Consider the following 65,356-nt stretch of genomic DNA (forward strand, 5'->3'; position numbering starts at 1 on the left):
CCAGAAGGAGGTCTATTGCAGTTCTTCCTTGCTTGGTGTGTGTGTGTTTGTGTGTGTGTGATATTAAGTGATTTTTTTCCCTCCCTTCTCCTTTTCCCTTATTATTTTATTTAAAGATTGTAGGCAATTACCAACTTTACAGTTTACTCTTCAGTTGCAGGTGCAATTGTGACTGAATTAGAGTAATTAACATCATCCAAATATGAATTCAATGACCAACTCTTGGAGCTGGATAAATCTATTGGATGGTGGGACTCCTTGTTCTTCTCATTTTCAGGGAAAGGGTTAGAGTATCTTCATTGTATGCAGGATGGTTTCATCCTATTAGGTGGAAGCTACTGTTGCCGGATGGAGGTTCAAACGTGTGGATTGATGTGTGTGGATACTGAGTGTCCAAAGGGGTGGATGGTGTCAGTTATGAAGCTATTGTCTTTTAGTTCCAGATGCAGCCTTCTGTCCTCTGCTCTGTGTAACTGGACCTGGGATTCTACAAACCACATCATCTTTGTCAGCTGGCTTGGACAAGAAGGGGCATTGGAAGGCAGGACAGGTGGAGATTTTCCTTCCTCCTTTGCTTATTAACCTTATCAATGACAGTCTGGTAGCCACAGTTGATCCCAGCCCTCAGCTATTTTTCTGCAGTCAGACAAGCTTCATCGGGTCTCTTAGGAGGTACTAGCACCAGCCAAACAGCAGCCCCTCTTTAGACCTCTGTAGGCTTCCCCAAATCAAGCCCATGGGTTCTGCTAGCCCCAACCTCTTCCATGTATTCCTGCAGCTTTAGGAGTGGGGGCTGCTTCCTGCAGTGGTATTCTCTAGGTTATCCTGTTCTGTTTCTTTCAACCCACCTCCATCTGTGTAACCCATTCCCTGTAGTAAATTCTCTGTGTTGAAAAACCTAGTGTAGTTTCTGTTTTCTTGATTAGACCCTGACTGATAACAAACTATCAGGAAAGCGGTACTTACTTTTCACTGGGGTGCTAAACCACAAGAAAGTAAATTTGGAAGTGCCAGGGGTCATCAAGAGAGGTCAGCACGCCTAAGAGGAGGGCTAAGACAGAAGACATATTTAAGCATCTAGATCTAGCTATGCCTGAAGCCAACAGTATCCCTTGGACTGTTTAGTTTTCTGGGCCAATAAATGTCTCCTTTTCTTTCTTTCTTTCTTTCTTTCTTTCTTTCTTTCTTTCTTTCTTTCTTTCTTTCTTTCTTTCTTTCTTTCTTTCTTTCTTTCTTTCTTTCTTTCTTTTCTTTCTTTCTTTTCTTTCTTTCTTTCTTTTCTTTCTTTATCTCTTTCTCTCTTTCTTTCTTTCTCTCTTTCTTTCTTTCTCTCTCTTTCTTTTCTCTCTCCTTCTTTTCTTTATTTTTCTTTTTTTTTTTTTTGCTTAAGGTATATCAGGTTGAGTTTGTTGTTTGCAACCAAGCGTCATGATTAATTCAAATCTCCTCGTCCCCACCCCCAGACCAGATGCCCCACTCCTCAGACAGTGAACAGCCAAGACCAACCACCTCCTACTGAAAACTTTAATGAAATCAATAAGTTAATAAGTTAACAAAGTGAGGTACTTGCATATCTGAGAACCGGGTTGGTGGGGGAACCTCGATCGTGGAAGGAGGGAGGGCTTCTTCCCAAGTCTCCTTTGGTCATAGGATGATCCCATTCTCCTGCCCCTCTCCACAGCTCTGTCTCTCAGGGGGCGGGGGTGTGGCTCTCTGGGGACAGTGCAGGGCAGGTGGGTGAGGTGAGCCAGGATAGGCTCCATCCACGGCATGATGGTCACATGCAGAGGGCATGTGGGGGCAGAGGCTGGGCACCATGGGGCTGAGCAAGAGCCAACCCCAGCCCTGGCGCTGGTGCATGCAGGTCCCCAGTCATGAGATGCGGGCAGCTGGGCCTGAGCCCCATATTCCCTGGCACCCCACAAAAGCTCACCATTGATCCACTACCCATCACCCTCCTGCTACCTGTATTGGCTTTGCAGAAGAGGGACAAAGGGGTAGGGGTACCAAAGAGGCGCTGGGGGCCTGGAGTGGATGGGGGCTGCCAATTGAAGTGGAAAGTGGAGTATGGAAGGAGGGGAAACAGTGCATGTGAGCGCCATATGCACAGTTAGTGCCTGACAAATGGTACTGGCTAGATGCATTATTATTCTCTCTGGGAGTCAGAGTGACTAGGAAAGGGGCAAGCCTAGATAGAAGCAGGCCTGATAACCACCCTGGGGAAGAGCCTGGGGTCTTTCCAGTGATGCCAGGCCCCAGAGGCCTAGGCCTGAGTTGTGCTGTGGGGACACTGAGGAGGGCCCTCGGGGCAGGCAGAGGCAGTGGTTAGGGCTCCTGGGCCTGTGAGAAGCAGCTCTTGAGAAAGGGGAGCTGGTAAAGCTCTGGGGTAGGGCCTAGAAGGACCTGGGGTCATGTCAGAGATGGGTGGACAGAAGTAGATATAGCCCTGCAAGGCCAGTCCGCTGGTATCAGCCTGCAGAGGCCCAGGAAAGTCTGAGTGGCTGGCTCTCTGCTCAAGTCTCCAAGTGTGTGTGATCGTGTGTTAGGGTGAGTGTGAGAGACTTCCTGTGTGTCTGGGGAAACTTTACGGACATGTTTGTGTGACCGTGGGAGCATTGTCTGTGGGAGGTTTGGGGGAGAACACAGAAACTTGTGCTTCCAAAGGTGTGGATGGCCAGAGGGGAGTGAACATCTGGCAGAAAAGAGGGAGCCCCTGGGAGGGGACACCTGCAGATGGGAAGAAAAGCCCAGGCACTGCTCTTGGGGAGGAAAGGAAGAAACAGGCCCCATGCTGGGAGGGGAGGGACTGATAAGCCAAAGATCAGGGATGGGGGTCATGGCCAAGCAGCCTGAGACCAGCTACTGCTGGGGGCCCATCTCCCAGGGGGAGAGGGGCAGAGACCCCATGGGGGTCCCCAAAGTTGCATATTTAACACAGTTTGCATATATGGTGCCCACCTGTCTTATGGCAGGGTCCTGTGCTTGTGGGTACCTGTGTGGGCACCTTGGGCCTCAAGTGGGGCAGGGAGTTGGCGGGAGGACTTCCCTGCTCTGTCCGAAGGGCGGGCCAAAGACCTCACCTTGCATAGCTGGAAGCTGGGTCAGGGCCCAGGGCCCCAGCGCCTTGCTCCCACTGCTGGGGCAGTGCCCCTGCCAGGCGGGCCGTATCGGGCCTTGATGGAACGGGCAGGGCACTGGGGTCCCAGAGGCGGAGGGGCAGCCGCCGCTGCTGCCCTCTGTGCGGCCTGGCATCTCATGCTCCTGAGGTGAGGCGGATCGCTGGCACCCATATCGGGTATCTCACCCACCCAGGCAGCCCAATACTGCGTGTGGCCTCTCTCCCCGCGAGGGAGCGAGTTCAAGTAAGAGAGGAGTCCGGAGGCCTCAGAGGGCGGGTCCGAGCGCCGGGGCCGGGGGCTGGCCAGGTGCTGCCCCGCGGCTGAGAATTCCCTCAGTCCATGTTGGTGCTGACCGAGCGGGAGATGCTGAGCGTCTGTGCGGAGACGGAGATGTCTTCGTGGTCCACAGGGCTGTGGTAGTCGGAGGTCATGTCTGGGTCGAAGAGCGGCACTTGCACGGTGCCCAGGCTGGCCGAGGTGCCAGAGCGCAGGCAGCGCGAGTAGAAGCCCAACAGCAGGTCCAGCTTGTGCTCGATGGACTGCACCTGGGGGTGGGGAGCGGCTGGAGGCGGGACGCGGCCGGGAGGCGGGGCTTGGGAAGAGAAGGTGGGAGGCGGGGCTTGCCCAGGGAGGGTAGCATCTGGGAGACGCGGCTCCTCAGGGGGGAGGTGTGACAGGAAAGGCGGAGAGTTGGCCGGAGAGCGGAATGAAGCTGGGAACCTGGGGTTTCGTCCCCGAACGAAATTTAATTGTGATTGGTTGAGATAGTCCGGGTGATTGAGAAAGACAACTGAGGCGGGGTTAAATGAAGTAGATGGGCCTTAGAAGGACTTAGCTGAGACTAGAAACCTGGGGCCGGCCTTAGCCGGAGAGAGTGGGTTTATCAGGGTCGTTTAGCAGAGGTCGGAGGGCTTCCTAGGAGGCGGGGCTTATCTGTGGGGCAGGGTTGGCCGCGGGCCTACCCCGCGGATGCTCTGGGCTGTGGCTCTGAGAAGCGCACCCTTCCTTTGGGCTTGACGCCAAGGCCCTCCAGAGCTTCTCGGTCGAGGACTAGCTCAGCCATACCAGCGAAACTCCCTCCCACACTCACCTGCTTCTCCACCTTGACTACGCGTCCCATCATACTGATTTCATCCACCGCCTCCGCGTCAGAGGGCCCTTTGTCACCCTTCTCCCGGGCCTTCCTGTCCCCTGGGCCCCGGCCCACAATCTGGTCCACCCTGTAGGGAAAGGGAACTGTCAGAGGGCCCAGACACTGGCCACACGTCTCTCCGACAAGAATTCGAGGTTTCTTACTGAAAGAGGAGACATCCTGCACCGGTGGGAGCAGGCAGTGTGAGGCAGGGGGCCAGTTTGCTCTACCAGACGGAGACCAGGTTAAATGGAGGTACCGGCCGCTGCTCTGTGGGTTTTCCAACCACATGCTTGCGTGTGGTGGGAGCGAAGGCACCACACACAAGAAGGACAAGTTAAACAGCCGCCTGATGGGAGGACAGGTAGGAAAGGGTGGACTGGGAGGAGGGAGAGTCACAAGTAGGAATATGAGTTATTAGAGGGACAAGGCTGCAGCTGGGCCCACCTTATTCTTCTATTCTTTGTTGCAGCAAAATTCTTGAAAGTGTTATCCCTACCCTCTATTTTCAATTTCTCTCTAAAACCTCTCCAGTCAGGCTTTCATTCCCACCATTTCACCAAAACTACTGTTGTCAAGATCCCAAATGACCCCCATATTGCTAAATTCGATGATGTCTCATTCCTCATTATATTTGACCTATTAGTAGTGGTCAACATATCTGATCACCCCTTTTTCCTGCCCTCTCTTCATGTGGATTCCCAAACATCACCCTCTCCCAAACTCTCCTTCTCAGCCTCCTTTGCTGCTTTCCTCCTTTATCTCCACAACCTCTAAACATTGCAGGACCCAGGGCTCACTCCTGGGACCTCTTTTTCTATTTACTCTCACTTGCTAAGTAATGTCTTCAGTTCCAGATTTTCAGTTCCTCTGTATACTGTTGACACCAAATCTATATCTCCAGCCAGTACCTCTCCTCCCAGCTTCACACTCCTCTGCCAGATCAACACTCCATTTAGATGTCGGATGGGCATCACAAGCACCACACATCCCAACTTTCCTGATCAAAATTTGCTCCACTCATTGACTTCCCCCATGTCAATAAACAGCAAGTTTTTCCTCTTGCTCAAGCCAAAACCTTGGCTTTATCGTTTTTTGTTTTTTGTTTTTTTTCTGCACACCCCATCAGAAAACCTTGTCAGCCCTACCTTCAAAATATGTCTAGAATTTGACCATTTCTCCCCACCTCAACTGCTTCCACCCTGGTCCAAGTCCCCAACATCTCTTGCCTGAATGTCTGGAGTAGCCCCTTTCCTGGTCTCCCTGCTTCCACTCTAACTCCTTATAGGTCATTCTCAACACAGCACCTAGGGTGACTCCTTTTCAAATATAACTCACATCTCATCAGTCCTTTGTGCAAAGCCCTCCAATTCTCGCATCTTACTCTGGATGAATGCCAACATCTCTGCAGTGGTCTACAAGGCCTTACATAGTCTAAGTGCCATTAACCTTCTAACCTCATTTCCTGCTTCCCTCACACCAGAACAGGCTCCTTGCTATTCCTGAAACACCACCTCAGGCACCTGCCCATCTCAAAACCTTTGCACCTGCTGTCCCCTCTAGAAAATCTTTGTTTAAACATCAACCATGGGGCTGGTTTGCCTCATCTTCCATTTTTTCTCAAATATCACCTTTTCACCTATTTAAAATTACCCCAACACCTTAACCCTTATTTCTCTCTTTAGCCTTTATCATCATCTGACATATTCTAGTTTCACTTACTGTCATCTGTTCTCCTTCCTCTGGAATAAGAGCTCCATGAGGGCAGGGAATCTTTTGCTTTCTACCAGATACCCACTGTCTGGCAAGTAACAAATGCCCCATGACTGTTTCTTGAGAGAACAAATGAATGGGGATTGAGAATGCAGGCCATAAGAGGAGAGGGCAAGGTGTAGGTGATTGGGGTCTTGGTGTGAGAATCTTCCTATATGCCCGGTGGAGAGAAGAGTGCTGGAGGATGTCGGAGGCAGGAGGTGAACAGCATTGAGGACAATGTGCCTATTCTCTCAGGAGATGGGAGCTCACTGATTATTTTAAGCCTATTATTTTAGGACGAGGAAACAGTCATCTAAAGACGTCCCCGAGGTGTGCAGGTCAATGCAGCTTGCAGAGGACCTGTGGCTGGGTGTTTCTTTAGGTTCAATGACAGGTGCGGAGTCTGGCCCCAGGGCGTTGAAGACCAGAAACTCCAGGTCCCGCGGCGGCCCCTAGGGTGCGCTCGGGGCTCTGAGCGGGCGCCCACGGGAGGGCCGGAGCAGACCCCCGGCGCTGGTGCGGCGTTCGCCCTGTCCCCCTCCCCCGTCCGGGACCGGTGCACCCACCGGGCCTGTAGGCTCTTGATACGGCCCAGCATGTCCAGGTGCCCTGCTGAGTACTGCTCGATGACGTCCTTCACGTCGTATGGTCGCAGAGTCTCCTTGAACTTCCTTTTAGCCACCAGGAACTTCAGGATCCTGTAGGGGAGAGGGTCTCAGAGGGAAGGGATTCTTTTCCAGCCCCTTCTGTGTCCCTTTGCTACTTTGTCCAGCACCAGAGCACCTCCTGTTTGGGCCACCACAAACAGCCTCTGCTGGGTCTCCAGCTTCCCTACCTACCCACCACACTCCTGCCCGGCCCCCTAAGTTTGTTTGGTATTCCTTAATGTGCCTGTATCTGCAGTCACCTGGGAGGGCAGGGACTGGGCCGGGTTTCTCTCTGCTAGGTGGGACACAGGGCAGGCACCAGTCAACACTGCCTGATGACAGCTTAGGGGAAGACATTTTTTGCATATGCCTGTTAGCACTGCTCTGCTGGACCCTCGACACCCAAAAGGGCATCAGATTTGATCCTTGGCTTCAAGAGCACTGGTCTGAGGTGGGAGACGGAGAAGGCACAGACAATTATGGGATGACAAGGGCCATGTCAAGGAATGGAGAAAGAGGACTGGGGACCATGAGAAGGGAGAGCTTGGCTGGGGAGGTCAGGGTACAAGTCTTGAGAGTAATACTTTCCAGCACCAGGGCAGGAAGAGGAAAGGGATGAAGGGAGGTTTTCCAGACACAGAGAGGCATGGAGGTGTGTGAGGGAGGGTCGTTCAAAGTAGCCAGGACAGGACGTGAAGGAAAGGGGTTAACCCCCAGGAGGCGGGGGGTGGAAGGGGGGTACTCCAAAGAGCCCCGAACCCCTGGCAGGGACTGGGTAATGGGAAGTTGGGGAGGTGCGGAAGGGGCCGTGTGGTTTACTCTGCTTTAGAAGGTCCGTTCTGCCTGCCTGTGTGGAGGATGCCCTGGAGGGACAGCCTGGCAGGAAGACCAGCTCCGCTCTGGGGGATGTACCTGAGCTGGGAGGGGGCAGAGGGGTTCAGCTGTGGGCCAGCTTTGAACAGTTCAGGAGAGGGGACTGAAAGGCTTCCAAATCTAGGATGACTCCCATGGCTTGGGGCACAGGGCGGGGGGTGGTAGTGCCACTGCCTGGCATGGAGACATGGGAGGAGGAGGGTGTTGGGTATGAGGGGTCTGTGGGATGGCCAGGGAGAGCTGACCTGAGCCAGGTGGCAGCTCCGGCATTGTGTTCCAGAAGCTTGGAGGGGAGAAACAGAATATGTAAAAAGGGAGTGGGGAGAGGTCTCAGACTCCCTGGGGAGCAGTAGGGGATGTCCAGCTGACACTGATTTAAAAGGAACACAGAGGAAAGAGGCATGTGGGCAGGTGCATCTCCAGGGAGGAGAGGAGGTGAGTCTGGAAGGCCCAAGGGGTGAAGCTGAGTTACAGGGTGGAGCCAGAGACTAGGCCGGACCTCCATTCTGAGGAGTTTAGGGGCCAGATCCATGGCTGCTGAGGCTAAATGACTCAGGAGACCCTGGTCCCCCCTAAATTGTCAAGGCAGGGGGACATCCAGTAGAGCCAATAGGGCAAGGGCTTTCAAACTTTTGGACCAAGACCCACCATTAAAAATACATTTTATATCAGAAACAGTACACACACCCAACTGAAATAGAAGTTTCATAAACATCATTTCTCCTTACTATGAGAGATGCCCTCTGATATTTTCTATTCTTCTTTTTTTTTTTAATGCTGACCATGGCCCACTAAATTGATTTCACTAAGTTGATTTCAAACTATTGTGACCTGTGGTTTGAAAAGTACTATTCTAGAGGAAGTCCTAGGGGAAATAGACAGGCTGAGGTCAGGACACCCAAGGAAAGAAAGTGTGAGTCACAGAGGCCAGCGGAGGGTGAGAGTGAGACACAGAGATGGAAGGAAACTGCGCATGAGACAGAGACCCAGGCAGAAACAGGCAGATGCTGATACACAGCTAGGGAGAGAGAAATAAAGAGCTCCTGACACGAAGTGAAAGAGAGGAAGGGGAGAGAAGCAGAGAGAACACTGCGGGTGTGAGCAGAGGGACCGTGATGGGCAGCCACATTCACTGCACTCCAGATGCAATAAGTCTGCACAAACCCTGCTGGGGGCCATATGACACCTCCCCACCCCACTCACTCCCCAGGGCTCCCCCAGCCAGCACCGCCGAGGGTGCCAGGCAGACAGCAGCTGGCATGCGGGGAGCCAGGCCAGGCTTGGCCAGGAGGGCAGGCCCCAGATGGGGAGCAGAAGTGGGTGGCCCACCTCCAGCCTCAGTCTCACCTGACGGAGCGGATGACCGTCTTCACCGCGGGCATGACGTCGTCCACTGTGAGTTCACACTGGTAGCTCTTCTCCTCTGCCACTTCCTCCGAGGGGCCCTCTGAAAAGTCGGAGGTAGGGAGCCCGGTGGTGGCAGCAGAAGTGGCCACTCTCAACCCCTACCACCACCCTTAGAGGGACGGAGAGGGTTACAGAGTTCCAGGAAGAGCCCAGAACCTTCCTGGGGGCACAAGGCAGATTAGGTTCCTAGCCCTCTGGCTGCCCTACCCAGGGTGAGAAACCTCGGTTCGTTGCATGCCATCTGCCCTGTATAAACATCTGCCTGGTGGCCAGTAAGTAGGAACTACTTTAGGGCACATCTGGTCTGGCCCCTGGCAAACAGCACATAGCCCTGGAGGACGTCCCACCAGTCCCACTACGCAGGACAGTGAGCCCCAGAGACAAGGGGCTCAAGGCCTCTGCACATAATCACACACAGAGCCTTGTCCTTCACCGGAGAGGGAAGCAAAGGGCAGGTTCCCACGCCCAGCTCTGCTACTGGGGAAGCCCCCAGAGCAAGTAATTCTCCCCCGGGGTGAGAGAAATGGCTTCTCTGAGGCTGCACGGAGAAGTGATGCTATCCTGGCATCACAGGGGCAGGAGGGGACAGGGGGCCAGGCAGCTTCTTGGCAGGGCAGATGAGGCCCTGGGCACTAGCCATGCCCAGGCGCCCCTGGGTCAGCACCTCCCAAAGACCGGTTTGTGGGGATTCTGTAACTTTCCAGGAAAGGCTGTCTGAGTTGTCTGCCAGCAGCATCTTGGGGGCTGATACAGCACAGACAGAGGCAGCATGGCTGGGTCCCCTCCCTCCAAGGCTTCCTGTCCCCAACCTCCATCCTTGTCCAGCCACCCCCTCCTTTTCCCACCCAGGGGCCTGAAGCATGTCAAAGCTGGGAGAAGCCTTTCTGGGGACTTGCTCCAACTCTCTTGTTTTCCAGAAGAGGACACTGAGGCCTAGAAAGGGGAAGTGTCTTATCTAGGTCACTGTGCAAGTCAGGAGCAGAGCTAGAGCTCAAAAAAGTGACCTCTCCAACTAGTTAAAAGCAACCCTCACCAGATCCACAGCCTCCTATTCACAGGCTGGGCAGGCAAAGAGGCACAAGGTGGGAAGCATGGGCTAGACCTGGGTGAGGATAGCAGCTCTGCCACTTACTAGCTGAGAGATCTCAGTGTCCACATCCGTAAAATGGGGCAAGAAACAGACCCCACTTCCCAGGTTCATTGAGAGAAGTGAAGGAGATAATCCCATGTGGGGCTGCTCACAGTCAGGGCTCAGTTCAGCAAAGATGGCCTCCTGCTCCTTCCAGAGCATGTGTGTAAGGCTGCTAGCTTTTGTGGAGCATTTACTATATCCCAAAACTCTTCTATTCACCTTCTGTGGATAACCTCATTTAATCTTCACAACAATCCTCTGAAGTCAATATGATTATTGGCTCCATTTTACAGAGGAGGAGAATGAGGCCCAGGGACATTAGGTTACCTGCCTCAGATAAGTGACAAAGCTAGGATTCAAACCCAGGCAGCCTGGCTCCAAGGCCTGTGCTCTTATCCACTACCAAATGCTGCCTCTCCATTTTCCTTTGATTCTCAGGCTGGAGACCAGCCAAGCAGGTATTATGACCCCCATTTTACAAATCAGAAGACTGGTGCCCAAAGATGGTCAGTCTGTTGCAGAGCTGGGACTAGAACCAAGTGTTTCTACCCCAAGCTCAGACTCCTCACCCTGCCACCCTCAGCGGGTCCTGGCCGCAGACATGCTCACCCTCCGCAGAGGTGCGGGGTTTGAGTCGCAGAGAGGCCCGGAAGCGGGTGCGGTCGTTGAAGCTCCAGCTCTTCTGCACCTTGGTGGGGCTACTGGCCTCACCCACCTGCTCGCTGCTCGGGGAAGTGGGCATCTGTGGAGGTGCCAGGTGCTGCTTGGAGGGGCCTGTCCGCCGCTGGGAGCTGCCCATGCGGATGCGGTCTTTGATGCCCATCCGGCTGCTGGCAGGGCAGGGTGGGCAGGGGGAGAGCCAAGTTAGCCAGGGCTGGGGGCGGGTATGAGTGGGGACACAGCTGACTTAATACTTGGGGGTGGCTACTGGGGCTGATTCTCCACCAAGGGGAGACTTCCTGGGATAGGACAATGGTGTGATAAGGGGGGCCCTGACTCCTATGAGTTGATCCAGAGCCAGTCTGAATAGCTCTCCGATCCACCCCCACCTCCCACCCCTCATTGCCCAGACAGATAAGGGGTGCACAGGAGACAGATGTCAGAGTGGAAGGAGTGACAGAAACCCAAGAAGGGAATCAGAGACAGACAGGAGGACAGGGGAGTTAAGCCAGGCCCAGGTGGGTGGGTGGGTGGAGGTGGTGACCCCTTTGGGCACAGACAGGCTACTGAGGGATGGAGCATCTCCCTTGGCCGTGCACACTGAGGTAATCCCCAGCTCCTCCCTGTACACAGGGGCGGGCTGTATGGAGTTGAGGGTGTGTGCGTGTGTATATGTGTGTGCTTGCATCACACAGGTGCCAGCGTGTATACATATGTTGGCATGTCTCTACATGTGTTGATTAATATTTTCCTCCTTGGCTGACTACTGGAGCTATCTGACCCCACACTGGTCATGTCAGGGCTTTAGGACCTGGTACAGTTGCATAGCCAGTGGACTGCAAAATTCCAAAGGCCTCCGTCACTCAGACTTCAGTGTAAATGCTGTGCACGCTGGAGGTGTGCAGTGTACCGGCCTGCTGGGGGTCTTGGCCGTGTGAGTGTAGCTGCAGGGCCCACATGTATGCCCAGGCCAGGCCTGGTGCCTACCCTCTCAGTGAAGATCTGTAACCTGTTCTTCTGTGGTCTCCCCGCCTAAGCTCTGCCCATCTGGACTGACGTCCTGTCCATGTGACCTCTCTACTGCCTCCTGAGTCCACAGTTCAACAGCACCTACAGAAGTCTGTGTGCGTGTGAACACACGTGTGCATGTCTGTGTGTGCTTTCAGACTTCCCTTCCCACACCCCAACTCCCCTCTCATCCCCCAAATCTTGGAGGAAGACAGGTGAGGGGACGCCTCAGGTTCCCCAGGACAGGCCCTGCTTAACCAGTACCTGGTAGAGTAACTCTGTGTCCAAGAGGTTCAAGGACCATGTTATCGCTGTTTGAATAGGACCTATGCAAACATCCCCATCCCGTGCCCCATGGTGTCCCTGCTGCCTCCCTGCTGTGACCTGCCACTTGAAGGGCCCCCTTCAGACAGCTTTGGGGCCCTTGCGCCCCAAATATCCAGGGCCCTGGTTCAGGAGAGCACCAGCCAGTCTTGGAGGAGGCCTGAGGTGGGGCAGGGCTGAGGAAAGAGACCGTGTCACCTAGTCTCAGGGACTTTCAGATCAGGGGCTGATCAGAGGACAGATTCTGGTTTCAGGGCAGAGTGGGAGCCAGGGTCCTCCATGCCCAGGGCATGGGGGACAGGGTATAGGGCCAAGGTGCTGAGGTAAGGGAGATCTTGAAACCAGGGGCACCTTTGGAAGGTGCCTTTGGGAAGGAACCTGGGATGTAGGGCCATCCTCAGGGGTAGGGACCTCTGCCCAGAGGAGAGAGGTTATAGTCGAGGATGGGTCCCTTGAGGATATCAGAAGGGAAGGATGGGGTGGCCCCCACAATCCAGCATGCTGTTTGCTGGCCCAGGATCCCCTCCACACATCCCAAATATTCCAACCAAAGTTTGAGGTTGGCTCTCCCAAACTTTCCTCTGCAAAGCTGTTCCTTCAGGCTCTCCTCATGCGGGCAAGCACCCCCCACCCCAACCGGTTCGTGCAACCCCTCTTTCTGTCCTCCACTCCTCCAAGGGGCAGAGGAAGAGACGGGTGGAAAGGGACCTGACACTCAGCCAAGGGCAAGGAACTCTGGATCTCTGTGCCCTGCACGTCACTCCAATGGTGTTCAGGGGGAAGGGGATGACCTCCCTGTCACAAGAAGTGTGCAAGCAAGACTGAGCTTGCACTCAGCAGGGCTTATGAAGGCAGAGGTCTGGGGGCTTGCACTAGAGGCCTTGAAAGGTCCCTCTCCAGCTCTGATTCGGTGATGGTTGATGAAGCTTCCAGCCTGGTTTGTGGGGTTCTGTATCTTTCTGACCAACCAGAGACCCTGGGCTCCTCTTCAGGGTAAGAAGGCACTGTTTTCCCAGGGGTGGCCCTGGATTCCAGCTCCCTGGGCAGGACCCAGAAAATGGCTTACATCAGCCTCTCTGGAGCCTAAAAGCTCAACAAAAATGGAAAGAAACCTGTCACACAGTGGACATCGAAAGAGCTTCTTCCCCTCCCAAGCTCCTTGGAACACACAAGATTCCACCTGACTGCCTGAGCCCTTTCGGTGTTCTCAGACACTTCCCGTGGCAGGTTCTATAGTCACCACCCCTATTTTATAGACGTGGACACAGCTTCCAAGGTCATAGAGCTCCTCGGGAGGGAGCAAGGACTGGAACCCAGTTTGCTCTGACTTCAGAGACTGTGTTCTTTCTCTGGGGCAAGCTACCAGGATTGGTTCTCAGCTGCAGGCTATTTTGTTCTCTAGGGGACATTTGGCTAGAAACAGTTTTGGTTGTCACACTGAGGGGTGCTCCTAGCATCTAGGTAGAGGCCAGGGATGCAGCTAAACATGCTGAATAGTGCATGTGACAGCCCCCAACAACAACGAATTTTCCAATCAGGGATTGGATATGTGGGCTTGACTGGGGCTGCCCTGTTGGAGAGGGCGAGCTCGGGGCACAAACTGCCCTCTGACTGCCCTGCTGGACCCAACCCCACCCCGGCTCAACTTCCACAGGGATTTCTGTAAGGACTCCATCGGCCTGCCAAAAGTCAAGCTCATTGGGGACCAGAGGCAGCCTACCCTACCCCTGCATACAGCCCCTCTCTTCAGAACTGCAGGAACAGCTGCATCGCTGGCCTCTCTGCCCTGACCTTGCCCTTCCTGCCCCCCGATGCCAACACAGCCAAAGGAATCTTGCAAAGGGACAGATCTGACCCAGAGACACCTCAGCTTTAGCCCTCAGCGTGTTCCTGTGTCCTACAGCCATGGTTTCCAAGTGCATATCATAACACATCAAACTGCATGAGGCTAGCGTTTGTACAGCACCTCCTCTGAGCCAGGCACAGTTTGAGCGGAAGCAGATCCTATTATCCTCTGCATTTTACACCTGGGGAAACGGAGGCACAGAGGGCTTATGCCCAAGGTCCCCTCGCCACATTTAGATCCAGAACCCACGTTTCTAAGAAACAGTGGTTTCTTCTTGGGAGAGCAGCCAGGAGCTCTGTCACCCATGTCTTCCTCATGGGCTCCCCGATCCACAAGGCTCCCAAGGCACTTTGGGAAACCCAGGACTCCGTGAGCCCGAGCTGCCAGGCAGTTCCAGCAGGATAAAGCTCACTAGGGGCTTTTGGGTTCTTCATGACCCAGCCTCAGCTCCCGACCTCCCGCTCTCAGATCTGGCGACGCTGGGCTGCCTGCTCTTTGCCACCGCTGTGCCCTCTCTCACCTCCTTACCTTGGTGTGCACTGCATCTTTTGGCCACACCTCTGGGAGCGCCCTCTGGGTGACATGCCTGCCCCAAGCTCCACGGCCCCTCTGCTTCCTCCTTGAGTTGTGCTCATCACATCGAATAGCAGTTGCTCTTTGCACGTCTCTAGGCACCATATTTTATTTACCACTGTGTACCTACTGAGGGCCTGGCCCAGGGCAGTTACCAAGGAACATAGGGGTGATGCAGCTAAAAGAACTGGGTCCCGGAGTTAGTAAAGGAGACACCAATCCCAGCTCCTTCGGGCATCTGCTAGGTCCCAGTGCGCAGTGGGGAGCCAGGAAGCTAAACCTAAGGCCTGGCCAAAGTCAGAGTGGGGAGGACCCTCAGAGAGCCTCTAGTTCAATCTGCCCATTCCACAGATGGGAAACTGAGGTCCAGAGAAAGGAAGCAATTTGGCCAAGATCACGCAGGGAGAGGTCAGCGGCAGAGCCCAAGGCTCCTGTAGGTGTCCCTACTGGCAGACTGGACACCAGGCCCATGACCCCAGACCTAGCAGAGGCATCCCCAGAAAGATGAGGGGCTCCTCAGGGCCCCAAGGCAGACGGCAGGCGGCAGGCACATGCACCTTGTCCTTGGCTCCTTCTGTCCCCCTCTCCAGCCCCCGAACTGGGTGGGGCAAGGAGGAGTGGGGACAGGAGGAGCAGGTGAGGGGGTACCTCGGTCTCCAGCTGGTGTGGATCCGAAAGAAACTCCGTTTATTACTAAACATCTGGCTGGAAAGTTGAGAACAAGACACAAACAGAGGTTAGTGGGAAGGAGGCAGGTGGGCAGAGCCTGGGGAGCTGCCAGGATGGGGCCGGCCTCCTGTGGCTGGTGGGAGAGAAGGACCCCCCTAACACACACACGTAAATCATCCTCCAGCCCACGTGCCCAGAATACAGAGGTTCTCAAGCTTTGCATAAGGATCTCCTGGGGAGCATGTTAAACATGCAGTATTCTTTGCCCCTTCTCCAGATTCTCATTCCATGGGCTTGGGGAGAGGTCCAGGTATCTGCATGTTGAACAAACGTCCCATGGGATGCTGATGCAGGAAGTCAGTGGACCATGCTTTGAGAACCACTATCTTATCACTCATCACAAAAACCCCAAAGAGAGGAGGTGCTGGCCCCAATGCCATCCCTCAGGAAGTCCTGCTCCTTGCAGTCCTGGGAATGTGCTCAACCTTAGTCCATCTACAAGGATACTCACTGTGTGGCCAACCAGGTGTGTGTATGAGTGTGTGTGTGTGTGTGTGTGTGTGTTTTGTGGGGGGATCCTGTCTTGGACACCCACCCCATGGGGCTCACACAGCAGAGATTAAGGATATGGCCATTTGGCCTGAGCTTGGTGCCTGATTGCCTAGAAATCACAGCTCAGGCCCCTGGGATGCCTGGGAAGAAGGGACACTCCACCACCATCACCATGAGCCCAGCCACACAGACACTGCAGGGCAGACAGACACAAGGCTAGGAGTTAGTGATGGCCAAGTCCTCAGCGGTCATCTGTTCCTAGGCTTTCAGGAGTCCAGAGACCCAGAGCCACTGTGAGGGGTGGTACAGGTGCTGGGGTCCAGGATAATCTCCACTCCCAGAACTCCCTTACTCAGGTAAAGTGAAACCAGAGGGAACTGAAGCTACAGAGAGCCCTGGCTCAGGCCCTGGGCAAGGTTGCTCAAAAGCCAAAACTTTTGGGTTTCTACCTGTAAGCCCTGGTTGGGGAGGGATGGAGACAACACTGTAGGACCTTCAGGTAGTGACAAAGAATACAAGTAGGGGCTCCACTGTGGACTCTCTTCCAGGGAGCTCCTAGCCTGGCCTGACCAAATATGCTTCCCCTCCCCCCAGAGACCTAGAAGGGCCCTCCCTCTCTGTCCACATCCTGTTCAGCCCCTGGCCCTCCCTGAGACCTGAAAAGGAATTCTGCTCCCAGCATCCTCTGCACCAGACCCCCCTCCTCCCTGTTCCCCAGGCCTTTTCAGCTGAGAAACCCAGAGAACCCAGAGCCCCTGATCAGCCTAACTGTTGCTGATTTTCTGCCCAGAACCCGGAGGCTCAGAGTGACCTGATGACTTTCTCAAGGACACACAGCATCAGGCAGCAGAGGCAAGCTTCCACTGCACCTCCTCCTTCTGAGCCCCGAGTGGTTCACCTCTTCTCCTCTCCCTTATTCTGAGCCTGGGCCTCAGAATCACACCTGAGGCTCAAGGCCCATATGTCCACTTGGCTGATTCAGGGATGATATGTAAAGATGAGACAAAACAAACAGACTGGTAGTGAACAGGGTATGACTGAAGGGCAATTTGAATCCTTGATCTCAAAGTTACACATCTACAGGAGTAGCTGCTTTTCCATACTGTGAGTTAGTGGGCTTCTTTATCCAAATATACCTGAAATTCCATTATTTATGAATATTTACGTGGGGGTAAGCATTGTTCTTTCTTTGTTCTTCTTTCAAGATGCAAAAACTGAGGCAGATCAAGGGGAAAGAGACTGTTGGAACAGCAAAATGTCCCTCCATAAGGAAGAAAGGCATTGTGGGAGAATCCCAGGAGGACCCTCTGGGATTAGCAAAGCTGCAGACAAGGGTTGCACAAGACAAGAGCATTAGTCATTGGCTGAGTTTACATAGGCCCTACAGCAGTTCTTAGTCACAGAGCTCTCTTTCCAGCTGGCATCTCGTTCCCAAGAGGCAAGTTCAGTGTCAAGCCCCTTCTAGAGGAACATGCTGGGGAAGGGGCCCTCACACCCATCTGGTGCCCACGATTACCTGAGCCGTAAGCACCTGTGGCCAGCGGCCTCCTCCTCTCTCCAGCTTCCCGGGAGGGATGGGGGTGCAGGGATGGAAGAGTGAGGGGGACGTGGAAACAGAGAAAGAAAGAGGACAATGGAATGAATGGAGGAGGTGATGGGGAAGGACGGTGTGGACCTCTCCCCAACTCAGACCCTTGGAGCCCCAGGTGACAAAACGTGAGTCAACTCTGGCCTCTCCAGAAAGACTCTCAGTCTGTACCTGTAGAGCCATCCGACGACAATTGTCCAGGCCTCATGACAAGGCCTGGGAGTCCCCAGAACAGGCCCAGACACCCACATAGTGGCTGGAAGCAGGTCTGAGAGAGGATGAGACAAAGAATGGAAAAGGAGGAGGAGAAGCAAGAGGAGGTGGCAGCCCCAGGGGGCCCCTACCTTTCCCCAGGACAGAAGGAGGCGCTGCCTGGCCGGTGGCAGGTGGCAACGGGCGGGTAACGGGAGGGCGCTCCGTCGGGTACTGGCGCCCGCCGCACCTCCAGGGGCCGTAGGCCCCCGTTGCGGGCCCGTTGCACGTGCTCAAACAAGAGGGCCAGCTCTCTGCAGGAGAGGGCGCCGTCAGCGGCAGGCAGAGCCCTGGCACCACCTCCTCACCCCAGGGCCCCCGAGCTCCTGACTCAGACCCTGCCAGGCCCTGCCTCTCTGGAGATGCTCAGCAAACACCCTAGGCCTGCATAGGCAGGGGTGTGGGTGGGAGACTAGCCTTCCTCCCTCCCTTTCTACACTCAGTTCCTGGGAACTCTCAGGGATGCCAAGTATGACGGTGCAGGATGGGCACCCTCACGCCAGGGCAGGGGGAACTCAAATCCAGCTTACTCTCTGCTCAGCAAGCCGAGCGCCTGGACATGGAGCTGTGCCCACCTGGAGGCCAGTGGCAGCCCTGAACTCCTCACCGTCCAGATCTGACTGGATTTTAGGGGGAAACTGAGGCTGAGGAGGGAGACTCAATGCGGCAGCCCAGCTTCCTTCTCCTGCAGCATTCGCTCTTGCGGCTGGGTTCTTGGAGACTAAGTTTCTTCACTCTCCAGACCATTTCCTGTTTCCATAACCCAAGGAGGATATCTTCCCTCTCTGCCTTCCCATTGTACAGATGAGGAAACTGAGGTCCAGGGAGCAGGACTCAGAATTTTCTATTCTATTTCATTTCATTTTTAATGGAGGTACTGGGGATTGAACCCAGGACTGCATGCATGTTAAACATGTACTCTACCACTGAGCTATATACCCTCCCCTCTGGGTCCAGAATTTTCAAACCAAGCTCTGACCATCTTACCAGAGGACCCAGGACACTCTCCAAATCGTCCCTCCCTATCACACACACATATTTCTAAGAAACTAGCCTCTGCCCACCTCCTCCAGGCCTGGCCTTGAGTCCTTAGGTCTACTTCTAGAAAGGATGACTCCTTCTAATCTAACCACCATCCCTGTCTGTGAGGTGGGAGCTTGCCTCTGCCAGGTGGAGAGACGAGGGGAACCAGTGTGATTCTGGGAGCCCCCCCCCCACCAGCCCCTTCTCTCCTGCTCCTTCCCTGGGAAGCCCCAGGGGCTGGGAAGGAGCAGGGAGTGGGGCAGCCAGGTGTAGGGGTGAGTGGGATCACGCAACAGCTGCTCTTGGAGAACAAATGAGGCAAAAAAGGCGCGGGCAGAAATGCTGAACACAGCAGCCTCACCCCGCCGCTCTTGATGCCCGCCTGCCCGCAGGACTGAGTCACTCTCCAAAGTCTTCATCCCTGCCCCAGGGCCTGGCCAGGAACTTGGCCACACAAATCTTGGTGACGCTGTTAATAATCCCTGGTGTGGGCCCATCCCCATGCAGTCTTACCCCAGCCTGGGCCAGTGGAGCGAACCCACCTTTGGGCCCTAAGGCTGCTTCCTGGCACGGATACATATTCACGATGGGGATGCTGGGATGGGTGGGCACTTGCACCCAACCCTGGCCCACACGTTCTTGCCCACACCCCGCTCTCTCTATCCAGCTGCAATACTCCAGGCTGGCAAACACTGCTCCCAACTCAGACTGAGGGGAGTGAGCTGGCTGGGCCACTGCCCTGAGTGGCATCAAATCTGGGTGACCACGCAGACTGCCAGCACTCCCAGACCCAGGGCTTAGCCAGTGGGCGGGGCTCCTCCCCATGCCCTGTGTCCAGTGTCACCAGTTCCCTGGGTATAGCACAGTGGCAGAGAGAGCACTCCAGGCTATGGGTTACAGAGCCAGCCCCAGATGCTCCCATAGGAGCTGTCACCCCTTTCCCACCCTCCAGGGCTGAGTCCCAGCCATTTGTCCTCAAGGGGCATTACCACCAACCCCCCCTCCCCCCTACAGCCAGGCCTACCTGAAGGACGGGAGGATGCTGTCATAGTAGTACCAGGTGGCTGTCAGGTAGGCCCGGCTCGTGTCGGTGGAGTACAGGCGCCACGCAGCCTGGTGGATGGGAGAAAGGGGAAAGGTGTGAGGGCCAAGGCATCAGGGAGGGCTCTCAGCCCCTCACCAGCCCTCTGCCCCCAAAAGAACCCAGTTCTCAGGCAGAGGCCAGTTCCAATTCTATAGCCGCCAGCAGGGCCAGAAGGAAACGGAGGCCTGGAGAGAAATGATTTCCTCAAGGTGATGAGCGTATCAGAGTCAGAGCCAGGGCCTTGCAGTGTGGGAGTTAAGAGCTGGGGCTTTGTCAGGCAGAAGTGGGTTTGCAATCCCAGCTTTTGCTGCCTACTCATATGAACAAGTAAGTGAAGCTGCAGAGCCTCAGGCTCCTCATCTGTAAAATGGACGTAATTCTAATTACCCAACAGGGTGTTGTGAGGACTAAATGGACGAATGTATATTAAATGCCAAGAATGGTGCATGGCACAGAGTAGGCACTTAATACAAAGTTCCCCTGTTAAACACTCCTGTTATTGCCTGTTACCACAGCTGATGAATGTCTTTTCATTGGGGATTTCATTAATGGTCTCTCTCAGACTGTAAGCTATGTCTTGGTCAGCACTGTATCCTCTGGCACATGTTCTGCAAATGTTTGGGGAATAAATACTAAAGGAATGAATTATTATTACTAATGATAATCCCACCCCATCCTTCCCAGCTGCCTGTCACTGCCCATGGGGTGGAGGAGGGGAGGAAAGATCATCACCTACCAACCCCTCGGCATCCATGAAGTTGCAGGGTTTCCTCTGCAGCAGGAGGGATGAGGGTCAGATAAGAGGAAGGACTGTCCCTCTTCCCAGGTAAAGAGAAGAGCCAGGTAGGGGCTGTGAGTTGGGCGATCAATGAGGACAGGGAGGCGTGGGAAGTGCTGGGCAGGACAAAGAAGAACTGGGCCCTTCTTTGGATGCCTCTTGTCCTTAAGGGACTGCCCAATGCTGACCTCACTGGCCAGGCACCTTCCCAAGACAGGAATATTTTTACTTCCTGCTTGCCTAGGCCCCTGGCTTGGGCTGGGGAGCAGCTGCCAGAGCTGTCTCATTAATTATGGGTACCACAATACCAGCTGTCTTTCTGCACGGACTGTGCCAGCCGCCTGCCCCTACAATGCCCCTCGGAAGACCAGCTCCCAGGGGACAGCGGCCATTGTGACCCAAGGGATGCTGAGGAGGAAAGGCTGGGCTGGTGGCTGGAGATAGCAGAGATGAAGAGGGGGTTCCACCCTGGGGAGGAGAGATAAGGGAGGGTGAATCAGACCTGAGCTGGGGGGTGAGAGGGTGGCAAGGGGGGAGCACGCTGAGGTGGGCTGTGTCAGTGTTCCCCGAACTATTTCCCGCAGGGGGTTCTCTTGCCATGCCCTAACTAGAGAGAAGCCGAGGCTGAGTGCCAGAGTCACAAAAACTCACAGTCCTCGCCTCAGCCTGGGCCCCAGTCAGAATGCCTCAGACTGTACGGGAAACTGAGACCACGCACTCCCGTTTTTTTCTGCATCCTTGGCTGGCTCAGTTCGGCCTGCCCAGCCACTAAATGCTAAGATTCCAAAAAGCCGAGCTCTGGGCCATCTTCTCCCCTCTCTCTTTCCTCCCTCCACTGGAAGCACCCACACCTGGGGCTTCATCGCCCTCTGCACACAAAGTCCAGCACATTCCTATCCTCAGCTGTGCACCAGTATATCTAGCTGCCTCCTCAACACCCCCTCAGGGTCTCAGAGGCCCCTCAGATTCTACCTGCTCCAGCCAAACTCACACTCTTCATGCTCCATATCTGGTCCTCATCCAATGAGTAGGGTTATCCACCATCCAGTGGGGCAAGCCCCTACTCCTGATGCCACTAATTTCGCCTCCTAAATATGTAGAATCTGCCCGTTTCTTTCCATCTCATCTGTTGCTACCCTAGTCCAAGTCACCCAGCACCTGCCTCACCTAGACTGTTGCCAGAGCCTTTTATCTGGTTTCCTCAGACACCTGGATCACCCTCCAATCCACTCACCGCTTTTCAAAACATAAATCTAATCATGTCACCCCTTCCTCCTGCTTCCTACCTGTCAGTGGTTCCTCAAGTATTCTTAGGAAAATGTTAAAATCAGGACTCTGCGGCCCTCAGGTCTGGGCCTCACTTGCCTCTCCAACCCCTTCCACTGTACACTCTTCCTTGAGTTTTCTTTTCCAGCCTCTCTAGCTTCCTTCCAGTTCCTCAAACACACCCTGCTCCCTTTCACCACAGGGCCTTTGTACATGCTGTTCCTATACCTTGGATGTTCCCCCTTCACCTCTTCACCTCATTAACTCCTAGTCATTCTCCAGCTCTCAGCCCAAGTGTCAGTTTCTCAGGGTGGTCATCCCTGAGTTCTCCTTCAAGGTCAGATCAGGCCAGGTCCCCTGTTAAATGCTCCTCAGAAAACCAGTTCAGTTCCAGGGCTTCTTGGGTATCTTGTACCTGGATAAGGTTGGCTGCTGGCATCCTCCGCTTCTCAAAGTGCTTCTGCCGGTGCTGCTCCTGCACCTTCAGGGCAAAGCCGGAGCCAAGGATGCCCTAGGACAACAGGCATGGTTGGGGGAATGTGGTGGTTGGGGGGGGGGGACAACAAAAGGCAGCAAAGGTGCCCCCGCCCCTGCCCATCTGAGGTGCCCCCCTCCCCGCCCATGCAAATGCTGGACTGGGGCTTAGCCAGCCTTGCCCCTACGGCCCCCTCCCCCAGCCTGGGCCATCCTAAGTAGAGGGGGACTCACTGCAGGCAAAGCAAAGAAGGAGATGCCTAGTAAGGCAAAGCCAGCAGCCAGGACCCTTCCCAGCCACGTGTGCGGTGTCTTGTCACCGTACCCAATGGTTGTCAGTGTGATCTGGGGACACAAACAGGTTATCCATAGGGCCAGTCATGGGGGGCCAACCCACTGGAACTTGTTGGGGTCACAGGCTGCGGGGGCCTGATCATGAGGGAGGGGGGTCGCCATGGTTCCCCACAGGAACTGGTCACAAGGATTTGTCACAGGGGCTGGTTACAGGCATAGATGGATCCCTCCTCCCCCGTGTTGTTAGGGGAGAGGTACAGGTCACAAGGACTTGAAGTGGGGAATTAGATGGGAACACAAGCTAGTCCACAGGGGCAAGCTGGGGAGCTAACACAGGAGCTGGTCACAAGGGTTCCCAGCCCTAGGTGAGAGGACAGGGACAGGTCCCTGGGTCAGGATCACAATGATCATGCTAGGGAGGGTCGCAGGGAGAAGGGCGGCCCTGCACAGACCCTCACGCACCGTCCCCCACCAGAGCGAGTCGGCATAGGAGGAGAAGTCGGAGTTGGCGTCCTTCTCGGCCAGATAGACCAGGAAGGAGGCAAAGATGAGCACCAGGAACCCGATGTACCAGGCGGTGATCAGCTCCTGCGGGGGCAGCAACACGTGAGACCACAGGGAGCACCGAGGCAGAGGTGGTGAGGAAATGGGGAACGCTGTGCCCACCTAGCACAGGTGGGGAGGTGGGAGGCTCCCAGAATGGCCTATGAGGGGTGTTCTGGAGGGGATGAGAACCCCAACCTCTTGGAGGTCCCAGGCGGCGGCTCTGCCCGCTTTTCTTTTCCCAGCAACTCACTTCAAGGAGACCCTGTTCCGCCTTCCCTAACCTGCCACGCCCTCCCACACAAAATCTCAGAGCACGCCCTGGCCCTGCCCTTGACCCTCCAGGTTCCACGCTCAGTTCTCCACCCCCAAGCCCACCTTGCCCTGCCACCCAAGCCCCACTTTCAAGCGTCGATCCGGCCCCACATCCTGTCCCGCCCCATCCTCACCCTCAGACTCAGCCCCAGCTCCCCACTTTGTTGTGAGCGTAGACCCCCAACTCAGAAGCTTCCAAGTGAGCCCCGCAAGCCCTGCCCCTCAGGCCCCACCTCCTGGCCTGGCCCAGAACCCCAGACCCCGCCCCTTCCCAACCCCCGAGATAGCTCCTTCAGCCTCCGGGCACTGGGTCCCTCGTCACTCTCTCACCTCTCCCCTCGGCTCGGCCCCGCCCTCCCTGTTCGGCTGCCCCGGCCCCACCCCGGCCCGGCCTCACCTTGCTGTGCGCGTAGACCACTGAGCCCAACAGCTTCCAGGTGCCGCCGCGGCGGTCCATGCGCACCATGCGCAGGATCTGCAGGAAGCGCATGCTGCGCAACGCAGACGTGGCAAAGATGTTGCCCTGAGTGCCCGCGGCGATGACTGCCACCGATGCCACGAACACGATGAAGTCTGTAAGGGGGCGGGGAAGGGCGGAGGAGCAAGGTCACGGCCAGCGCCGGGGAGCCAACCTACCCGGCGCCTGGACCCGAGGTCGGGGGGTTCCTGGGGCCATGGGAGGGATTGGAAATGTCCGTTGAGTCTGTGTCAGCAGCCACGGTCCGGGTCAGGGATGGGGTGAGGGTGTTAGCCCTGGGGCTTGAGGGTAAGGCGTGGGCGGGGTGATGTGCCCATTACCGATGACACAGAAGGGTTTTCTGGCAAAGCGGAAGCGACCCTGCCATCCTCGGTAGCGGCAGCAGCACCCGGCGGACCAGACGCGGATGATGTACTCCAGGCCAAACACGATGATCATCACGAATTCCTGTGGGCCCAGGTGCCTGGGTTCTGGTCCCCACACCTCAGGACCAGGGCCCAGATGACACAACACCCACCCAGCCCAGAGTCCCTGGATTAGGGGTTTTAGGATTTCCTCAGACCACATCTCCCAGAGGTCCTTACACCTGGATGGACCTGAAGAGGATTCCAGAAGGCAGGTGTCTTCTCCCATGTCTACCAAAGAGACTGAAAGCTCAAGTCTGTCCTCCCTTGCTATCCCCATTAGCTGTCTAGGTTTTCCTGCTTCTCGCCCCACCCTCTCCCTCCCAGCCATCCCAAAGTCTGTAACCCTGACCAGGTGACATAAGGGGTGGTTTGGTTGTCAGTCACTGTCCCCCTCTGAAGTGCTTCTGTTGAGGGGGGAAAAAACCCCATCACAACAGGGGTGTAGTTAGCAGCTTTGGTCGTGAGGAGTGGGCCTCCTCTTCTCTTCTCTGGGCCCATCATAAGCCCTGGCATAGAGGCAAGAACTCTCCCAACACCTGCATAAAGCATGGGATGAAGCCCAGAGAGGGGCAGCCACCAGCTCAGGGAACACAGCACAGCAAGCCACTCCCTGAGCCACAGTATGAGAAACTTCTCCCCACCTTCACCCTCAGCCCAGAGGTGCTGCCCCAGTCTCCCTTGGACCCAGACTCCAGCACTCACCAAGATGAGGAGACATTCATTGGCAAATTCCTGGTGCTCCTGGATAGTGGACAGCACGGACAGCACCAGGCAGCTGAAGACCAGCAAAAATCTGCAATAGCAGCATGGAGGAGAGGGTTAGCTGCTGGACAGACAGGACAGCCAAGGAGCCTCTGGTAGAGGGCTGCAGAGTCAGAGTCAGAGGAGGAGGAAAGCATTGTTTTGGCAGAATAATCTGGAAAGTGGGATTAGAATCAGAGTTCCCTGGAGCTGTGACTCTGTGCCAGACACCAGAGGGAGAAGCCCCAGAGCTCCAAGCTGCTGAGCTCACAGACACCTTACAGCAAGCACTCTCAGTTGCCCTTGATGCAGCTGCAGCTCACAGATGTGGTCACTTGGCTGCGGGTGGCAGGTCTGTTTGGGCTGGCCAAGGGAGGGACCCAGGAGCCCCCCTTCCCTATGAATTCCAAGACAGCAGAAGTGTGGCTTCATCTGCAGAATGAGAACAATTGCCTATGCCTTTGTGGGTTCTGATGGAATTAAATACTGAGACAGCTATGAAAGGAAAGGGGATCAGGGAAGATGGGGAGGGACGGGAGGATGCAGAGGAGAGAGGGCGTGGGGAGGGGCACCAGGCAGCGGGGAGCCATGCTATGGACGCCTGGATCTCCGCATAGGGCAGTGGGAAGTTGCTAAGAAACAGAACCAGAATCAGACGTTTAGAAATGGAAGGAACTTTAGAATCCAACTCAGCCAACACTTCCCTCCACCCTAACTGCACACATGAGGAAACTAAGACCCAGAGAGGGAAAGGGATTCACCCAAGGTCACCCAGTATGTCCAGGATAGAAGTGAGCTTAGAGCCAGGGTTCCCAGCTTCCCAGTGGATGGGAAGAGGGGAAAGGGCATGATGAGAGAAGCTCTGGTGTGGGGAGTGTGTGGAGGAAGACAGGATGTGGGGCACAGGCTGCAGATGCAGTGAAGGAAATGAGGCTGGCTGCCCCGAAGCGCTCTTCTTTTGATAGGGGTGTGCCGGACACACAGCAGGCTGGGGAGAGACTCCTGAGGGAATGGGCTTCTCTGGAAATGCATCCCTTGTGAACTGACCTGTAGCCTCCCCCAAGTGTTTCCAGAGTGTCCCCACCTGGGACTGCTGACACTGCACTCTCCATGAAACACCTCACCGGTGAAGCCTGGCGAGACTGCTCACCCTCCCCTCAAACCAGGGCTCCTGCTCTGGGAGGCCCCCTGCCCACTGTTCCCTCTTCAGAACTCCCCCTCCCAGGGCTTGCCTCCCAAGTCACTGCCCACATGGCTTCATTTGTGTTCATGTTTCCTCGTGGCCAGGGCATGAGCTCGGAGTCTGAGAGATCCAGGTTCAAATTCCCATCCTGCTGTGTGTGACCCTAGGAAAGTCACCTACCTTCTCTGAGCCAGTCTCTCGTCATCAGTAAAGTGGGGGCTGATGGAAGGGAAGACGTGGAAAGGGCGGGGATCCACCCTGGCCCATTTACAGCTCCTCGGACGGAGGTTCCTGGCCTCCTTGGAGGGCAGGAATAGGGCTGCAGCCCAGCACATGCCCCGGGGTGGAGGAGGTAGTCAGTATGTCAGTAAAGGGTTTTGGATGAATGAGTGAAGAGGAGGCCTCCTTGGCCAATTCCAGGCAAGAGATGAGTCAGCAAAGACATAGGCACAGAGAGAGGTGGGGGTGAGCACCAGTTCCTCGGGTTCAATAATTAACCACAGAAAAGGCAGCGGCTGCATCCCGGGGAAATAGGTACTACTGCTAACACAGGGCTCGGGGGCGGAAGGGTCCTCCTGAGGGCGTCTCATCCAGCCCCTCCTCTGGGAAGAGTTGCTGCCAAATCTCGATGGACCTTCACCCCAGCCCTGGACAGAAATCCTTTAGTTCCATGGCTCAGCTGACTCAGAACCTCAGGTAAGTGGGTCACGTTTGGGGCTTCCTGCGGAGTGTTTCAAGAATTTTTTTTCCTCAACGCTATTCTTTCCATGTCAATAGTGACACATCTATAAAATGTCCACTTCACAATAAGCTAAGTGAAAAAAGCAGATTAGAAAACCTTAAGGACAATGTGATCTCAACTTTTAAAATATAGATGTTTTTCAGTATGGAGGTTCCTCAAAAAACTAAAAATAGATCTACCATATGACCTAGCAAATTCCACTCCTCAGTATATATCCAAAAAACCAAAAACACTAACTCAAAAGGATACATACACCCCAATGTCCATAGGAGAATCATTTACAATTGCTAAGATATGGAAGCAATCTAAGTGTCCATCAACAGATGAATAGAAAAAGATGTATAAATACAAGATGGACTATTACTCAGCCATTAAAAATATGAAACTTTGCCATTTGCAACAACATGGATGGACTTGGAGGGTATTATGCTAAGTGAAATAAGTCAGACAGAGAAAGACAAATACTGTATGATATCACTTATATGTGGAACCTAAAAAATACAGCAAACTAGTGAATATAACCAAAAAGAAACAGACTCACAGGTATAGAAAAGAAACTAGGGAAGGGGAGTGGGTAGGGGTTTAAGAGGTACAAACTATTATGTGTAAAATAAACTACAAGGATATATTGTATAACATGGGGAATATAGCCAATATTTTATAATAACTATAAATGAAGAATAACCTTTAAAAATTGTGAATCACTATATTGTACACCTGTGATTTATATAATATTGTACATCAACTATACTTCAATTCTAAAAATATAGATTTTTTTATATACATACAAGAGTCAGCAGAGCAAAACTGAGTGATTTGGCTTTTGTTTTGTTTTTTGCTTATCTTCATTTCCTAATTAAAAAAAAATAAACATGGGCTGCTTGAGTAATAACAAACTAATATAAATTTTAAAGTGCATTTCCTTAAAAATACAAATGGGGGAATAAAACACTTTAAATCCTGCCCCTACCCCTTACCACAATAGCCTCGTCCACTGCGCAGGTGTGAGGGTGTGGCAGCGTCTCCCCAGAGTCCAGCTCACCAGTCCAATGGCCCAATCAACGTCTCTTCTGGGATGTCAGGGGCCTCTCAAACCGAACGTGTCCAAAAGCAAACTCTCGATTTGCCCTCAAATCTTGCTCCTCTCCAGTCTCCCCATCTCAGGAAGGGCACCACCCTCCACCCAGGGGCTCAGGCCAAATGTCTAAGAGTTACCCTGACACTTCCTTTCCCTCACCCTCCACGCCTCATCCTTTAGCAATTACTGTGGGCTCTACTTCAGAATGTAGCCCTGGACAGACTAACCACTATCATCTCGCCCTTGACTGGTCTCCCTGCCTCCACCCTGGCCCAACCATGACTGCCCTCTTCAAAGCAATCAGCGTATTCTTCCTACAAATGCAAAGCCGGAAGCCAGGACTCTCCTCAGAACTCTCCCCTGACTTCCCATCGCACTTAGAGAGAGGCAGTCAAATTCCTCAGCGAGTCCAGCACGGCCCTGTGAGATCCGGCCCCACCCTGCCCTTGAACTTGATCTGCTTCCCGCCAGCCCCTCCATCACTGTGCACCAGCCATTCTACCTCCCTTCCATTCCTAGAAAACATCAGAAGTTTTTGCATCTCCAGGCTTTGCACTTGCTTTGCTGTTTCCTCTGCCTATTTATTGCTCCCTTACTCATCCAGACCTCTGTCTAAACATCACTTCCTTGGAGACGCCTTCCCCAACCACTCCTTCTCCAAAGGAATGGCCCCATCCCCAACCTGTCTCCCCTGACTCTGCTTTATTTATTTTTTCATAGACTGAGTAAAGGAACAGCAGAATTCACCCTAAACAAACATCAAAACATCATGTCACCAAACTCCCCAGTTTGTGCCCACTGAGGAGGCTCCCAAAGCTCTAAGCACATCCATCCCTGACCCGTCAGTGTCCTGAGCATCCTTCCTGAGAAGGAAAGAGAAGGCAAGTCTCTGACCTTGACCAGCTCCATTTGGTAGACACTGTTTTAAAAAACCCTGAACTTCACCTCCCCCAGCCTTCATACACTGGCTGAGGTCAGATGCTCAATACAGTTGAACAGATATATTTTGTCTGATAAAGTGCATCTTGTGTTCCAGGCAGCTGAATAATTATCCCTATCTTCCAGATGAGGCAATGGGGCCCAGGGAGGGACAGATTTGCTCAAGATTACTCAGTGAATCCATAGCAGAGCTGGGGCCCAAGCTGCCTTGGCCTTCCTGAGGGGTCCTACACAGACACCCACTCGGGGGACAGTAGAAGGGAGATCATATCTGGGGCCTAGGGATGGAGGAGACAGGGACAGCTGAGGTCTGGAGTGTCTGCCAGAACTAGCACGTGACTTTCTTCATACAACAAATAAGGACAGTCTAAAGATGGTCTCTGGCCCCCTCTGAGGCTTCAGTTTCCCCATCTACAAAGTATAGATGGTGCTCAGGAGCTGACTGGCTTGGGTCCTCTACAATCGCCCTAGCAGAGAGGCCAGACTGGCAGCCACTTACTGGAGCACCTTTGCCCATCCTGCCTGGGTGCAACTTGGGGCCAGTGTTCCATCTTACCCAGCCCAGCAGGCAGAGCTGGGACAGGTAGGAGCTAACTGGCTGGCTCTCCCTGGCTGAGGTTGATCGTGAGACTTATTGCAAGCCTTCCTCCCCCACCCACCCATTCTGTGACTATCCTATTCATTCAGGAGGGAAGCAAGATTAAGGCTGAATAGGTGAATGGTTTGCTTGACTCCATGGTTCTCAAACTATAGCAGGCATCAGAATCACCTGGCAGGCTTATTAAATTATTGATTTCTGGGCCCCATTCCTGGAGCATCTGATTCAGTAACTATGAAATAGGGCCTGAGAATATACGTCTCTACAAAGATCCTGGTGATTCTAATGCTGCTCCCCCAGGGACCACATTTTGAGAATCACTGGCTTAGTGAATGGGAGTAACGGCAGCTGACTCAATTATTAACCAACTCAAGGCTTTTTAAACAACTGCTATCGTTGCCTTTTCCCTCCACCCCAATACCCCTGTCCCCATGGCCTTCCTCAAATTACTGCCAGGGAAACAGCCACAGGGCAGGGGGGTTGAGGAAAGCCCTGCTGAAGAGGAGGGTCTCATGCCAACATCAGCTTCACCCCGATTTGCTGTGTGACCCCATAACTGCTCCGTTGGCCAAGGCTTCCTACTAGCCAGGTGCTACATGAAGCCCTCCATGTGCACATTCCCAAGCCCTCTTCCCAGCATCCCCATAAGAGCAGACCACAGTCACCACGGCTCACAGTCACCAGGCTCCGAGAGGTTTACAATGATGACTGTACAACTCTGTGAATACACTAAAAGCCACTGAATTGTACACTTTAAAAGGGGGTTAGTGGTTATAGCATCTGAATTATATCTCAATAAAGCTATTATTTAAACGGGGGAAAAAAAGATAGAAAGAAAGGTATACTAGGTTGTACAAAGGCATAAGGCCGGGAACTGAATGCAAGTCCACCTGGATCACCAATCCATACTACCTCGCTGGGCCTCAGTTTCCCTGTCTGCAGGATGAGCTGCGGATTGCCAGCCTTACGACTCCCCAGCAGTGGGGTTGAAGGAGAGGATCAGCCCTGAGCTCAGTCCCAGACTCTCTGGGGAGGTCCCTGGGGAGACAGATACTTAGAAGCTGGAGAGATGGGGATATGGAAGGTGGGAGGGCTGGGGGGTGGGGTCGCATTCTCTCTTCTTGCACAGCAGAAGAGAGAATACTGCCTAACCTCTCTGAGCCACATTCTCCTAAGAAATGTTCATTGCCACCTACACTCAGCCAGATTTATTGTAAAGCCAGAAATGAATAACCCAGGCCCCCCTCAAGAAATTAACAAATGTAACACAGTGGTTACATGATGGATGAGGTGATGACAGTGTGCCAGAGGGGTTGGGGGAACCCCAAGATAGTGGAGCCAAAGTAGCAGGATCTGTGAAGACTTGGAGGAGGTGACAAAGACTCGGGTGTGGGTGGCCCAAGCAGAGGAAGCAGGATGTGTGTGCAAGCAACAGAGATGCAGGAGCCTGTAGGCAGCCCAGGGTGGCCAGCAGTTCTGGCAGGTGTGGGCCCAAAGTGAAGAGGCAGCGGAGAAACCAGAGAGGGACAGATCCTCAGGCATTATGAATGTTACCTGAAGGCAGTGGGGAGCCATTGAAGAGTTTTGAGAAGGAATGACATGGTCTGATTTGTGTTTCAGGGGCACCACTCAAGGGTGGTGGGAGCATGGATTAGAGGAGGCAAGATTGATCAGAAAAAGCAAGTAGACAGCTCCATAGTAATTCAGATGAGAGAGGATGGTGGTGGCACTAGAGAGAAACGGATGGACTAGAGATAGTGTTAGGAAGTAGGACCTGGTGATTGACTGGAAATGGGGACAATGACGTTTCTGGTTGGGACACTGGCTAGGTGAAGGCGCCACAGTGAACTGAGATGGGAAAGCCCAGGGGAGGAGCAGGTGTGGGGGTGATGAGTTCCATTCTGGACATGTTGAGATGGATGTGGGACACTAGGCAATCACTCTAAGTATGAATACAGAGACCCAAGCTGGAAATGTGGACTTGGGGGACATCGAGGTAGAGGTAATGACTGAGGCCATGGGTGTGGCTGAGATAGTCCTGAGAGCATGTGGCAAATTTAGAGGAGGACTCAATGGGACCCCAGAGGCACAGAGGAAGGACACACCCTCCACCAGGACTTGGAAGGGGCAGCCAGTGAGATGGGAGGGAAACCAGAAGAGAGAGGTGTCAGGCGAAGAGAAGAAAGTGTTTCAAAAAGGAGGAAGTGGATGGCAGTGTCAGATGCTGCCAAGAGGTCAAGTGAGATAAGGCCTGAAAAATGTCCATTGGATTTGGTGACAAGTTGGTCACTGGGTACCTTGGCAGGGGCAGCCTTAGAGGGAGGGGAGGGTCAGAGCAGGTTCAGATGGGTTGAGCAAGGGAGCGGGGCAGTGAGGAAGTAGAGACTGTGAGTGGAGGTATAACTATTTATAGAAGTGTAACTGCAAAGTGTAGGGGCTGAGATTGGTAGCTGGAGAAGGCTATGGAGAACAGCGAAGAATGCACTGGGGGTTTTTTGCTTTTTTAAGATGAGAGAGCCAGAGTGGAAGAAGCCAAGAGAGAGGGAGAAGTTCAAGATACGAGAAAGACACGGAGTGATCAATGGAATGAAGTCCCCAGGGCAGCTGGGAGGCTGGGATCCAGAGCAGGGGAAGGGCTGGTGCTGAGCAGAAAGGACCTCACCTGTTTCCATGGTGACAAGTGGGCAGGGAGAGAGACCAGGTGGGAGAGGAGGTCGGAGGTCAGATGGGGGAAGCCCAGAGAGCCCCCACGAGGGGATTTGATTTTCTCTGGGAAGAGGAGGCTAGGTCTGTTTCTCAGAGGTGGGGAGTAGGGTGGGTGGGGGTCTGAAGGGGTGGAGGAGTTTGACACTGCAGACGTGGAGGATGGCAGAGGGAACTGACCAAGCCCTGGAGAGGGGTCCCATGGGATCACAGGACCAGTATCCCCACAGGTGATGACAGGAGAAAAGACCTAGAACATAACAGGTATGCCACACATGCATTTTTAGTTTGGTTTGGCTTGGTTGTTGGTTTTTAAAGTTTGATGATCCTGAGGGAGGAAAAAGCCTGTGTGGGACGAGGGGACCCTCCCTTCCTACCAGGTCAAAGTAAATGCAGATCCAGGCTCTGCCCCCTCCTTCCTCCCGGGACTCCCTCCTTCCTTTCCTCTCTCCAGCGTCCCTCCTCCCAGACTGAGCCTGGCCAGGGTTTGCCGCCTGCCTGGCCGCCAGCTGGCTCTCCCATTTTGGCATCTGGCCTTGGGAGTGCATGACCCCTTCCTTGCTCCCGAGACCAGGACCCCAAAGGCAAGGCTCTATCTTCCCTCAGCTGGGGGACCCAGGGGCTGTTCTGTCCTCATTCAGCCAAGGTTCCTGGAGGACAGAGGTCACGACCCCCACCACCTTCCAGCCGGAAAGGCCTTCTTAAACCCCAGACCAGAGCTGATACCCAAGAAAGGCTTGAACTAGACCTGAGAGGCACTTCCTGATGGGGGTGCAGTGTGGCTCCTCTGGAGAGAACAGGCTGGCTCTCTCTCTTGCAGGGGGAATAAAGGGAAGGGGCAGTCAGCCAGGCCTCAGAGGCTCTTTCCAAGAATCCTCAGGGGCTGGGACGAGAAGTTTCCCCTGATCCAGCGATTCTAAATATGGCAAAGGGAGCAGAAGCACGTGACCCAGGGCCCCACACCAGGGCTGCTGCCACGGCCGCCGTTTCTCTGGGTCAGAGGCCTGAGCTGGGGCTCAGGGCTGGGGGTAAGGTCTCAATGGAGCCTCAGTTTCCCTGTCTGCAACATGAAGGTGGGGAACAACTTAGTGATGACTAAAGTCCCTTCAGCCACATAACTCTCCAGCTGTGGGGCAGAAGGGAAAGGGCTGGCCTTCAGCTCAGTTCCAGATTCTTTGAGGATGTCCCTGGAGGGAAAGCAGCCACCAGTACATAGTACAAACTATGAAAAAAATGAGCCTTCTTGGAGGGCCAATTAGAAAAGGCCGTCACTTTAGCCTGAAAAATTATAAAAAGTTGACCCTTCCAAATGACCCCATTAGAACCAGGCATCCCTTGCTCTGGGCTGATCCAGACCCGAGCACAGGCTGGATTCGGCATCACTCATCCTCTCAGGCCAGCCCTTTGCATTGCACTGGAAGCACAGGATGAGGGGCGGCCCTTGGGATGGCCGTGACAACCAACATAGTCCAAAAGGGCCAACCCAACATGGTAGCATGTGGCTCCGTGCCCCTTTCCTGGCCACCACTGATTTATCTAGAGCTGGACGTTGACCCCAGAAGGGACCTCCATAGGTTGGGCTGAGCCAATCAGATTGTCTATCTCAGGAATGGAATTAAGCACCATAGAGGAAAGTTGGCAGAGGTGCAGAGAGAAGTGGAGCTGAGACTGTGGCTCCAGAATCCCCTCACCCCGTCTCAACTCCACAAAGCTCAGATGCACTTCCTGACGAGAAGCCTCTACCCTCTTCTTGCAGGAGGTGTCCTCCACCTCCACAAGCCAACCTTTCTTGAGCCAGCATGAATGGTCTCGGTCCCACCACACTACAGAAGGCGGTGACTTCTGGAAAAGGTGTTGAATGAGTCACAGCCTCATCCTCTCCCACCTGGACCAGCTCCAAACCCTCCTACTTGTTCTCTCTGCTTCCCTCTGCCACGCCAGCCAGACTACCTGGGGCACCAGGTAAGTGGGCTGAGCAACACATCAAGGGTGGGAACAAGGAGGGAGCAGGGGCTAACCATCTGTTTCAGGCCGGCCAGGCGGTGCTGACTCCACAAATAAACAGGGAGCGTGGGCTTCCAAGCAGGAGGTCAGTGAAGTGAAAGCAAACAAAAGGGTAAAATATAGGCAGCCCGGATTCTGGAAACATAAACAAGATGGGCGATGGAAACTCCCTCCACCCCGTTCTACCTGAGCGGTGTGTGTGGATTTGGGTGACTCAGTAAGATCTCATTTGAACCAAGAGCTTTGCTGCTTTTTAAAAAGTGTCAAATCTGCCGATTTGCAGGCTCAGACCCAAGCACCTTAGCAGGGTTGCAAGAAAGGCCCTTACCCACCCTGCCACCTGACTCTCCCCAACTCAGTGCCCCACCTGGCACACAATACTCCACTGTCCGGACTTTGTCCCCCCACAAGAGTAGACAGATTTTTTTCCCCTCCTCACCTTTGCTCATGCTGTGTCTGCCCCTCCTCCAACCTGGCTGGATTAGGTGGGAGCCCCTGCCCCATCCATGCTCCCATAATCCTGCATCCCCATCTCTACGCTCACCTCCATCAGGGAATTTACTGCGACGCATGAAAAGTTCTGCTTGAGTACCTGTCTCCTCCCACAGACTGAAAGCTGGCTGAGGTCTTGTCCTTTTCACCTTGAGTGCCCTGTGACCAACTTGGAATGGGTGCTAGGTAAAAGTTTCCTGAGAAAAGGGACCACCCCAGCACTGGACCTCTGACAGGTATTACCCACCTCCCCAGTGTGCTGACACCCTGCGGGCTGGCTGCTCCTGGCTCCACACCTCAACCCTTCCAGCCTCCGATGGGATTATGAGGGAACCCGGGCAGGCAGCAACGCAGTCCTGAGCCACAGAGCATTCACTCACTCACTCACTCATTCATTCATTCAGTGTTTACTGAGTGCTCAGTATGAGCCAGGCACAAAGATGGACAACATTCCTACCCTCACGCAGCTTACATTCTCACGCGGGAAATGGATAATAAATAAACAAGACAATGTTCAAATGTCAGATGATGATGGAGAAAAATAAAGCAGGAAAAATGTGACAAAGAGTATTGGTGTGGGAGTCGGGAGCGATTCCATAGAGGGTGGGCAGGGAAAACAGCATTGAGAAGGTGACATTTGGGAGAGAGCTAAGGGACACGAGGGAGTGAGCCATGCAGGTATCTGAGAGAAGAAGAGGGCTCTGTGCAGAGGTAAAAGCATGTGCAAGAGACCTGAGCCAGAGGGTACCTGGTGTGTTCCAGAATCATGGAGAAAGGAGTGCTCCCAGAGCAGAGTGAGGAAGGGGGAGAGTAGTGGTAGCGAGGCAGCGGAGGTGGGAAGCAGATTATGTACTGGCTATTGCGAGGATTTGTGCTTTTACTTTTACTTTGAGTTTTTTCTTTTCTTTTTCTTTCTTTTTTTTTTTTTTTTGAAATGGAGAGTTTTGAGCAGAAAGTAACATGATCTGACTTATGTTTGCAAAAGATCATAGAGACTGTGGAATGGAGGACAGACTGTGGCATGGTGCGGAGTGGGAAAGAGGGCAATGGCATTTACACCTGCCTTGAGTTGGGAAGTTGATGGTATAATCCAAGCAAGAGATGATGGTGACCCCTACAAAGGGAAGCCGAGGTGGCAAGAGGTGAGCAGACACTGACTATATTTTGGCCCTGAAAGCTCCCTCAGGGTCAACCAATCCTCTCTTTATAGATGGGAAACTGAGTCCCAGAGAAGGACATGACCTACCTGTGATCATCCAGGAGATCAGAGGCAGAGTTGGGCCTGGCACTCAGATTTCCCAGTTCCTAAGGTAATGTTCTTTTGATTTTTTCTTCTGTAGAAGGACCAGGCACCTGCCCCTCACCCCACCTCAAAAATTCCCCCATCCTGGCATCAGCCTAGGGCCTAGCCCCTGCCCTTCCTGCTGTATCTGTCAGGGTGGCACTGGGTTCGAGGATGACCCAGGCCACCAGCTACTTGAGCCTGGCAAGGGTTAGGGTCACCTCTAAGAAAGCTTCTGTCCTCTGAATCAGCAGAACTTGTGCAAAGGGGGGAGAGGGGAGGGAGGGAAGAGTCAAAAGAGGGGGAAGAGCTCAGTTCCCGACACTTGGTTCTCAGCACTCCCAGAGCACCAAGAGCTGACAGGGTGGAACAGGAGCTCCAGGGAGGGCCAGGCCCCCTGGGAAGTCCAGGCCCTGAGACTGAGCCCAGCCTGGGAGTCCTGCAGACTCAGCCATTGAGGATGTCACCCAATGGGAGGTTTAGGGGGCATGACAGGGGAGGGGCTTTTCAATACCTTTGCTACTAACAAGCAAAGCAGCATGCAAATTCACAGGCCATACCGGGGGCAGTTGGTTACAGCTGCCCTGAGAGCCATGCTCACCATGAGAATCTCAAATCTAGGATCAGCCAGACTGAATCCAGCAAGACTGGTTCCAGTGGGCCCTGACAGCTGGGATAAGCTTCCTGAATGAGCTTGGGCCTGTTCCACAGCCAAGGTGGAGGAGTGGTCTGGAGGGTCTTAGGCTGGAAGCTGGAAGTACATCTGCAGACATAACCCAAGTTTCCTCAGCCTTTAAGGGGAGAGGCACTGACTGACTCAGAGTCCCCTAAAAGGCAGAGGTCTGCTTGGTGGCTCTGAGGAAGGTGTCAGGGTTGGGGGCAGCAGAAGGGGAGGCACTAGGGATGGACAGAGCTAGGAACCTGGGTCCACAGGCTCTCTGTCCTGACTCGGACACCACACGGCTGAAGGGTTGGAAAGCTGTCTCTGAGTTCCAGTTTACTCCTCAGTGAAAGGAAGGAGTTGAGTGAGGGTCTCCAAGAGCCCGATCTCTCACTGATGCATCTGGGACTAGTGATTTCAGCTTCCCAGTAGGAAATGAGGAACGAGCCAGTTCCTGAAGCTGCAGGTCCTGAGGGACTTCTAGAGTCTCTGGAGGAGGAGGGTCTTCTACATTTCATTTGTATGCTGATCCCCAGCACGGAAAGTCTAGAGGGACAGCCTTCTACCTCCAAAACTCCCCTATAATTGAATAATGATAGCAACGAGGAGTCAGGGTAGACCAAAGCAGGACTTCCAATAGCTCATTAACCACTGAAAGAGTGCTGGAGGTCAGGGGAAGGGGACAAATTGCACCTCTGGGCCTGACGCCCCCTCCTCTTCCAAGGAAGACAGAACACTGCAGGTATCAGGGCCCAAAGAATGGGGCTTGTATTTAGTTTTGACCTTGACCCCTGCCAGGCTCAAGAACTCAGCCTGGCGTGACACTGAGCAAGTGAACTGTCCCTCTCCGGGACTCAGTTTCTCCGTCTAATGGGGCCAATAATCCCTGGTGCCGGGGTTTGGAGGCAAGAATCTGTCCCAGACCACACGCTGAGGGGTTGCAGAAAGGGCTGGGTTCACTTCGGGACACAGAGGAGGTTGACACCAGGCGGGGCTCTTCGGGAGAAGGAGGGGTTCCTGAGGAGGAGGGCTCTTGGGGGACTCCTCCCCCGGCACGGCTTCTGCCCACTTCCCCCGCAAGGGCCCCTTCCTCTCCAGGGAAGGCGCCGACCCTAGGCGTTCCGGGGTCTGCGGCACTGGCCCCGCCGTTTCGGCGCTGGGAGGGGCGTACTGGAAGGGGCGGGGCAGGCTGGGGGCGGGACGCGGTGGTGGGCGGGACTCCGGGCCATCCCTGGGAGGGGCGGAGCGTCGCCGACACCAGGCACCGCGAGCGGGAGGGGCGCGGGCGGAGCGGCGGCTCGGGTTACCTCCCTGCGGCCTCCCCCGCCCTGCCGGCTTCTTTTTCCGTTTCCAAATTAACAATTGAAAACGCGGCAGCCTGAAAGGCGAGCAGCGGGCCAAGCGGAAAGTGTGAAGGTGCCGCCGCGTCCCGGAGGACGGGGGCAGAGAAGGGGGCGCAACACCCCAACTGCCCCGGGCTCGCCCACCCACCAACGCCGGGTGCGGAGACTGAGCGCCACAGGACAGAGAGGTACCAAGGCCCCCTAAATCGGGTCCTGGCCTGATCTGGCCCGTGGTACTGCTCTGGCCAGTGTTGTAGGACGCAGTGCCTGGACTCAGGATGGTGCCAGCCCCCAGGGGGGTTAGCGGGGAGGCACTAGGGCTGGGTTACTACTCTCGAGGCTGAGTGCCCAGGAGGGGCAGGTGCCAGGCAGCACCCTTATAGCACCGTCTTTAAGGGCTCCCACAGTCAGGTAGGTTCACGTCTGACTTCAACAAGTCATTTCACCTTACTGCGACTCAATTTCCTCATCTGGAAAATGGGGAGGGAAGATACACCGACCATTCAGAGCTAGTTGTGAGGAACAAATTAAATGAGAAGATGCACGAGGCTGGCCACAGTGAATACAACAGACAGCGGCTTTTATCTTGGATTGGTAGTGATGATGACATTGAGTCCTCGGCACCCCTCCACCTCCACCCACAGCTAAAGGAGCTGTCCACCAGTGGGGAATACTGGAGTTGACTGGCCTTCCCCTCCCCTCACTTCCTCAGGGCCTCCCCAAAGCCCCACTTGGCAGATAAATAAATTGAGGCCAGGAAGATTCTTACAAGGGGCTCAAAGTCAGGCGTCAGTGAAAAGGACAAGAGTCTAAGCCCAGATCCTGCCCCCAGACCCAGACTCGTCTTATGGAGATGTGGTCCCTGGGGTTAGACCCTGGGCATCGGGCCCCCCTCTTAATGTTCCGAAGATAGGAGCTGATACCAGGGCAGCTGGAAGGAATGAGTGGGTAATGGAGAGAGTCTCCACTCCCAGGCATCCAGGGGCATGGGCCAGAGAGCCAGAGGGTGGACACCAGGGAAAGATACAGTTTCTGGTCCCCTGGCCCCCCATAATGTAAGCTCCATGAGTATAGTGACTATCTATCTTGTTCACTATCTCTCCTACATCTAGAACAGGGATTGGTGCAAGAGCACGTTATCAATAAAAATTTGTTGACTGAATGAATGAGTAGGTCCCCTCTTATACAGCTGTAGCCTCCCACTTGCCACCTATTTGGGGAAAAGGTTTGAGAAGAGGTGTTCCTCTCCCCAACAAGGAGACCCAGGGCAGTGGAATGGTCAGAGAAACAGGCAGGAACTGAGAAAGAGCAAAGGAGGACATAGGAAAAATGTTCCAGAAGGCAAAGCTGAGATCAACTCTTCTTCCTAGCCCTCTACTCCTGTCCAGCCGAGCTCTCACCCCATTCCCCCTCCCTCCAGCACCTCTTCACTGACCACCACGATTCCAGCTCTAACCCCATCCTCACCCCCAGTCCACTTACCTCACAGGCTGAGTGCCCCTCTCCCATTTACCATCCTACAATGGCTCCTCGTGGTTCACAACCTAAAATGCCAGCTCCTCAGCCCAGAGCTTGAGGCTATACACACACACTAGGCATCAGCTACACTCCACCCCTCCATACTTTGTACATTTCCATCTTGGTGACTTTTGTGCTCTCTCCTTTCCTTGGGATGTCCCCCCTTCCTCCCCAAGAATCCCTGATATCCTTTGAGGGGAAGTGCTCCACTAGCCCCTGGTAGGAATTCCTGGCCCCCTCTGGGCACCCCAGGATCCTCTTGTGCTGAGGCGATTCCTGCCTCTGTCCACCCACCCAACCAGCTCATTAGGATCCATCCACTAAGGGCAAGCCCAGTTCTGAATCCCCTACATCCCCCAGGCTGGCCCAGCAGATGCTCAGACAGTATCTGGGAGGGAATGAGAAGACCCAGGTCACCAGGGCCTTGAGCATCAGTGAGTCAGGATTTTCCCACTGTCATCCGAAGTCTGAGAGTTCTGGGTAAAGGCATCTTGGGGTTGCTGCAGAGGTGGGTGGGTGGATGTAGGGAGGGCCAACACAAGCCCACCCTGAACACTGAGGGGCTGGGAAAGAGTACAAATGGAGACCCACACACTATAAATCTAAATATTTAAAGTTTGAATCAAGCTAATAAGCTGTTAAATAAAGTGTGTTCAATTCCTCCTGACACATATATGTTCATAATGATCTGGAAGGCCAGGTTTAAATTTAAAATCTTGGACTCCACTGAGTTCTATGCTGGAATCTGGCAGGGAGGGGACAGCCAGCCCCTGCTACCCTCCAGTCCCCAGCCCATGATGCGCCCTCTTCTTTTCTCACAGTGGTTTCATCCCTCCCCGGGGGGACCTTGGTCACACTCCTGTGGCTGCCCAGCCTGCTTTCGGCTGCAAACGGCTGCCCTTGGACCTAGGAGTGCTCAGACAACGGTGGCCCTTGGGCTAGTGAACCAGGAAAGAAGCCTGTGCCAGCCCAGGAAGCAGGCACAGGGATTTGGCCAGGGAACTCTGGGGTCACTTGGAATGTGTTCTAGAATAAGGAGGGCTGTGTACAGGCTCCAGGCTGATGGTATGCAGGGCTGAGTGGCTGGAATTCTGGGCCCCCCACCCTTGACTCCACCTAGAGCAGCCCTGCTTTAATGTATTTTATATACTGCACTCCTGTGTCACATTTCATTTAAAGAACAAGATCTACTGCCTGTAAGTTTGCAAAGCACTAATCTAGACCCTCCCCTCTACTGAACAGCAGGGAAGGTGTAGTACAGGGTACCAGGGATCACAGTCATGCAGGAGTTTAGAGCAAACCCAGGGCTCAATCCTAGGGCTCCCCCCTCCTGCCGAGGCCCTGGCCTCTGTGAGCACACTTCCGATCAGTGAGATCCAGTGCCTTCAGTGGACATGCCATTAGGAGGTGGTGAGTGCCCAGTCCCTGGTGGGGTTCGAATGGGCCTGCTACTGGGGCCTCCTGCCTTGAAGGGGGCTGAACCCTCCACTCAAGACACCCAGCTCAGGACTGAGAGGCCAGACCAGGCCTGAGAAGGAGAGGGAGTCCTGGTATAAATAACCATGGGGGGCCGAGATGTTTGGGCCCGTCTCCTGGGCGACGGCTGTGTTTACCGCCCAGTGAGGGGGGGCATGGCCCACACATTTGCCTCCCTGACTTGTAGCCAAATTTCTCCAGGAAGGGGTGGCCCATGATTAGCCCCTAAACACTCCAGTTCTGCACCCCAATCAGGTCCTTCCCCTAACTCTGCCCCAACATGGGCCCTAAACCTCCCTGACATTGCCCCCATCCTTCAGCCCCAAATGCTTCATGGTACTGCATCTCCACCAGTCACAATGCCCCAGAATGTGCCCCCTTAAGTCCCAACTCTGCTCAAATCAAATCGGGGAAGAGGGGGTGGGGAAGCACGAGCAAGGCAAGGGAAGGCCCCAACCAGAGTAGCTGGGTGTGTGCCAGGGATCTGAACTCTGGCTGCTAGGCACGGGGGCAGGGACAAACCTCTCCCACGACCCTGGCCAAGGCAGAGGAGGGCTACAGCCCTCGGATTAGAAAAGTGCAAATCCCTCTCCCCAGCCCAGTGCCCGCCCCATGCTTGTCATGTGCAGGGCATTACATGGCCAGATCCCATCGTGGGAGGGGCTGGCAGGTGCCTTGCTGGTCATGCCACAGCCAGTTCCTCTCACCAGCTGGTCAGGCTGAGAAAAAAACCTCAATGCTAGAGTATAAGTGGAAAGGTCCTCTTCCCTACGGGGCAGCAGCTGCAGCTTGACCCAAGCACAGAGGCACAGGAGCTGACGTGAGCTGAGTTCCAAGCCTGCAGGGCAGCCCAGCCTACCACACACACACACCCACACACACTCTGCCCAATGGACTAATGGGTCTTGCTTGGGACACCAGCTGCTTTTCACTAAGAGCAGGGGCTCAAAACAGGAGCTGTGTCAATAAGGAGTCCTGGACAGGTACCTGGACACCTGGCTCCAGCCCTGCATCAGTCAATTCTCAGCTGAATGCCCTTGGGCAAGTCATTTCTCCTTTCTGAGCCTCCGTATAAAATCCTGCAATGGTATCTTCCTCCAGCGTCATTACGAGACTTTGATGGGATTCACTGAGTAAAAACACCAATTAAGCCCCTCAATAGTCCAGGACTGTCTTAAAGTGCTTTGTGGATCATCAGGTAGGGGAGGTGATGTTCTTCCCAGTACAAGGGAGCATTTCAGACCCAGAGGCTAAGGCTCAGGGATGTGAAAAGACCTGCCCAAGACCACACTGAGGGGACCTGAGCCCTGGCCAGCTCTGCAAAGAGGTTTTCACTGTTTTCACTGTTACTTCTTGTTGTCAGGGACAACTGGGCTCTGCCACTGACTTGTTCTGGGTCTCAGTTTCCCCATCAGTAGACTCAGGGGGCTGGGTGAGATCAGTGATTTCCACACCCTATTGCAAGGGGGTTTGGCAGGCTGGGCCTCCTGGGCTCTGCCGCTTTCCCCAGGGCACCCTACCGCCAGCTGGGCCAAACCCGGGTGCTCTCATGTGGACATCCCCAAGACCCCAGATCCCCTCTGCAGGTATCCCCAGGGCCTGTACCCACCCCCTCTGCTTCCAAGGCTTCATCCACACACACCTTCCCCCATGCCAGGCTTTGCATAAGCAGCTGAACTTTCCATACAGGCAAAATCCTAGGGCTTCAGGCCAGGTCCAGCCAGGCTCCAGCAGGGCTAGTGGGCAAATCCAGAGATGCCAGCTCTGGGGACTGGGCTATGAGGGGAAGGCAGAAGGAAAGAGAGGCCAAAAGTGGATGGCATCCTCAGGGCTCCCTGTTGGAGTCTTCCCTCCACCATCCTCCTTGCCAGATCCACAGAAGTCTTTCTAAAATACCAATCTGCCTGTGGCACTCCCATCCTCAGTTCCTTCCTGAACTCAGCCTCCTCCAGGAAGTCACTGCTCCTCAGCCTGGAGTTCTCAGCCTGCCCTTGCACATATCCAAGCCCATTCTTTGCACACCTCCTGCCCCTCTAGGCTCCCACTCTCCTGTCCTCTTTCTGTTCTTTGCAAATGTCCCGTTCAGCCTCACCTCTGGGCTTTGCCCATGCTAGTCCCTCTGCCTGGAATGCTGTTCCCTCCTCCTCTTTACCTGCTTGACCCCAACTCCTACTCACGTTTCAGGTCTCAATTGAAACCTCTTCCTCTGGGAAGGCTTCCAGCCATGGCCAGTTTGGGGCTTGGCTCAGGCCCTCTGTGCAGGCCCCCACAGGACTCTGTGCTACCCAGGCAACCACAAGCCTCCAGGTGCATCTCCCCCGGGGAGCAGGGGAGGGTCTCATTCACTGCTCTGTCCCCAGCACCTGGGCTAGGTCCTGGCCACAAGGGACTGCCCATCGAGGCTTCCCAAATCAGAGAGCAAGAAGAAAGGAATGAGTTCCCAGTGTAGAACTGGGGTGGCGACAGGACCTGAACTTTAAGGCTCAACTGGCCCTCACATCAGCTTCCTAGCAGGCAGGCCCATCAGGCCAGTTAGGTGTAATATGGCGGGAAAGGTGACAGCCTTCAGAGCTGGACTTCTGGGGCTTGAATCTTGGGCCCACTACCTACACCCAGGCAAATTCCTCAACCTCTCTGTGCCTCAGCGTCCTCATCTGAAAAATGGGCATAACAATAGTATCTACCTTATCTGGTCACTGATAGATAAAAGGAATGTCAAGTCCTCAGAGCAGCGTCGGCACACGGCAGGCACCCCGGAGCATCGGCTGTTATTTTGATTATTATTGAGAGCCACAGCAATGGAGGGAGGCTGAGCCTCAGAGAGGGAGGTGACTGCCCAAAGCCACCCAGCAGGTAACTGTCTCTTGCTTTCCCACTCCAGCTTACACCCCTACAGAGACTACGGGTGTCCCTACCCCAGCCTGCCCACTGTGGCCCTACAATCTTGCTCCCACGCTCTCACAGCACAGAGGCCTTGCACACTCAGGCTTAAATTCCACCCTCCCGGACAGTCGCCTTTCGTGGCTGTGTGACAGGGCACATGCTGACCATTTAAGCTTCAGTGTCCTCTTCTGTATGTTGGGGTAATTTAGGGCCTACCTCCTAGGGCTGTTAGAAGGATCACATAAAGTAGTATGTGGAAAACATCTGGTACAAAACCCCATATAGACTAGACTATGAAACTCATTACTATGTGAAAACCATCAGAACTCTGAGCCTGGCCCCCAGTAAGGTTGTCAGAGAGGCCCCTAGGCCTCCAGCCGCTGTGCAGGGGCTCCTGGGGAAAGGAATTGCCAAGCTGGCCCGTACGCTCCTGCAGGGTCTATATACCACCCACCCTCCCCTGCAATGCCCCTTCCTCGGTGGGTGCTGAAACCAGTGCAGGCCAGGCTGAAATGACGGGGCCCAGAAGCCAAGAGAAAAGGGAGCTGTGCTGGGGAGTAAGAACAGGGACAGCACAACAGGCCCTCTGTTCTTCACAGCACTTTGTAGTTTATGAAGCACTTGATACAGGGGGCAGCCCTGTGAGGTGGGCAGGTAGAAATGATAATTGTCAGTCTACATAGATGGCAGCCGGAGTCTCAGAGAGGTTGAGTCACCTGCCTGGGGTCACACAGCCTTTAAGAAACAGAAGAGGAAGCCCAACCCTCTGTCTGCTGATTCCTGGTCCAGGGCTCTTTTAACTGAGAGGTAAGCCCTGATTCTGGCTGACCTATCCCTCTTCCTAGTCTAGTCTTGGCAAGGGCCCTGAGCCAGTCCTCACTGCCCTTAGGGGCATGGGAGGAATAGACAGGGGAGACTGATGGCTCCTCCATCCCCCTAATCCTTCCATCCCCACCCAGCCTCCTCCTACTTCTGGCCCCAGAACTCAGGAGGGAGGAGGCAGGATGGCGCCCCGACTCAGGGATTTCACGCACCAGTAAAATTTTCAAAAACAATTTAGGGACTGAATAAGGTCGTCAACTTTTTATTTCACCAAGTAAGGACATTTTTTTTTAAAATCCCCAGCCCCATTATTTCATAAAAGAAAGGATGTAATTTCAGACTAAAAGACAGCCCTTTAAATAGAATAAATTTAGCTTTATGAAAGTCACCACGTTGCCCTTATTTCTCAGTTTGCCTTAGGCCGTTGAAAAAAAGCCCAGGTCTGCTGATGCAGGTGAGAACCATTTGGATCTCGGGCCTGGGAATCACGCAGATGTGAGTTCGAATCCTAGCTCCACCATGGACAAGCTGTGTCATTTGGTGCACCTTATTTCCCCTTCCTGAGCCTCAGTTTCCTATCTGCAAAATGGGGACAATAATAGAGCTGCCACATAGCAGTACCTGGAGCACGACATGGTCTAGTGTGCTCAGAGCACTGGCTTGTGAGAAGAGATCAATCAAGCCCAGGCTCCCAGCTAGTGGTGCTGCCCTGTCCTGCCGCTGCCTATGTCCTTCAGGGTAAAGCCCACCTCTGTAGCCTGACCCTCAGGCCCCTGAACACACCAGACTCTGCAGATCCTGGGGCAAAGGGGGTGGAGGAACAGAGTCCTACCTCAAAGCCTTTGCTCTAGCTGTTGCCTCCATGTGGAGCGTGCTCAGGACAAACATCACAAGAGTTTCTAGCTCCCAACCTGCACACAGAGGACCTAGGGGTCCTTTCTCCACTTCCCTCTAGTCGGCAGAACCCTTATCATCCTTACAACCAGTCTCAATGTTGCCTTCATTCCCTGGCTCAGCAAACATTCAACAATTACCAACCAAGCACTCTGCTCAACCCCCACCACCCAGAAAAGCAAAGGACACGCAGGGGTTGGTGAGTAGAGATCTGGGGCTCTGAAAGGTCAGCAATCAAACTCTGGGTAGGGTGGGCAGGGAATGATTCCAAAAAGAGGTGGTGCTCAAACTGGGATTTGAAGGATGAATAGTTCGCTAGATGATGGAGTGGGTGGGAGAGGGGAGGGAGTTTGAGGCAGAAGGTAAAGCTCAGGGATGAAACTGCAAAGGGGGAGGCTGTCATCACAGAGGTGACCCCCCAAAGTCATAGAAGTATATGAAATGCCCCCTCACCCACACCCACACGGAAACTGTGCATGGAGAGAAGGACCCAGAACAGAGCCCCCAGGAGCCCCAACATTCAAGGGGCAGAAGAAGGAGGCAGAGCTGCTGACAGAACCTGGGAACCGAGGGAAAAACCAGGGAGGCAGGTTGAGGAGAGTCAAGAAATGGCAAGGAGGGGCCCCACAGGAGGCAACATGACCATAGCCCAGGAGCCACATTCTGGGTTCAAATCCTGTCTCTACAACTTATTAGCCATGTTGACCTTGGGCCTTAATTTCCTTATCTGTAAAATAGGGTTAATTTATCTTTTAACAAAAAGGAAGATAAAGGGCATGAGGGGAGGGGCTGACACCCTGGCTCGGCCTTCATTGCATCCCCAGACTGGGCCTCCATGGGTCACATGTTCCTCCCCCATTGTGTGTCCCACCAGACTGCAATCAGTGCCTAGAGGACCAAAGATTAGGTGAGTGAGTGAATCAGGGGCTGCTCCCTTCCCTCAGTGTGCAGGACGGAATTGGGAGGCAGCTGTCCGTGGTTCTCAGCAACAACGCCCATCTATTGCTGAGGGGAGGTGAAGGCCCCACCCCATGTGCTGTGTCCTTCCTCCTGGCCTCAGTGTCCCATCTGTGAAATGAAGCCTGGATCCACTTGAGCTCAGAGACCCTTCTCCCTCTGATGCTCGGTGGCAGGATGAATGGAGGAAGGGCAAGGGGAGGAAGGCCTATTCTGGACCTGCTGTCCTGCCCCAGGGGAGGAGGTCCCACAGGGGTCTAGGTCCCCACTGTCCCCAGGGACTGGTCCCTCCAGAAGAGGGTGGCAGCCAGGCCAAGGAGGGCAGGAGCAGAGGCTCTGGGATTGTGCTGACATGGCTGTTCCTCCTCCCCTCCTTCTCTCCCTACCCCCTCCCCTCCCAGGGGAGAGCCGAGCCCAGCAAAAAATAAACCCGAAGACAGTGACCTGGACGGGCCTTAGGCTTCCAGGGAGGAGCGGCAGGGAAGGAAGGATGGAGGAGAGGCACCCTATGCCACCCCCAACAAAGGCCAAAGGGTGCCTGATTTGATCCCCTTGCAACACACACACAGATGGGCTCCAAGGGAGCGGCTCCATCCACTCTCCTTCCGTCACACCGGGAGGGACAGGTGCCACCTGCTTGATAGGAACAATGAGCAGAGTAAATCTCATCCAGCCCAGGTAGACGACTCCCCAAGTTTGGAAAAGAGCACCCCAGGGAATCTCACTCCCTCCTGATTTGGGGTCATCAGTCTTTCCTGCTGTCTGACCTCTATCTCTTCTGCTTCTGTGGGTCCATTTATCTCCAGCAAGCTGCTTTCCCCTTGCCCCACCTGCCTGGCCTAGATGTCTGAGGAGTCTCAGGAGAGAAGGTTCCCCGCAGGGATTGCGGAGGGCCCCTGGGCCAGAGACCCTGCTCCACCCACTGTTCCCCCAATCTCCAGAAGGAAGGACTCGCTGAGTTCCCTGCTCCCTTGCCTCCCTCCCTCAGGCGCTGCCCACGGATTCCCAGCCCAATTAGTCTGCTGCCTGGGGCTGCCCCTCCCATTCTCACCCCCCAGGTGCCAACCCCTAGGGCATGCAGATCCTGCCCTAGGGACAAGTTGCACAAAAAGCCTGGACTCCTGGAGATACAGTTATGGGGGCCCCAGAGATCTGAACAGCACCCTCTCCCCGGCCCCTCAGAGCCCTAGCTGGGGGCAGGCAGCCTTCTGGTGCCCTTCTAAGTGCTTCCAGGTCCTCTAAGGAAGAACTCCCACCACCCTGCACCCCACCCCACCCCCACAAAACTCAAAGTCTGGGACAGTGGATTCTCCATTCGCCCAGAGTCCCTCTGTGCCTGGTAGCCCTTAATGATCCACTTTCCTGTTTAGCCCCATTTTACAGAGGGGGATAGTGAGGCTCAGGGACTGGGGTGGAGTGGGTGTGGGCACCTGCCCAGTAAGTTTTGGGACTAAGACCCCTACATCTCCTTTGGGATTCTCTGTTCCCATCCCCAGGACAAAATGCTCAGGCTCGCCCTCCCCTCGCAGGGGTCCCAAGCTGCACCCTGAACACCACGGCTCCACTTCCACCAGCTTGCCACCAGGCTAGCTGCGGGGTTTGACAGTGAGGCCCACACCCCAGCCGGACAGTGACACCCTCACATCTACACCCAGACCTGTCTGCGAGTCCCTGGGAGAGGAGGCAGGAGAGCCCAGTGGTCCGGGCACTTACTAGCCAACCTGCCCCCTCCCCACTCCCCACCCTCCACTCCCACGCAGGGCGCAGGCTTTGTCTCCCTTTACCGCCCTGTCCGGGTACAGAGTTGACGCCCTTTAACTCTCTTTGTCAAGTCAACGAAAGAACAATTAGTGAGGTCCTGGCACCCAGGTTGGCGTCCTGGTACCACCATTTCGTGGTGTGACCTTGGGCAAGGGAGTGACATCCCCTCAGCAGCCTTGCTTTCCTCAAGTGTGTGATGAGAATAACAGTGCCCACCTGATGTAACGGCTGTGCGAGTTAAAGGAGAGAATGAGGGGAATGGGCTCGGCCGGGCACAGCGTGGCCCAGATGCTCAGCAGATATCCAGGAGATGCACCCTCAGGAACCCAGGCACCCAGGCAGACACAGCTCCTGGGCCCCAGGCACACCTGACACACTCACAGGGATGACCAGGCATCCGTCAAACCTTTCCCCAGGGAGGAGAAGGATGTAATAACAACAATAGAATAATACCAGTGATAAGCCAGTGGCTACCAGCTGTGCCCAGCACAGTGTCGGGTGCTCTAATTCACTTCGCCCCGACAATCCTCGAGGCAGGTATGATCAGTCCTATTTCTCAGATAAGAGAATGGAAGCTCAGAGAGGTTCAGTAATTTGTCCAGGGACACATAACTGCTAAGGGTAGAGCCAGAAATGAACCCAAATCTGTCGGTCTTGGATCCCATGCTTTTAACCCCTCTGTGAGGCAGCCTCTGCAGAAATGAAAAGTACACCCCTTCCTCAACCCCCGCCCCACAGCTCCATCATGAGGGGCTTTAACAAGGGGGCTGCTCCTCCCAGCTCAGACATTCAGAATTCCCCACTGCGCCGCTAGCCCACAAGAGGGTAAGCCTTGGCCAAAGAGCCACATCGGTGCAGGGGAGGAAGGAGGGTGAGAAACCCCCAGCTGCTTCTCCGAGTCTGGGGAAGTTCCCTGCACAGCCGCCTCTGTGGGCAGGGCCTTGGCCCGGTCTGCAGAGCCTCTCTCTCCCTGTTCCCTAGGCAAGTTCAGCTCCCTTGACTGGCTCAGAGAACCTTAAATTAATCACCCACTCAAAGTGCTGCCCTCAGCCCAAGAATAATCACCTCTTGAAACTCTCCAGGTTCCAGCATTCTGAGAATACAGGCTTCTGCAGCAAGAGGGATTAAAGTTAGATATCCAGCCAGGCTTCCTCAACGGAAGGAATGGATGTACTGTGGAGGTGGGATGGGGTAGCAGACAGTGAGAGATCTAACCTGCTCTGGTGACCTCAAAGAAGAATGTGGAAAGGAGGGAGCAAAGGGGCGTAAGGGGGAGGGGGAAGGGTAGAAGAAAGACAAGAGGCTGGCAGGATGGTCTCTCCACTCACCCTCTTCTTACAAAGACCAGACAAGAGGAGGAGGACTGAAAAACAGCAGCACAAAAAATTTGGGTCACGCTCCAAGACTTTCCCCATTGCAAGGCCAAGTTCTTGGAGCATCAGTCTTCCCTACTGGCGGGACAAGGAAAAATGTTATCTGAAGTCCCGATCTGGGAGGCAGAAGGCTTGAGTTCCTGGCACAGTTCTACCACTGACTCACCAGGTGTGACCTTGGACGAGTACCTGCCCCTTTCCGAGACTTGGTGAACCCAGTAGTGCACCGCGGGGCTGGACAGAGGAACTCGGAGGGCCCTTCAGGAGGAACAAAAGCCAGCAAAGTCCTAGGAAGCCAGCCACCCTACTCCCACATGGGTCTGGGATTGCCCTCCAAGGTGGACCCGAGAACACACACAGACCCATAGGGCAGCCCTGCAGTTGTGGGCGGGTAGAAGCAGAAAACTCAGGCGATACGGCTGACACTGCTCTGTCCTGGAGGCCTGGGCTGGGGCGCAGGCCCGGGTATGCATCTGTGAGGGCAGAGAAAAGGTGGAAGCAGCTGTGCATTAGATTTCTTTGAGTGGGATGTATGCTGTGTGTGCTTTTGTGACATCCACGGGCAGGTGTGTCCAAGTCACCGTGAGTGTGTGCACGAGATGGACCTACGGGCACCCAGCAGGGATATGTATGCTCGTGCAAAGCCGTGTATGACAAAATTGTGACTGCACTGGGTAAGGCCGGGCAGTTTCCACTCAATTCCACAAAGTTCTGCCGCTGCCCACCTCCACCCTGCTGCCTGTGTGCTGGGGACAGAGGGACAATGACGCAAGCATGTGGCTTCTGATGAGCCTGAGGTTGGGGTGCTGGCAGGAGCTGAGGTGCAGAAGGAAGATAGCACTTGAGTCAGCCCTATCTCTGGGCTGAGGCTCCCCCACGCTGACTGGGGCACCTCCCTGGAGCCTTGATTTCCTCATCTGCAAATGAGGAGGACTCCAGCACCTGCCTCACCCGGCTGTTTAAGGACACAGGGAGAATGGGTTATAGAGAGCACTTAGCACGGTGCCTGGCACACAGCTGATGTTCCACATGTGACCAGAAATTTCAGTCCAAACTCCAAGAGCCAACCCAGGCAGCCTCAGGGAGCATCGGGGAGGTCCTGGACAGAGAGATGGGAGTCTTTGGGTCTGGTCCTGCCTGCACCTGCCACTGATTCACTGTGTGATGTTTGTCTCCAGAGCCTCAGTTTTCTCATAAACAAAATGGGACTGTCAAAATGTGTCAACCCACCTAGCAGGGATGCCCGGGGCCTCTGGGCACACTTTGCTGAGATTATTTCCAACCCGGGCGATGTTCTTTCTCAGTCAGGGTGGGGACTTGGGGGGTGTCGGGGTCGGAAGTCTGAGGGCCCCAGAAGCTGACGTTACCTCCTCCCCTCCCCATTCCCACAGCTTCTGACCCCAGGGACAAGGCTGACGGAGGATGTTTACAGAGCGTAGACCTTCACATAGAGAAAGTTCGTGGGGCAGCTGGGGGCTGGGAGCTGCCAGAGTCTCATAGCGGTTGCGGCATGGGGAAGATGAGGAGAGATGGGGTATTGCTTGGTACTAGCCCCCTCCAGCCCTCTGACTTCAAAAGAGAGGCTGGGGTGGCCTTTGACCGGGTACAGCAAGGAAACAGAACACTCCTCCCAAAATCTCAAAACCAGGATGGGCAGCAATGGGATGTTTCCCAAAATTCAGAGAGTGGGGACTGTGAAGGGTTGAAGGCTGAAATCAGGGACTGGGGCACAGGGAGGGGAATAGAGGCTTGGTGACAGGACCGAGGGCCTAGAGAGAGGAGGGAGAGGGACCAGCAAGCCCTTGTTCTGATCTCAGTAAGCAGAAGCCAGGAGTTAGCGGTTCCCACTTCCCAGAGGCTGGGGCTGCTGCCAGGAGAGGTGGAACTGGGGTCCTCTGGGCAATCTCCCACACATCAGGGCCAGAAAATGTGCAGGTTCTGTGTGCGGACCTGGCTGGCAGGTGTAAGGGAGGCGTCCATGGGGTGAAGGGACCCAGCTCACCCTAATTCCCTCCTTGCTGAGCCCTTCTATGGCAAGCTTTTCTGCTGGGGCCCCTCCCACCAGGGCCTTAGTCTCTGGGAAGGGGGTCCTAGCTACCTGTGCACACTGGATTCCCCTCGTTTGCACTGCCTCTGAGAGTCACTGGGGATGGCAGGAGGGTTTGACCAAAAGTCCAGCAGTAGGGCTAGAAATTCAACAGCAGGAAGTACTTCCTGACTCACCCAAGATCTTGCAGTGAGTGACTGCGAAGCCTCACCTCTGGAGCTCCTCAAGACAAGGAGAGGTGAGAGGCCTCCTGTGCAGCCCCCTCCCCCAGCCCTAATAATAACATCCATCCCTCATGCCCCCATGGGCCCTTGTGGCTCACCAAGCTCTTTCCCATCCATTACCTCGTCCAAGAGGGAGGCTTGCAAGATTGGGGTTTCGACTCACTTTGATGGCCCAGCGATCTAAAGCTCAGAGAGGCATAGTTATCAACCTAAGATCACACAGCACACGAGAGGTGGGGCTCCTGACCCCTCAGCCTCCTCTGACCTCTAAGATGAATGATCAGTTCCTAGAGATCCCTAAACATCTGGACATTTCACGCAGCGTTTTCTCTCCCAGAGCTTCCAAGAGATGCCTCATCCCTGGGCTCCTGGGGACAAGTGGTCAGAACAAGCATGTCCCTGGCCAGGGCATTCCTGGCATCCAGAAAGGGCAGGATGTGGGGCAAAGGTACTAGCGGATTTAGCTCCTGGAGAGGAAGGAGGGGCCCTTCCGGAGGAGGTGAAGACAGTGCTGACCAAGGGACAGGAGGCAGATCCTTCACCCCCAGTAACCCTCATGGGGGCTGAGAGGCCAGGCCTGGGGACCAAGGACCCCCCACCTCAGAGCCCTATTTCTTCCCTAGGCCCACCCAGCCTTGCCTTGGAAAAGTCACCTCCCAAGAGGAGCCTGTGGAGGACACAGCTTCTCCCTGCGGAGTGTCTCACCCTCCTTGGGCACCCAGGCTGCGGTGTGGCCAAGGGCACTGCACCTTAACGAGCAGCCGCTCTGAGTGAGCAGCCCCCTGCCCCTCATCTCCAACACCACTGTCCCTGCTACCCCAGCACAGAACCCTCGGCACTCCAACAGCCCGCTCTGTGGTGCAAGATTCATCCCAGGCCCGCCTAGTGGGCACTGGGGGTTGGTCTACTCCTAACCATTAACCCTGAGCCTAAGTCTGACCTCCTGTTCTGAGCAATCTCAACTCTCCACCTCTGCCGCCCTCCACCAGGCCCACCTGAAGTCTCTGCACAAAGATGGGGTCTCTGCAGCAGAAAGTTGTGGCTGCCGCCCCCAGGGGCTAACAAATGAAAGAGTTCCCTTCCTCTACCCTCCCTGTGGTCAGGGGACTCCTTTGCCAGCATTTTCCTCCCCTCCCCACTGACATTCTGTTGGCCCGTTAGGATGGGGCAGGGCAGGCAAGGAGGCAGCAGAGGGTCAGGTAGGAAGACAGACCAAAAGACAGATGGAAACAGAGAAGTAGAAGAGTGAGACAGTCAGGTGGACAGGCAGATAGACAGATGGACAGACAGGCACAGAGATACCTGGACAGGCCAACAGAGGGATGGAAGCAGATGGACTGTTGGACAGTTAGGTAGAGAGTTGAACAGACAGGATGACTCACACACAGGTGGAAACTCACTCTGGTAGAGGGACAGCCAGACAGGCAGAAGAACTGTTGGACAGGCAGGTGGACAGGCAAGAGGACCACCCAGGAGACCCCACAACCAGAGGACCCTCTCTGGGGGCAGCAATAAGGGATTAATAGTGGCACATTTTCCAGGGACCAGACGTTTCTCTCAGGTACCTGCGAGCGTCCCAGCGCCAGGCCCAGCCCTTCAACTGATATCTGCGGGCCTCTCATGTTCCCGGCTGGGCCAGGCCAGCTCCCAAGACTGAGCTCTGAGCTGCCAAAATTCACTCTTTACATCCAAGAAGGGTCAGTGTTTTCGAAAGTTGTAGGAGCCCGGCAAGGGGGAGGGGGCCCCCGCAGAGTGACTGTTTCCAAACCTACTCCCCCTCCTCTTTCTTTTTCCCCTGGGGTGCCCAGAGCCAGGCCTGGTGCAGCGGCCAGGCTAGCTGGCTGAGCCCGCAGGGCAGGCGGCAGGGCCTACTGCTGCTGCCCCTGGGAAGTTTAGGGTGGAGGGGAAGACTGAGTGAAGACTCAGAGAATTCAGACAGTACACGCCAGTGTCAGAACTCTAGTGGCTCAAGGGGACCCCCAAACACCTACAATGGGGGGCCAGCCCTGGGCTTGGGTGGAGATCATCCCTGGAGAAGGACATCTCCAAAGGGAAACCAGGTGGGAACCCATTGTAGCTACAGGGCTGGGGAGAAGGTGACAGAAAGTGTGCGGGGAGGTGGGGGGCAAAAGGTCCTCTTTGTGTCTCGGACAGAGGGAGACAGAGTGAGGAAGAGGAAAGGGAAGCCGCAGTTTAGAAATTCCAGATTGCAGAGAGATGGCGGAAAAGAAGCCGGAGGCTGGAGTACCTGGGACAGAAGAGCAGGGGTTGGAGATCAGGATAGAAATAAGGAGTTAAGTCGGGGAGGTCAGAGGCGAGGTAAAGCAGTGGTCAGAACTTGGAGAGACAGCGGCGGTTAGAGTCAAGCTGAGGAGGGTCAGGCTGAGGAGGATCAGAAATCGGGCTCGGGCCTGGGGGCAGAGCGATGAGGGTCGGCGGGCAGTGGGGCAGGGGGACAGAAGGCGGAGTAAAGGCGGGGCGGCCATCCCCGGGAGCCCAGGCTACGGCAGGGGCGGCGCGGGGCCCGAGCGCGCGAGCGCGGCCGGGGGCGCGGGGTCGCAAACTCACATGAAGACGTGGTAGACGAAGGCCCAGCCGCGGGGTCGCTCCAGCACGTTGTAGACCCAGTTCTGCAGGCGGCGGTATCGCTTGTGCGCGGCGGAGGAGCGCTGGCCGCAGGCGGAGCCCGAGCCCGAGCCCGGCCCTGGGAGGGGCGCGCCAGGGGGCAGGGGGCTGCCCAGAAGGCCCAGGCGGCGCGGGGAGCCGCCCCCGCCCGCCTCACCCCGCTCGCTCTGCACTGCCGTGAGCGCCACCAGCTCGGCACGGGGGGCGTCCACGAGCGGGGGGGCCAGGCCGAGGCGGCGCGGGGGGGCATCGGCCATGGGCGGCGCCGGACGGGGGGGCCGGGGCCCGGGTCCGGTCCGGGGCGGGGGCGCTCGCGGGGCGCTCAGCCGCGCATGGCTCGGACCCGGGGCCGGCGGGGCCGCCCGAGGTGGGCGCGGGCGGCGGGGGCTAGGGGCCGGGCTGGGGCCGCTCCGGAGCCGGGGGCGGGCGTTCGGAGCCGGGGGGCCGCTGGAGCCCGCGCTGACCGCCCGCTTCCCCGGCGACTGGGGCGGCTCTTTCCGACTCCAACTCTCTTATTACGCGCTCCATGCCGCTCGCCTTTCCACCTGCCGCCGGCGCGCCGCTCACATGTCAGCCTCCCCCGCCCCGCCCCTCCCCCGCCGCCCCCTCCCGCCCCGCGGCAGCCTTCCCAAATCGGGAGGGAGCGAGCGAGCGAGCGGGCGAGGCCGGGCGGAGGGAGGGGACACGCGGAGAGGCGGCGGGAGGGCGCCCGGGCCGCGCGGGCCGCCGAGTTGGGGCGGGGACCGGACCGCGTGGCGCTGGCCCCAGGGTGGGCAGCGCGGGGCTGGGAGGCTGGCGGGTGCGAGCGGCGCGCCGGGCTGCGCTGGGCTGCGAGGACCCGAAGGCCGGGCTGGGGGCGGGACGCCTCGTGTGTGGTTGTGGCGAGTGAAGCGTGGAGTCGTGGCCGCCGCGGCCGATGGGACCCGTGTCCCGTGGAGTTTAGGTGCGAGTGGATGCACACGTACCTATTGTGTGTGCGGAGTGAGTGGCTGTGGCTCTGCGAGGTGGTGGGATGCTGTCAGTGGCGGGGCGGGGCGGAGGTACGGTGTGGATGGGTGTACAGCGCTGGGCCTCTGGGGGTGGCGGTGTCAAGAGAGGCGTGCCCCGTCGGGTCGTGCCTTGTGCGTGTGGTGCGGGGTGTGTAACTGTTCTCATGCAGAGTGTGGCGGGGTGAGCGCATGCCTGAAAGACCCGCGCCCAAGCGCTGCCCGATTGTCAGTGTGTGCAGACTTGTGGGCCTCAAGTGCATCCGCTTTTCCACCCACCCACCCCCACTCTGAGCGTCCTTTCTTCTGGATGAGGGAAGAGCCCCCATTTACGCCACTCTGCCCCAAAGAACAGCCTCGCTGATCAGAGGGGCCTGCTCCCCGCCAACCCAGTCTGAAGCGCCGCCTTGCCTCGCTTGCAGGTCAGGGCAGGGTTCAGGGCACGAGTGTTGGGCGGTGAGCTCTGAACCAGCGCGGAAGCCAATCTCCTCCTCAAAAGCTCAAAGATCCCACCCAAAAGCGGGGAGACGTTCTCCCACGGCACTCTCTCTCCAGCTGGAAAGTTCTTGGTGCCTGACCTACTCTCTCCAGCTTTGAGGGAGGCCCTTTCGTTCCCTTTAACCCCCTTGGCCCAGCACAGAGTGATCATTTGGGCTTTCCAAGCCTCCTTCCCTCTTCCCCTGCCGACAGCTTCAGCCACACCAGCAGCTCCCTTCTCAGGCCCTGCCCCAGGGTGAAGCGCTTCCGCAGCAAACTCTTCCCGGTTCCTCCGGGAGGATCTCGGGGGACGGAGCCGAGCGGGAGGGGCGGGAGCGGGGGCGGGAAGGCGAGCTCGATTCTCAGCTGTCAGCAAAGGCAGCATTGATCTGCTGAGCGCCGGCGGGGGAGGGAGGGAGGGAAGCAGTGCAGCCAGCGGGCAGGGAAGGGGCTGCAGGGACCTGGGGGCCCCCAAGCTGGGCTTGGCAGCAGGCCCACACCCCGACCCTAACAGTGACCCCCTTTCCCTCTGCATAGCAAGGGCTGCATTCTCGGGTCTGACCTGAATCTCTCTCGCCACTTCTGGCTCCAGGTGCACCCAGGGACAGAGCCTGGGGCCCCTGTGCAGGTTGTGCCTGGTCTTTACTAGTACCTGGGCGAAGTTTCTGGACCCCAGGGCCCAGCTATGGATGCAATGCTGGGGCTGGGTTAACCCATCCTCTCCCTGTGAGCTGGAGCTAGCACCCCTCAGCTATGCAGCACTGCCCTCCCAGACTCTCTAGGACTACCTGACTGGGCTTCCTCCATCGGGGGTCCTGGTGGGTGGGGCTAAGGTCTGGGAACTTGAATGGTGGGAAGGAAAGCAGTTGCAAGGGTGTTTCTTGGGAGTGTTTTTGAGGTTCTTCTGTGGTAGAAAAGGCCCTTGAACACAGGTTGCCCTTTTCATCACCCAAGATATCTGAAATTGGGTCTGTTCTGGGGAAGCTGGATATTCAAGCTCAGCATCACCTTTGGACCCGATGCCTCTCTTACCATTTGGAGGACGGCAAAAGTCCCTTCCTCTCCTTGTAAGGAGCCCTCACTGCAGGGAGAGGGTCTCTCATCATCTTTCCTCACTCCAGTGCCAGATGACCCCCTCAAAGGCAGCAGGAGGAAGAAAGAGACTATGGATGCAGCAGAGGGATGGCAGATCTCAGAGGGGAGTTTCATAGGGCACAGATGTCTTTCTCCTGCAGATGTATGTGTAATGGAGGGATAGGCCCACTGTTTTTTTAAAACGGAGAGTCGTGTCCTCGTGGAACTCTTCCTAAGGGGTGGGGGGATGGGACAATGGTCCTAGGAGGATGTAAGCAATGTTTAGTTGAGGGGTGTGTGTGTGTGTGTGTGTGTGTGTGTGCGCGCGCGCGTGCATGGGAAAGTGGAGGAGGCAAAGGAGAAAGTCCAGTTCAGACAAGACAGGTGGCTACTCTGAGGGTCACCCTGCGGCCTTCCTGCCCCATCCGGATTCCCAGGACATTACCATGACCGGGAGGAAGGCCTTTCCCCACTGCAGCCTTTAGTGACTAAGACACTTTTCTGAGCACACAGCTGTCTCAGGCTCTCTCAGTCTGTCTCCCTGCTGGAGGTTGGGGGTAGGGGGGTGTAGGAGCTGTGGTTTCCCACCCTCCTCCCTCCCTCTCTCCCACCTGTTCCCTTTACCCCACCCTCAGCAGCTTCCTTCCCACCACCCAGCTCCCACATCTCTCCCTGGTAACACTGCCAAGGAAATGTCCCACTCTGCCCTGACTCAATCACTGTCCCACCTGGGCAAGTCCGTTCCCATTCTCCACTCTGGGCTTGTTTCCCCATCTGTCCACAAGAAGTGGGCAGGGCTCCAGGGTCCCCTGTAATCCATCACTGTCACTCTCATCCATCAATGGAGCAAGTATTGATTGAGAAGAAGGGTAGGGAAGGAGGGAGCTCCCATTTGCTGATCACCAACTGTGTGCCTCTTCTGGGATCCAGAGCAGCCGTTTTCATGTGAGAAAGCTGAGACTCAGAGAGGTTCAGGGACTCATCTAAGGACAAACAGCCAGTATTCAGAACTGCCTGTGACCCATCCTCTCCCCTGGCTGGTGCCTATGTACTGGGCACTGGGTCCTGGGATCAGGGCTGTGGGCTGAGGGGAACCATAGATGGTCCAATCTTTGTTTTCTAGGACTTATTCCTGCCAGGAGTGGAGACTCCCAAGTCTGAAAGGGTTGAGGTCTAGTAGTGGCTGGGACCTCAGTCCCTGGAGCCAGGTTCAAGCCTGTCATTGACTGGAACAGCCACCCTGCCAGTGTGACTTTAGGTCAACCAAAGGCGCAGATTCCTTCCTTGGAGTGGAAAGAGGGTTATAAGTCAGAGGTTTTCAGACCTTACCAGCAATGGAATCCTTTTTACAGACAGAATCTTTTTTTTTTTATTTTGTTTTTTTACTGAAGTGTAGTTGATTTACAATGTTAGTTTCAGGTCTACAGCAAAGCAATTCGGTTATACATATACATACTTTTTTTTCCATTTCTTTCCATTATATGTTATTATAAAAAACTGAATATATTTCCCTGTGCTATACAGTAGGTTACAGACTGACTCTTAAGTCTGCATTGAAGCAGAAGTATTCTGGTTGAATTGGGGTGAGGGGATCAAGGCTCCACCCACCACACCCCCTCCTCTTTCCTCTCCATAACTCAGAGGCCCTTTGAGTATTCCTACAGCTCTAAGTGTTGCTAGACGTCAGATGAGGGGAAGTCTCCACTGGCTATGGCAGAGGGAGACTTCTTGGGGACAGGGGTCAGGAGGACTTGGAGAGGTGCAGAGAAGTGCAACCAGTAACGCCTGCAGCTGCCAAGAATGAGGCCCAGGCTAAATACTAAGCCTTGTGTAGGGTGCCGTACCTGCATGGTCTATTTCAGCATCCCAGTAAAACCTTCTGAGGTAATACTGCTCACCTCCATTTTACAGAAGAGAAGACTGAGGCTCAGTGAAGAGATTTGCCTAGTATTGCTGTTTACCCCTGTGCTGTAGTGAATGTGTGTGTGTGTAGGTGGGGTGTGGGGATGGTGGGATGTTACAGAGCTTGGGGAGGAAGAGCAAGGTTGACAAGGGGGACACAGGGAACCTTGAGTGCTGTGGTGATGGGCCTAATTTGGCCTGATAAGAAACAGGGAGCCTGGCCAGGGCTGAGCCTGGGTGTGCTGCAGAGGCTCAGGCTCTGTAGGAGAGAGCTCAGGATGGGGGGAGTTGGAGGCACCAGTACCCAGAGAGGTCGGCAGTGCTGGGGGTGGGGGGTACAGAAAGAACACTCAGCAACAGTTCATGTCTGGACTTCCTGGCTCTACCTTTGGACTAGCTGGTGACCTTGGTCACTGCATCTCTGCCCCACCTTTCCCGGCTATCAGTAGGACTGAATACAATAATGCAAGAAAAAGTTATGACCATGCAGGGAGCTGTACAGAGTGACCCATTGACCTTGCCACTCCTCAGGTGTTTGGGAGATACTGTGAGAATTCCCTAGTTCTAGCAGCTCTTCTCCATGTGGGAAGTCTTCCTAGTAGGAGGGGATTAGAGTAGAGGGTGCTTGCAGGGTGATGTCACCACATGCATTATGTACCTCTAGGGATCCACCTCTACGGAGAACTGGACGAGGAAGTAAGAAAGATCAGGCCTGCTTCCTTTTCCCAGTGAGGCCAGAGAGGACAAGAGGCTGAGGCCACCTGGCAGGTAGAGATGCAAAAGGGGTGCAGATCTGGGTGTGCTACTGAACTGCTCCTGCTCAGACCCTGCTGGATTTCTGGGCTGGTCAGCTCAGAGCCACAGGAAGTAGAAAGGGAGCAGGGTCACTGAGCTCAGCAAAAGTGAACCTCAACTGATCCTCCGGGCTGGAGGGGGGCCCACATGGAGGAGATATTGAGAGGGAAGTGGGTGTGGAAATGAAGGTCAAAGCCATCCCTTCTTGCATGGCATCTCCTTTGCCTTCAAGATTCTTCCTCCATGACCCCAACTCCTGGAAGACCATGCAGAAGGCAGTATTACTGCAGCCCTGCGGGCAGGCTCTGTGTTCTTAGAGAGAGCCACTGGGACAGTGGAGTTCATTGGAAAATGAGGAGGAAGGACTTTTCTGAGCTGCTGAGAGTGCAGTGGAAAAAAGCTTCCCTTTTCTCGCTCCCATGGTCAGAGAAACTTGGACAAGGATTCAGGGAGGGAGGTGATGTGAGTGGGAGGGACTGCAGATTGAGTGTCAGGGAAGGGGGCTCATAAAAGAGATGGGACTTGGTAAGGGAGATAGAGGCTCAGAGAGGAGGCTCTGAAGGGAGGTTAGAGGCTCAGTGACAGGGATGGGAGGCTTAGAGAGCAGGACTTCCAGGTCAAACTTGATCAAACATTAGAGTCCCTCCTCCTTAAAAGAGTAGATATACAAGATAAATCCTGCATAATTAAAAACAAAAACAAATGCACATATCCAAGCTCAAAAGCAAGAATGAGAAATCTCTCAGGGCCAAAAATGAGGAGGAATTCCAGTGGAGAGCAGGAGTTGTGGCTGTACCTCTGAGGAGGGGTTCAGCATTCCAGCTGAGTGGGAAATATACTTGCAGACCTCACTAGTGGCAGGGGCTAGGAGAAGCCCCCTGCTTAAAGCTTGGCCTGGGAAAGTGCTGCCTGCCATAAACAGGACTAAAATATCTCTGCCTCCTAGCCACCTGGTTCTGGCTTTGGGTAGAAAGAGTACCCATATGACTAGAACTCCTTAAGCCTGTCCACTTGGGGTGTGGACTCAGGATCTGATACTCATGCCATGCAAAAATCCCAAGTCAAGACACTTATATAATTGCTAGTTTGGGGCTGGTGCACTTCCATATGTTTTGGGCAGATACAGCTGAGAAATCATCCCTTAGGGTGGCCTCCATATCCCAGGGTATAGTCAAGAAAAGGTGTTGAAAATAACTATCTCAAGGATAAACTTCACAACATATAAGAAATACAGTATCTTGAAAGACACCTCTCTTATGGGGGGATTCATACTCAAAGACCTAGAGATAATGGAGCGATCTGAAAGGAAGTTTAATATAGTTAAAATTTTCAAGAAGATAGAGGAAGGACTAGCATCTATAAAAAAAAAAAAGAGCAGAAAGATATCAAACAGAAACACATAGCAGATATTAACAGAACTATCTAGAAATTTTAGAAATGATAATTAAAGTCACTGACATTGAAAAAAAAATCAGTAGATGGGTTAGGAGAGTAGATACAGCTGAAGAGAGAATAAGTGAATTGGAAGCTAGAACTGAGGAAATCCTACAGAATGAAGCACAGAACAATAAAGAGATTAAACATATGAAAGAAAAGAGACAAAGATGATTGAATGAGAAACTCCAGCATATATATTATTACTTCCAGAAAAAAGATACTGGAAAGAGTGACTGAGCTCTTTCCAGAAATAAGATGTGAATTTCTAGATTTTAAAAAAGCCCACAGACTGCCTAGTAAGATATCTTTAAAAACAAAACAAAGCTACAACTAGACACCTTGTAGCCAAAGTGAAGACTATCAAGAATAAAAGGAAATTCTAAAAGCCACCAGAGAAAAAAGATAGCTTGTCTACAAAGGTCCAATAATTGAATTGACAGTAAGCATCTCGTCAGCAACAACAGATGCCAAAAGACAATGGAATAGTATTTTCAGAGTGCTCAGGGCAGAAAATTGTGTGAACATAGAATTTCATGCATTGCCAAACTGTCATTTAAATAGAGGGCAAAATAAAGACATTTTGACACATGCAAGATCTGAAAAAGCTTCTGCCCCACAGACCTTCACTGAAAGAGACAGGCACAAGGGCTTGGGAGCTGGACAGGGCTCGGGCCTGCGGAGGGAGGCTGGGCTCGGATTCAGACCTCTCCTCAGCACCAGCCAGCCTGAGGTGCTCAGCCCAGCCTGGCCCAGCCAGGGCCCAGCTCAGGTTTTCCCCTCCTGAGTGCCAGCCTTGCTGTCCTATCCCTTCTTCCTGGGCCAGGGTAGCAGCCCAGCACCCAAACTGGGGATTAACACTGCCAGCCTGGCTCAGAGGGCCTTGAGGAGGCCATGCCAACTCATGTGACCAGGCACTTGCCCTCCACCCTGGGGCCCTCTCCTTCTTACAGAGGCCTACAGATGGCCTGAGCAATGGGACCTAAAACTAGGTCCCTACCCAGGAGTTGGGGGTGGGGGTGGGGCAGAGATTTTCTTTCTCTGTGAGAAAAGAATCACTTATCAGAGGGGACAAGTCCAATGGGGCTGAGCTGGCTGGGACAGGAGGCTTCTGGGAGCATCTGGCTCCACTCAACCAGCTGGTGCCCTTGGGTAAATTTCTTAACTTCTCTGAGCCTCTGTTTCTTACTAATAAAATGAGAATACCTGCTTCATGAGGATGTAAAGATGAAATAAGATAATCCACTTAGATATCAAGTTTTAGATATATTTCCCTACACAGAAATTTCTTGAAATAATCTCCATCAGATACCCCTGCCTAGTATCTTCAGTGCTCAGTAGAAAATTTTTACCCAGAGAAAAGTGAGGGAGAGCCAATGAGCAGAGTTAGGAATGTGTGCAGTGTAGGAGGCCCTGTCTTCAGGGAAGGGTTCGTGTTTGTTCACTCACTCATCAGTTACAGTTATTCTCGTGGTGCCAGGCCCTGCGCTGGGCACTGGAGGCACAGAGACAGACCTGAACTGGAGGTCAGGACCATCGGGAGGAAGATAGCCCAAACCAGGAAGTTCTAACAGACTGATAGGGGTTTCTTCAGAGCCTAACTTGTCTTGTGTTTGTTGTCTATCTCTCCCCTCCCTACTCCCACCTCTCCCCTTGCTCCCACCCCAACATAAGCTCCATGATAGCACAAACCTCATCTGGCTTGTTTTCATCTGTCTTCACAATGTCCAGAACAATATCTGAAACACAGAAAGTGCCAAGGAAATCTTTGTGGAATGACGGTATATGAGCACAGTTAACAGAGGCTGTGGAAGTTGCTATGAGATCATTGAAGAGGTCTCCACTAACTCTGCCCTAGGAGTTAGAAGTTTCTCAGCAAGGGCCATTTAAATTGGGCCTTGATGGATGTATAGGAGATCAATAAGTGGAAAAGGAAGTAAAAAGACATTCCAGGCATTGGGACCAGTACTTCTGAAAACATGGAGGGGAGTTCAGGGACCAGTGAATAAATGAGTGTGACAGGAGTGTAGACTGCATGATAGAGAAGCATGGAAAGACATAAAGCTGGGGAGATAGGAAGGTCCTTGAATGAACTAGGTCTGTCACAAAGTCCTTATTAAAATCTAACCACCTACCCTGATGTAAGTACTCTGGATAGTTTCCAGCCCTCACCATTGCCCTAGGGAAGTTCCTCCCTTCGAAAGTTAAGGGTTTTATCAGGAAGGGGGTTAAGGATCTAGTATCCATTGAGAAAGGGGTAGACATATCCCTATAGTTCCTAGTGTTGTCTCAAGTTAGGATCAGTGGGACAGGACACCCCCCAGATTTGGGTGAGTGCTACATGCTGCCCCCTTGTGGCCTCAGCAGAATTAAGCAAGGCAGCCAGTCAGGTAGGTGGTCTGTTCATAATCCCAGGGGCCTCCAGTCTCCAGCATCACCCTCTGGGAGTTATCCTAACCATCAGCTGTCCAGAGACCAGATCCAATTGCTTTATTCCACATATACTCAAGGATGGGCCAATGGGTTTGAAGAGGCAGAACCAGTTCGTATTTAGTAAAGCAGACATTTCATATGTAGTAAAAGCCTTGTTACACACACACACACACACACACACACACACACACACACACACCCATGCCTATTCATGGAGTGACCTTGGGCAAGTCACTGCACTTCACTGGGCTGCCTATGTCTTCATCCATAACACAGGGATCACGATCCCTCTTCCTGTCTCCCCTGCAGGGTCACCGTGAAGATCATCCATCGGGAGGACGGATGCTGCAAGTGCTAGGAAAAATGTTTAAAGAGTGCTCCGGATGTAAGGGGATCGCGCTGGGTATTAGATAGGGGCTGTCTTGGGCTGCACCAAAGTGTTGTTTACACTCGCATGGGCCCTGCTGCCGGGGAAATTTAAAGGGAACGTGCTCAGTAAGAGAGCCAAAACATCTCCAAAAGAAGAATGGAAATCTGTGGGAAAATGGAGATCCATTGACTGGTCTGAAATTCCAATTACGCTTGGGTTTTCAGGAACGAGCTGAAGAGCAGCAAGGCGGGACAGTACAGTGGCCTCAATATGAGGGGTTAGCCAGGAAATGAAACAGCTGAGCTGCCTTCTCTGAGCCCAGCATCCCTTCCGGGTGCTTGGTATGCTCTTGTTCTCACTAGCTCTCTTGCATCCTCTCCACGTGGGGCTGGGTACACGCTATCAGTGAATTACCTGCGTGGCTCACTGAGATGTGTTTGGGTACAGGACAGTGGGAAAGGCCAGATGATCCCCTTCAGAGTGAAGTCCAGGGCTAGAATAAAGACCTGGACACAGGAGGGGCACGAAACTTGGGAGTAAGAAGACCATGCTGCTGCCCCTCACTCATGCGGACAGACCTACTGACTTCTCATAGTGACAGTATTACCTGCTTCACCTACCTTGATGACACTGGAGGGGGTACCTGTATCCAAAAGCTTACAGCTAGGAAAATCTTTGCTTTTGTAAAAGGATGTTATTTTCCTTCCTTTTATAGTGTGAATCTCTTACCTGGTCCCATTTCTTTTTGCTTTGGTGGCCAGGAAGCTCAGGATCAAATGTGAAACCTAATTTTAACAACTATGTAGATCTTTACGGTCAGATTATTTGTTGTTTTTGATGATCCTGATTTTCTACTCACTTATATTCTTCCTAATTCTAATTTATCATATTTTATTATTTCACTGTGTATGTTTTCAATGCAAGCCACCTTTTTTGTGTGTGTGTGAAGTAAGGTACACTTAGGTAAATAACTCACAATGAAATAGATGACATAGCTGTCCAAGTGCTTACCATGGTTGACAGTGGGGGATATCTGCTGAGGGAATTATAAGGGCACCAGGGTCAGACTTCAAATCATCTAATATTAAAGCCTCTCCCCTATCCTCACCTCACCCCATAGTCCCCAAGAAGGGAGTTGCCAAGGTTTTCTGACATACTACTGTCAGAAAAATTAATACTTCTCCTGGCACCCAGTTCTCTGCTCTTCCCATGACTACAGGCCTCACTCTAGCTGTAGAAATGACATGGGGAAGGGAAGAAAGACGCCTCCTCACTGGCCTCTATGGCCAACACAGGCCAATGAAGAAGGAACGCTCTTTCTATTCTCCCTACATTGATTA

General features: G+C 54.4%; 1 protein-coding gene across 1 annotated transcript; it reads right to left on the reverse strand.

The window, feature by feature from the left end:
* Window positions 1-1,517: 1,517 nt before the first annotated feature.
* Window positions 1,518-54,802, reverse strand: KCNQ4 (potassium voltage-gated channel subfamily Q member 4). Its single transcript, XM_064493692.1, has 14 exons — window positions 54,489-54,802; window positions 24,902-24,992; window positions 24,113-24,239; window positions 23,712-23,887; window positions 22,919-23,044; window positions 22,397-22,507; window positions 22,104-22,199; window positions 19,585-19,673; window positions 17,630-17,791; window positions 10,675-10,895; window positions 8,874-8,973; window positions 6,573-6,704; window positions 4,210-4,339; window positions 1,518-3,664 (listed from the first exon to the last, which is right to left on the reverse strand). The coding sequence occupies exons 1-14, from the start codon at window positions 54,800-54,802 to the stop codon at window positions 3,452-3,454; spliced, it is 2,088 nt and encodes a 695-aa protein (XP_064349762.1). The 3' UTR covers window positions 1,518-3,451.
* Between the last annotated feature and the right edge of the window lie 10,554 nt (window positions 54,803-65,356).

This window comes from Camelus dromedarius, chromosome 14 (genome assembly GCF_036321535.1).
Source record: "Camelus dromedarius isolate mCamDro1 chromosome 14, mCamDro1.pat, whole genome shotgun sequence".
NCBI lineage: Eukaryota > Metazoa > Chordata > Mammalia > Artiodactyla > Camelidae > Camelus > Camelus dromedarius.

Bases quoted from the DNA above. Each gene is read 5' to 3' on its own strand.
- KCNQ4 (XM_064493692.1), bottom strand. From the start codon at position 54,802: ATGGCCGATGCCCCCCCGCGCCGCCTCGGCCTGGCCCCCCCGCTCGTG. The intron at 6,705-8,873 runs GTGAGACTGAGG...TCTCCCCTACAG, and splicing joins ACGGTCATCCGCTCCGTCAG to GATCCTGAAGTTCCTGGTGG. The intron at 4,340-6,572 runs GTGGGTGCACCG...CTTTCCCTACAG, and splicing joins ATCAAGAGCCTACAGGCCCG to GGTGGACCAGATTGTGGGCC.